This window comes from Schistocerca piceifrons, chromosome X (assembly GCF_021461385.2).
Source record: "Schistocerca piceifrons isolate TAMUIC-IGC-003096 chromosome X, iqSchPice1.1, whole genome shotgun sequence".
Classification (NCBI taxonomy): Eukaryota; Metazoa; Arthropoda; class Insecta; order Orthoptera; family Acrididae; genus Schistocerca; species Schistocerca piceifrons.
The window spans coordinates 232,279,216-232,351,304 of NC_060149.1; the positions used below are offsets into that span (position 1 = coordinate 232,279,216).

Below are 72,089 nucleotides of genomic sequence, written 5' to 3' on the forward strand. Positions count from 1 at the left end.
CAATGTTCCTTCGGACATGCGTGTATATCGGACAGAACATTGATTCGTAATTCGTAACAACACAGGCAGTGCAATATCGTAGCCGGCCGAAGTGGCCGCGCGGTTCTGGCGCTGCAGTCTGGAACCGCGAGACCGCTACGGTCGCAGGTTCGAATCCTGCCTCGGGCATGGATGTGTGTGATGTCCTTACGTTAGTTAGGTTTAACTAGTTCTAAGTTCTAGGGGACTAATGACCTCAGCAGTTGAGTCCCATAGTGCTCAGAGCCATTTGAACCATTTTGCAATATCGTATTTATCCACCAACACCAGGCAAGCAACTCTCAAGTAAAATGTCTCCCCTGTGCAGGAATATAAATAATGGATGCACGAGTACAGGCTGCAGACACATAGTTGACGACATATGGAAGTTTGGGTTGGGCCGTGAGTCGTGCGCGGGTGGCGAATGACAGTTCGGCTCGCGCAGCCGTGAGTCTCGGTCGGTCTCTGCATCCCGCCTGTTGTTGAGCTCGAGAGCGCATTGTTTACTTCTCGCCGCACTTTTATCTACTGAGTCCCTCTTACGAGCGAGCCACGCGGTTTTCGGCCTGTGCACCCCCATCCGAGATCCCGCCGGACGTCGTCATGTCAGTTTTAGAGCCGTATGGCAATGTACTCAGTCACCTGGCCGAAAAATGGAAAACTTAGCGCCGCACAACGATTCCATGTAAAATACGCACCACCAAGACCTTACCAAATTCAGATCTTTATACGGAAGGATCTTACCTGGATCCGCAAGATGTCATTGGCATTCTCTTTTCCGTCACTGGGAACGTTGTATATGTCAATATGCGCACCGAAGAACTGTATACCGAAATTCCGAAATTGTGAGCCGCCATGCGCTAAACCTCAAGTTTAAGCACCTCGACGGACACACAGGTGATGTAGTGATTGACAGCCTCCGCTGGAGCTGATACCACCTTTCCTGCAGACATGGAAACGGAACAATGCCTACTGGTGACTCTCAACATCAGCACCATCTGTGTGCGCCATAAACTGACTGTGTTACAAGATAGTAGATATAGACATTGTCCCCCTCCAGCAGATCTATGTCGAGGATTTCGTTGTCCCTTTCGGAAACACTACTCATGTCTCCCACACCTCTGACACTGGCAGTGGAGTGGCAATACTTCTCTGTGATGGCCTAACTGCTGAAGATGTTGTTTTCCTCCCTGACGTGAGAGACATGGCACTCACCTTCAATGCGCCTTCTGGATCAGGACGACGCCGTTAACAGTCCGCTATCTTCTCAGATGCATTCCCATCCCTCTTTATGGGACGCCAGGATGCCTTATCTTCAGTGGGGATTTTAACACCACTCAGGCGCCGAAGGGCCAGCTACCACACTACATTCCATGTCCAGCACTCTACACCATCATAATCAATCTCTGAATCGTGGACATGGGGAGTATGTACATGACGATAGGGTGGGTTTCACGCACTATACCAGCCCCTCTTCCAGTCTTATAGACCGCGTCTATCTCTCGTACTTCATTATTCAGGGCACATGAGCCAGTGAAATATGGCCTGATGCTTTTCCCGACCATGCGATCTATATATCCACAGTCAAGTTGCACTGCCACATGGTATGGCATAGGCGAGGCTCCTGGAAACTGAACGTGACACACCTACATTCTCCTGAATGCCTACAGCTCATGGTGGTAACGTGGATGTCATGCGCCCATCAGCGAGGGGCTCTACCCTACCACATTCTTTTGGTGGCTGCTATGAGCCAAGCCGGCTGTTTGGAAGGCGTTAATCAGTCATGGCAGGGAGGTCGCCGCCTGGAGGCGACCCTCACTAAATTTTTACTACCTCATTATGTGTGATTGTTCTGCAATTCCACACTCACCTGCCTGTCAGCAAGCAATTAACCACGCAAGAGCGTGGGTCACAGCGCTCATGAGGTAACACCTCGAAGGGACAATTGTTTGTGTATGAACGATGGATGGAATTGACCATGAAGGGCTGTAGATGTATTACATCATCGTGGAACGCCAGCATCAGCGATGGGTGCTGAACAATGATGTAACTACAGTCGATGGTTTCTGTCTCACAGCACAATGTGCTATCATAAATGCTCCCCATGCTCACTATAGTCAACTGTTTGCAGACCACTATCATGCCCTAGACGCGATTGAGGACCTCCCTCACCTCACGTATGGCACACTACTGTGGGACGCACATATGGCATTACTTGAGGACGCGACTGAGGAGGTAGTCACTGCAGCTATACTGGCTGGTGCGCCTCATAAGTCGCCTGGACCCAAGGCCCTCCTTTAGAGTTTTACAGGACCTACCGCCAATTAGCGACGCCTGCCTGGACGGACATATGCTGTGACTAGATGTCCCCTGAAGTACAGCTTCTTGGTGTCTTTCTTGAAGCATTGCTCATTCCTTTCCACAAACGAAACAGTGGCATCTTCATCAGTGACTATCGCCCACTATCACTCCTGAACTGTGATATGAAAATCTTTACCCAGCTTTTGGCAGCACATCTCTGGAGGTTTGCCCGATATGTGGTGTCCCACGATCAGACCTCTTTACGAGGCTGTCACAACATCTGGACTGCTTTATGTCGACACCGTGACATGATCGCGCTTGCACGGACGTGGGGCATCACAGAGGTCCTGGCCACCCTTGATTTTAGTCATGCCTTCGATAATGTTGATCACTCCTATCTGACAGCGCTGATGCGAATAATGGGACTCCCAGACAGCTTCGTGAAGTCTAAGATCCTGTACAATGGTCGTCTTACGTCGTCCATCCTATTACAACGATTGGTGTGGCAAGGATGCCCTCTTTCCCTGATCCTATATGCTCTCGACATGGAACCGTAACTTTGCTGCCTGCACCAACGCGCTCACCAGGATGACTGTTGATGGATGCACTTTTCGTTACATGACCTATGCGGACGACCTGGTCCTCCTCCTGCCAACAGCAATGATGTATAGGCAGTACTGGAGTAGGTGGAGCCCCACAGCGCTGCTTCAGACAGCGCCCTTACGCACATTATCTGTAGGTCGTGCACTACCTGTTGAATGTGTCCCTCCCTGCAGATCTGCAACGTGGTATGATGTCTGGTATTGATTTTACAACTGACTTGCAGTGACCAGTGGCCTTTAACAGTAGGTGCTTATTACGCCAGATCCAAGCAGAGCTACTTGACCATCGACTCTGAACTCTGGACGTGCTGCAACAGACCCATTTTGCTAATGTTTATGTAGGGTCGCTAATCCCGCACGTGGCCCAGATTTTCCTCATCCTGTTGTCAATGGCCAGATGCATGTTGGCTGTATTGGGTTCCTTTATGAACCAAGGCTTGTTATTTAAAGTCAGCTATGAGTCTCCCACCATCCCGAAGAACAAAGGGGGTTTCAAACTCTTTAACGTCCAACATTGAGCAACTGACCTCTTTCTAAGTATGTATGTCAAGATGTGGGGTCGCACCCCAACATGCCTCACCAGTCTACTGATGAGGATCCTTACCCCAAGCACACTCATTGCCCCATTGCTACTGACAGACATCCCAGCGTCTTTTTCTACTGGAGCTATTTATTTCCTTCTTGAATAGAGCTGCATCAGGACCATTCTTCTCCCTCCACGTCTACCAATGGCCAAGATAGTGTATGCCTCATTGCATTCGCGGCTTCCGCCCGATGTTACTGAAGAAAAACATCCCCTCGTCCGGTGGAATGCAGTGTGGCAGGCAGTGCCTGTCCCTACTCCTGTGTCGGACATCCAATCCACCTGGTATGTGATAGTTAATGGGCAGCAGGTCTGCCAGTCACGTCTCCATCGGACCCACCTGGCGCCATCACCATTATGAACCATGTGTGGCGTGCAGCACGACGATGGCCATCGACTTGTGTGCAGTGAGTCGAGTGATGTTTATCTTTTGGTCCTCCAGACGCTGGTGTTCATCACACCAACTATTCCTGACAGCATCACTTCACAAATGATTCTCTTCCCCGACATGGACTACTTTCCGCGTGCGGAAACCTACTTGGTGACTCGGATTCGTGGGCATGCAGTCAGCTATCTGTTTGGTGACAAATCAGCCCTCAATTTCTGGCAATACCTTAACAATCGACAATGTGCAGTTGTCAAGAACCCAAAGTACGAACAATATTTCTTGAACTTTCTCCAGAGCACTTTACACAACCCCCTCACTGCTGGATCATCCATGCCAGGAGCAGCTGACATATGTCCCTTCTTACATTTTACAGATTCGATCCCCTCAACTGTTACTCACACACACTTCCGAGAAGACGTGCATCGATGATCTACTGATGTGCCGCCACCACGCTGGATTTTCTTTCCTGTTGATGTCTAAGGCGATCGCCAGTTCTCCAGTCTTTGCGAGGACGTGCTGGTGCATTGGAGATGGATTCACCCATGATAAAAAAGGCATCTTCCTTGAATATTCCTTTTCTTTTTTTGTAGAAATTATTCGGGCTTTCTTTCTTGATATGGGACAACGCCTGAAGTAGTGTGCGATGGAACTTTTCTTTTGCGGCTGCTTCTTAAAAATGTCGGATAAACGTGGCGGTGGAATTAGTTTCACTTTTTTGTTTTAGGCGGATAGTTCAGTGCACACCCAGAAGTGCTTGAGTGGCTCTGAAGCGTAAATCTGTCGGAACATTCATTAGGGGATAATCGAGCTGTAATTAGTAGGCCAGAATGTGAAGAAGTGTTTAGTCGGAGACGCTAATGTTACTTTGTCTGTCTGTCGACGACAGACTGAGTGAATTACAAACTATTCTGGCTGCTACCTTAAACAATGAATTTCGCCAAGCGTCGTGCGAGTTGTCAGTTCTTTCAAAAGGATACATCTATTTTTCTTCCCATTTCCCCTCAATCCAGGCACGTCTTCCATCACTAATCACCGCATAATTAACAAGATTTATAATCCAAATCTTTCATCACAAGTGTCGTAAGGTGCAGGATCCAGAAAACTGTGCATTTTCTCACATGTTGTGAGGTAAGTTTTATTTCAGAGAGCTGGATTCGAATTATAGTCCGTGCAGAATACTGTGACCGGTTGATGCACAGATGGCAGGGCATGTGTAGGGATAGCGATAGTGTCGGGGGTTAGGGGCAGGCATTGTAGGGCAAATGCCGAGCGTTAGAGGGGAAGTGCCGTTCTAAGCTAGAGCCTATGCTCACACTTTTTGTAAATATTAAGTGGGCTCCTCCACTTCCACACTAGTATCGTGACCATCCAGAAAGAGCTACTGTCACCTGTGCTTTCAATAGCAGCTAAAAAGAATTCCACCGAAAATGCAGCGATTTATTTTCGCCTGGCTTCTTAACAATTTATAACTTTCAGAGGAGCGTCATGAGTGGCGAAGTTTGAGTAAAAGTTACACATTTACCTGGCTGCCATGTTAAAATTTGCTTCTTTTGCCCAAACACAACACAGTTTACACAGTTTCACCTCGTTAATATCTTCTGCAGGCACAGTTGCGAGACAGTTCTGAAACAGTGGTTTATTAAGTTTATTAATTGAGGAAAAGTAAGGTCAGTAGCTTATGAAAAACCACATCCTTAGTACAAAAAAACGTGTAATGTCTTCACTTATGTTGTTACAAAACCCATAGCATTTGTCGTCTCACCAGCTACCGATGGCCCTTAAAAATTAGATTCTTTCATCGAAAAAGTCTGTAGTTATTGGAATAACACGATAGACAATGAAGTTTTACACAACAAAGATATGGTAAAGTACTCTCTTCGTTGTGTGCTATCATCTGCCAAAATCGCATTTCGATATGTGAAACCGTTTATGAAATATGAGGCATGCTGTGTACATTTCACTCTGGCTTTATCGCTGGCGCGCCGCGATCGCAGATGAGTGTACTACATCAGATCAATTTTCTCGAGATTGGTGACAGGTAGATACCTCCATCCAAGTGTAAAGAAAAATTCAATATGTTGGCTAAATTTCAGACACAACAACACATTTTGTAATCTGCACCAAACGCAAAATTATAGTGACCTTTATTTTTCACTGCACACTTTTCCGAATTTCGCTTAGTGTCTTACTTCCACGTAAATATCAAAATAATTATTACCATTAACGAAACTATGGACACATTATCGGAACCTGACGTATAAAGGTATAAGTAAGGCAAAAATGAATTTTTCTTACCAAATAGTTTCTGTAAAATCGTTTGAGAAAGACTGAAGGGCGTGCGTCTCGATTCTGTCACCGCCGACAGGCTGAAAGGTGGTAGACTGTGTCGACCTCCGCTTTCGAACGAACGAGTGAATTCGCCCAGCGCTTTGGACCAAAACTGGTCACTGCGCATCGCCCACCATATCCTGTGCGGTTATACCTTTGTGTCAAATAACCCTTTTTCCTTTGGAGATCTTAAATGATCACAATAGCATCTCCTTTTTATGTTGAATTCATTTTATCACTATCTCATATATGCGCTGGGAAAATTCTTGTACCTCGTGGCAGAAATTTGAGTTGATAATCTGTCAAACCTGTTATAATTCGGCAGCTCCCAACATAATATTGGTTTCATTTGTTACGTCATATCTGCATTGATGGACAAAGTCTCTGAGCAATCAAAGAATCTTACCAGAGTGATTGTAAGGCCCAGGGCTCAGATTCTGCTGTAGATTATAATTATTATTATTGCAGTTACGTCATAATGGCTACATATGCGATTCTTGGTCAGTGAACACAAGTAGACAAAGCGAGATGTGAACGGGTACATCACGTCACTTGTCAAGAATGAGTGTCTTTCTTTAGTATATTACTCCACAACGACACCAGTGTTCTATTGAAATATTTTACAGGAGACAAATTCAGTTGAAAAGTAACTTATTTATATCGTCATGTTCTCGTTATATTCAGTAGCAATGGTCAGAAAGAAAAGAGCAAACGGTCTCACATGTAGAGAAACAATATTATCACCATTCTGTAGATGAAAGGTTCGGAGAGTCAATGAGAACAACGAGACACATGCATTTAATAACTGGAAAGTGCTTCTTCCGTGTGGGGAAAGAGGTAGTCTGATTAGCTCTGCAAAAGGCAGCAGGCAGCTACTAGACAACTAGCTGACATACTTACGTAATAGCCGTTCGCAGATCAATATTTCCAAATTTTCTGTTAGTCTGAGAACGCTTAGAAGAAGACTTAAGGGTCTCCAGAATCAGAGAGCTACCGTAATGCACAACTGAAACACCTAGCAGAAAATATATACCCCATATACTTTGCAGACAATTGTAAATTCTTCGACTGGAGCAGTTCTTACATTTTTGTTCGTCCACTAACATTCATTCAATAAGAAAACAAAGTCGTCTCGGCTTGAATAATGATTAATACCTTGATAGCAATGACTCATCATCTATATACCACCATGACTTTTCAGTGTTTGTCTATAGATCCTCAGCTTGCTTGGTCTAGGTCAATGGCCTTCAATCTTTTTAGCTCGACTATAAAATCTGACATTGAGAAGCGTACCACAGGTCCCATATCTAGCGATCTTATTATTAATTGGAAACCTATATAAATTAGTGTGTTATGAGCCAATAGAACAGCTGCAGTAAGGGCTTGATATGTTAGCCTTTGACCCACAAGTACTGACTTCAAAGTATACACCATTTGGAACACGTCGTGTCGACTTTTCTCCCTTTCAGATTGCAGTCACTCACAGCGACCCCACAGTTGTGACACTGTAATTACCTGACGGGGTGTTCTGTCGTCTTTGCGAGCGGATGGTTACTTGAATAACAGTAATTGCACTTATATTCAAAAGTATTAACCAATATGAGACGCTATCACAAATTTTTACTTAATGTTTTGAATGTCATTTTTTCTCTGTTCTTTTCTTTTTTTTATTTCTATTCCTTGCTACGAATATGTGCCTCTTTTGAAAATGACCGTCTCTCGTAACGTGCATACAGGAATCCATGTTACTTCCTTCCGTTAGAAATGTATACCATAACCGCTGAACGCCATGACTAGGGTTGCCAGATACTCCATTTTTTCGGATTTATCCGTCTTCTTTTTCTGTCTAATTTGGTACTCCATTTTTTCTTTCCACGGAGTCCCTATTAATACGTTTTCTTTAAGTTTATGTTGATGCATATACTTTCCTGAATTTCAGAAGAACTTTAAATACTGGCGAGCCATAACATAGTTGTTTACATGGATATATGTACAATAAATCTTCCTGGTGGTTACAGGTATGAGTTGGTAACAAAACCAGGCACTTCTTGAGAATAAATGCGTATTGGCTACCGTCAGCCTACAGTCTGTGCTCTTAGAGCAGGAGTTTTGCTCTTAATGTTGCTTGAGACTTATCAGTACTATTTGGTGGGCTTCGTAACTACAACGTAGCCTATTGTTTTCAACTGCTGACATCCTTAGTGATCTAACAGCTATTGTAGTGCAAACTCTTTTATTTAATCATATTCCTTACTACACTTCAGTATAACATATGAACAGAAACATCCCTATAATGCACTTTCAGAAACGTTGTCATGTATGTGTGTCAGTTCTATCGGTTATGTGGGGTAAGCACTGGGAGCAGTGTACAAAACAAAGAGAGAAGAGAGAGACAGAGAAAAGAAACAGAGGGAAATACTTCCTTCTTTTCATTCTCGTCGCCTTACAACAAGAATCACTATCTCTTCCTTTCCCCACGTCATGGGCAGGACTATGAGCACAGACTGCAGCAGTCACAAACCACTATTGTGTAGCCGATTATGATAATGAAACATAATTGTCAGTGTTAGCTGTTTCTGTTCACCTGTAGACAGAGCGAGACGCATTTCCAATTCATTTATTTTCTTGAGAGAGCAACTGGTAAGCACACATTCACGTATTTTCACCATTAGTATTAAACAAGTCAATTTACGTACCAGTGTAGTAAAATGGCTGTTTTAATTAGTTTTAGAATGATTGAATCAAGGACGTAACAAGTATTTTGTCAAAGAGGGTCCAGTTTGTTAAAGAGGAGCCTAAAGAGTCACATATTTTCTATTTTGCGCTAAAAAAAACATATATTCCTCTATTAATCTTCTGTACATAACTTGCATTCAGGAGGCTTTCGTACAAATGGTATTTTGGCTATGAATTTAAGCAAGAAAGTTTCTCTTAAAAAGTATAACATAGTATAATCTCAACAGTACATACAGGGTGAGTCACTAACTATTGCCACCGAGAATAATTCCGAAAGTATGATAGGAGCTGAAAACTTTGTGGGACAAAAGTTGCATGGGACAATGGGGGCCATAATATGACGTTTCTTTTTGTTGTTCCTAAAGGTATTTCTTCCAATAACAGATCTAATGTTTCTTGCATGAATGTGGTGTACTTCCTACCATTAAGATATCCTTTGATGAAATAGGGGCCCATAATTCTGTCCTCCAGAATCCCACACCATACATTCACTGAACTCGGTTTTTGGTGTGCAACTTGCCACAGCCAACATGGATTATCAGTTGCCCAACAATGCACGTTATGCAAATTAACATTTCAATGGTTCGTGAATGTAGCCTCATCAGTAAATAAAATGAAATTAATAAATGTGTCAGCCATCTGACTCTGAAGTTGAGCCCATCGGCAGAATTCAATGCGACGCATACAATCCGTACCAGTTAATTCTTGGTGGAGACAGATACAGTAAGGGTGATATTTATGGTAATACAGAACACAAACAACACTACTCTGGCTCATGCCAGATTCCCTTGTGATTGGACACGAACTAACACAAGGATCTCGAACCACAGTGGCAAGAGTACCAATTTCCATTTCCTCATATAAGTCTCTAGCTCTCGCTGAATTTAGTTGGTATTCTCCATAAATGAGAAGCGTATCGACTTGCTCTTTGAAGGAATACATCATTCATATTCGCTTGATTCCACGATACTAGACTTGCCGTTCCTATTGGTGTTGTATTGCGAAACCATCAAATGGTGTTTACATGTCAATGGCCTGTTAGATGGATACTCAGTATTTGGTGAATATTTACTATCTGCACGATATACGAGAGAGAATTGTGAGAGCATGTGCTTCCATAAGTGCCAAAGTGATAAGGAATACCACTCTATCCATGATAAGAAGATTGCAGCACTGCATTGATACCAATGGTCATCACTTCAAACACCTTCTGTAAATGGACGTTCATGCCACCTTTTTGACCTTCATTGACCTTCAAAGACCTTACCGTTACACATCACTGGATTCATCTTGATAGCCATTATCAGAAAATAAGTACCAAACTATAGCATCCCATTTGAAGAAACAAAGTTGAGCTTCATATCTTTGACGCGAACCCACCTAGCAACCAAAAACCAGCGTTATATTTATGGCCCCCGTTGTTCCATGCAACATTTGTCCCACAAACTTTTCAGCTACTGTCATATTTTCGGAGTCATACTAGGGGGAAATGGTTAGTGACTGACCCTGTATATACCAGGTGGCCCATCCACACCGTCCTCTGCTGACGTTAGTTAACCCCAGATACCACAGATGCTGAAAGGTTTGCCTAAGCAGAACAGTAAAGGGAACTCCACACCAACAGAGAGGAGGACCTGCTAAATGTAGGACCAACGCTTGAATGCAAAACTTTACAGCTATAACTGGTTCTGTAGCTCATTTCTAGAAAAACTGCTTGCAGTAGGAGGGGTACCAGGGTCGATGGTGTCTATGTAGAAGAATGATTGCCTCTGACTAAAACAATATGCACACAGGCCAATGCTTATTAATTATATGTTTCAAGACATATCAGTATACAACAGCTAATTTGTTAACATACCAGTTCATGCTTCACAGTTGTCAGTATTACATATATGCTATCATATTCTTGACTGCAATAAAGAACAATGAATATAATAAATTATGGTCCTTTAAACTTATGCTACAGAGTCACAGATTTTTATTATTGCATTACTCATAATACAAACGTTCACCTGCATGTCTGCCTTGTTGGATGCATTGATGTAAGCGCCTCTCGGTATTAGCATGGGCACCTCTTAACATTTCTGCAGATACTGAAGCCCAAGCATCACGGATTCGTTCTTTTAACCCTTTCGAACCTAACAGGGCATATATGTCCCACAAGAAGTTCCAAGTAGACTTTTGGGTTAAAGGTGTCCCAATTTAACAATGAATTTGCCCATTACAGTCTTTTAAACTTCCCTCCTTGTGTCTGTACTGTTGGCAGCACTTGTGAAACTGTCATGGCGGCATAGTTGCGAATAAATCACATTTTCATGGTGATATTTTCATCGTTTCTTGAAGAAAATCATTGAAATAGAGCTAAGAAAATGTTAGTGTCATATATAAGTATTATCTAACACCCTTTTATGTTGTATTGATTTATAATTCGCATGATTGTGAAAGTTTATCGTATGAAAAATAAAATAGAAATAGTGTTTTTGCGACTTTTGATGTATATGTCCCAGTAGTTCTTTTTCTTGGCACATCATTGTCCCACCGGTTCACAATATAAAGGAAACACACTCTAATAGATTTTATATTCATTATTATTTCAGAAACACTGACGCAGGACTGAATCAAGGATGGCTTCCAATATGGATAAACGTATCTTGCAGTGGCTTCATGAAGAAAATGATGACTGTGTTGATGATCCTGACTTCCCTTGCAGTTCTAAATCACATGATAGCAGTGCTTCTAACACGAGTGATTCTGATGACAGTGACGAAGACAACAATGAGGTTTCGTACGTCAGAGGTTCAACTAACAATGTAGTGTTGTGGTCAAAGGTAGATGCAGTGTTCAGACCACGAAAGACTATGCCTCTCTCTCAGTGTACGAGTCAGAGACTAAAAATGAAACCACAGTTCAGAGCACAGATCCTGGAAAAATTAGGTTGGTTCTTGGTGTTATGCTTGTAATGTGTTACAATAGAGTGCCCTCATTTTCGGACTATTGGTCACACAATACTTCAATGGGAAATGTTGCTTAAAAAAGAGCAATTTCCAGAGATAGGTGCAAAGTGTTACTTTCTAAACTGTACTTCAATTTCCCTGAGATACCAGACACAGCTGGTAAGCTTTACTACCTAGAGCCAATAGCCGCTTGTCTGAAAAACACTTTTCAGAAAGCGAGGTCGGAAAGTACAGCACAAAGTTCAAAGGAAGGTCAGCCTTCCTATGAAGCCAGTGAAGCTTGGGATAAAGATATGGATGAGGAGTGATTCTGTAACAGGCTACACATATGACTTCAAGATATATTGTGGAAAAGAAAATAATCTGGATGGCACATTGGGTGAGCGTGTAATTCTGCAGCTCTCAAAAACAATTAGAGACACTAATGTAATGTTGTCATTTGATAGATTTTTTTACATCAATTTGTTTGATGGGTACCTTGCTGTTTGCAGCTGTTGGTACATGTGTGGCTAACAGGAAAAATGTGCCAAAGTCAACAAAGAAACTTGCTCGGGGGGAATGTGAGATCCTTTGCAATTCGTCTGGTACATTGTGGTATAAATGGCAGGACACCAAAGAAGTAATGTTTGTCAGTAACTGTCATTGTAATTATGTATGTACAGTGAACAGAAAAGCAAAAGATGAATCTAAATTGGTTGTAGAATGTCCAGTGGCACTGAAACCTTATAACAACTATATGGGTGGTGTGGACGTGGCTCATCAGATGAGTACACTGTATCATTGAGACAGAAAATCTGATAAATGGTGGAAGAAAGTGTTCTACAAACTGTTGCTAACTAGTGTTGTAAATGCCTGGATTTTACAAAAGGAAATTCAACACAAGACAATGCCACTAAAACATTTTCTAGTCAACTTAGCAGAGCAGATGATTGCCAAGGGACAAAAGACTGCCAAGGTACAGTGTAAATCCTCAACTGGGCGCCCTTCTAAGAGAGCAAGAGTCATGCAGAATGTAGGGCTACACCTCCCTGAAGAAGGACCTACAAGAAGAAGGTGTGTTTTGTGTTCCAGCAACAACAAGGAAACAAGAACAAAAACTATCTGCAAAATGTGCCAGCATCCATTATGCAAAAAGTGCTTTGCAACATACCATGTGTAATTATAATAAATCAGACGTGTAATTCTTTGATAGTGAATGTGTTCTACAAATTGTTACTAACTAGAGTAATAAAAAACTGATTGTATACATCTTGTTTTCTATATATATTTTAGTAACCGCTATTGCTGTTGGGTACTGGTGGTACAACGTTTGTCCCACTCAGTAAGCCTAGTGGGACACCTGTGTCCCACTCAATAAGACTACTGGGACACCAGTGTCCCAGGGCGTAATTGCAGGAAGTGAGTTCAGAATTGACAAAAATGTATTCGTAATATTATCAAGACTCATAAAACACTATGTGATCAAAAGAAGAAGTTTCTATATAAAATTTAAAAAATCCGTCTTGAAAGGGTTAACACATCAGGATTTTGCGGTTTTCGTAAACCCTGACTTTGTTATAGCCCCATAAGAAATATCCAAGGACGATTTATCTGCATTATAAATGGCAACTGCAGGAAATTTATATTTTTCCTGCACTTCTTCTAAAATTGAGTAAAACTTATCCACACTTCCCATTGATCTGGCGGTGGATGTTGGGTCTAGTTTCTGTATATTAAACTTAATTTTTGCATAAAATTTGCCAACCAATCCTCTCCTGTCATCTTTGTCATAATGTTGAGTGAATGAGAAATTTCACATTGTTCTATGTATTCAAACACAAGTCTTCTGCACTGCTGTTTCATCGTACCAAAAGACATTTTTTCTATGGTGGTTAAATATGTCTTCAAATGTCTAGTTGCTCATTGTTGAATTCTTCATGGAATCTTCCACCATGAACAGGCATCTCCTATAAAGTTTCTGTTTTAATTTAAAATTTTATATAATAAGGACTTAGATGACCTGCATAAATAAGACACACACACGCACACATACACAAACACACACACAGAAACCACAACTACACAGATGATTTTTCTTCAAACGGCGACGAAGTATTGCTTCAGGTGTACCATAAATATTTGCTGCACCTGAGCAGCTCATTCTTCCCTCTTTCTACATCTACATCTACATGGATACTCTGCAAATCATATTTAAGTGTCTGGCAGAGGGTTCATCGAGCCACCTTCACAATTCTCTATTATTCCAACCTCGTATAGTGTGCGGAAAGAACGAACATCTGACATCGCAAAGAATTCGTGTCCCCTGAGATCTGTTAGTTACTACTGTCCCCGTCATCTTTCTGCGTATGTTTATTTAGGTCAATAATGTTGCTGTTGCATAGAGCTAACGGTTTGTGTGTCTTACTGTAGCCTATAGCCATTCGCATGAGGTTTTTCCACTATTCTAATAAGACCCACATAATCATCTGTGAATTTCCTGCTTTCTGCAGACAGCTTTTCTAACTTTTCCTTAGTTTTAACGAGTACCAAGTCTCCAATCTGAAAACTTGTGAGAGGGCTCTAGCGTCGTGGATTCTCTTTCTTTCCAAGACCTTTTTCCTAATATTTGCCCTTGCTATTTTCTTTTTCTGCTCCATAGCCACTTCTCTTAGTTTAGGCAATTCCTCTAGCTTGAATAATTATTTATTAGGCCTAATCCCACACATCAATTCAACAGGAGCAAATCCAGTGGCTTCATGCTTTATGTGATTAATCACTTCTTCAAAATATCCAAATAGTTGGCGAAAGCTGAGTGTTTCTTAAGACAATGTGTCCTGCAAAGTCGATTCAGTTCTCTCATTATTCCTTCCCTGTGGGAAATATGCAGAAATCTTTTATATGTTCAATATTTCTATTTCTTAGACACTCTTAAAACCTCTGAGATGTCTAACATAGCAGCAGCTAGATTATTTTCATCCCATTTCCCTTGTAGTGGACCTTTTTTTGTATTTCCTCACTATATCTAAAAAATCTTGTACCAGAAATTAATAAAACAATGCAGAAAGCAGAGCTACAAAATTTTCTGTTTTCAAGACCACTCAAAAACTGTTACGGCACATTTTGTGGCCCATAAAGTTCAGAAAATCACACACAACAAATAAGAAGTACACATTATCATCAAAAAATAGCAGTATAAAGCAAGTGCAGCAAGATGACGACTTCGTCAACTTGCCCTCGTCATCATGCACCAATTATCTATTTTAAAAATAGTCGAATTTGACGTATGATTAACAAGACTAAGATATAAATAAACAGCGTCTGTGAAACACCTGCTGCATGACATACTAATGTAGAATAACCAGATATCATACCTGTTAGACAAAGAGCTTGTGTTTGACGTCTTGAAAATAATGACACGTCAGGCAATGCAGACAATGTGCACCTGATGCACACTGAACTGACAGGAACGGCTTAGAGTTTTGAGTGTGAGCAGCACTAGTGGTATTCATAATGTGATGCTACCTAGTAAACACAAACTATGTGACTAGTCATCTTGCCTCGTTCGTCATCTTGTCCCGGTCTCTCATGATGCAGCCACAAGTAATGAAAGCAATTATGGCAGTCATTTCTGTTAGAAAAGACTATATAGCCATGTCAACTACACCTGTGAATATGCATCTTCGAAAGTAGCAAACCGCCTCAGCTGTATGAAGATACTTCTTTATTGAACTCGTAATAAATGTCCAATAAAATAAAGGATTTTCACACAGTTGAAGTGTGTTTCTATCTTCCAAAATACATATTTATAACCATGTCAGAAAAAGTTTCAGCTAACAGAACTCGTGCCCACTACCTTATGTTTTTGTTTCACCTGACCACAAAAAATGAGTTGTGACGGGGAAAGCAGGAGGGCGCGTTGGATCCAAAGCCTGGTTTTCATATTTATTTTTTTATTTTAGTTATTTTTTGTTCTTCATATTTAATTTTTTGTGTTTTTTTAATATATGTTGACGAGACAAGATTATGTCAGCATATTAGTCCATTCCTACGAGGGGTGGGGTGGGGGTTGGGGGTGGGGGCGGAGTGTGGGAAGAGCCATACGGTGACCCATGGTATCATGGACAGACAAAAACAGGAACTAAAATTTAAATTCAGGAAAACATTTTTAAAAAATATGCATTCAGCCGTGCAGTTCTCCCTGCACACATCCAGGTCGCCAGCCTCTACATGTTGGTACACCGCGCTATTCCAGAATGGTCGTACACATGTCAAAAACGTAAGAGGTTTGGTACACCCTTATGATGAGGGGGATTATTGATAACGCTGCGCAAATAGTTGGCAAAGGCACAATGGTATGTGGGGAAACACTCGAGCATACTGTGAGCTTCCAGTACATGACACCGCAAATCAAATGTGGAGCTTGGGTGATCACGGAAAAGGCAGGCAGTTGTCTGACCATGGAACCACATGACAGGATGGTGATTAGCTGGGGAAAAATGAGAAGTATGTGGGAAAAAGAGGAGATTGAGGTGGATAGTTGCTGGCGGGGCACAGAGGTAGCAGGCCAATATACAATGTAAAATTCGTTCCATTCCATACTGGGCATCTGGTATGGCAACTGTTTATTATTTCTTGAAATAAGACAATCTTGGTTGCAAAATCTTGTTTCAGTTACAGGAAACGATGCGTTTAGACCGTTTGGGACATCATCAGGTTAGCCTATGGGTGAAAAATACTGAGGCATAGTCAGATTAAGATGAAGAAATGGACTTAATATACAAACACAAAAGAGGCAAAGTTCCATGCTGTGTAGCTGTCTCTAAAACTAACCATAACTGTGAACTTACATAAAAATTAATGTGGAAAATCAACATTCGTCCATTAATGAACCCAAATGGCACTGAGCTAAAATTTTATAAGGAACCATCATCATATCATCATGGGATGAATAAAAGCATTAAGGGGCCTGGAACTGGCAACACAATACCAAGTACTGTATAACTACAGTGTCTGCTGGACAGGAAAACTATGACAAACCAAGCAAATTTTAGCGTACACAGCATGGAGCGCTGCGTACAGTTGATTTGAAGAAACTCGTCTTACGATGATATGAATGACAAGAAGAGGATTGATTAATGGGATAGCTTGTTATTGGTTTTTATCATCTTTGACAATAATGTGGATGAGATCGCGCTTCTCGATGATTATTTTAACTCACTACAACCTCAAATGACCTTCTCTCACGAGATAATGGATGACAACAAGATTCTCAGTTACTTATATCTACAATTACAAGTAGAGGAAGATAGTGTCACAAAACTAACAACAAAAGATTCCATCACTCATTCCTCTTCTTGCCATTCATATCGTCGTAAGATGAGTTTATTCAAATCAATGACACACCGCATCACAGAACTTCCCCTATGTCAGTCCTTCATCAAGAAAGAATTAGCTAGCCTTAAGCACATCACTATCAGCAATGAATATAACCCTAACATTATACATGATCTGTATCAACAAGAAATCAATCCTGATGAATCTGAACTCCATTAGTCTGTTACCCAACAATTTTTCACCCCTAGGCCAATCTGACGGTGCCCCACAAGGCCGAAACGCATCATTCCTTGTAAATAAAAATTTTGCAACCGAGGCTGTCTTATTTCAAAGAATATACATTGCATTAGGAACCAGACCTCATGGTGTCCTCTGACAGACAACTTGTGCAAAATGGCGATGCTGCCACACCAATATGGTGTAGTTGTCGGTTGTTAGAAAAACTGCCATTTACCAAACCACCTTGATTTCAGGCAGAAGAAGAGGTGCGTGGACAATCTTCCACGCTGTCGATCACTGGATGTCTGGAGGTTGTGCCTCCAATGCATTGGTGGTGGTGGGGGGGGGGGGGGGGGGGGGAGGGGGGATTTTACCCCAGCAACAACTTATCAAAATCATTCCCCTGTGTTGTATGCATTGTTGGAAGACAGTCGAGTCGTGTACATAACTAAGTTCGACGAAATGGGTTGAAATGTATGCGTCACCATTAAATTGTGCAAGTGGACGATTGATTGAAATGTTCAGGATCTTGTTCAGAAACAAAATGCTGCTTTATTTACCATTAGAACAGTATCTGAAATAAGTGACAGTTCAACACGAAAAGTAGTCTACTTCACATATTTTCATACGCTTATGTCATATGGTATTATTTTTTGGGGTGATTCTTCTAATTCAAGAAGGGTATTTTTGGCTCAAAAACAGGCTGTTCGAGCTATATATGGTTTAAGTTTGAGAACCTCTTGTCGACCCCTATTCAACAGTCTGGGAATTCTGACATTGCCCTCACAGTATATATTTTCTTTAATGTCGTTTGTTGTTAGTAATATTAGCTTATTCCCAAGAGTTAGCAGCTTTCACTCAGGTAATACTAGGCATAAATCAAATCTTCATGTGGTATGCACTTCCTTGACTCTTGTGCGGAAAGGAGTGCACTATTCTGCTGCATCCATTTTCAATAAGCTACCACAAGAACTCAAAAACCTTAGCAGTAGCCCAAACACTTTTAAGTCCAAACTGAAGAGTTTCCTCATGGCTCACTCCTTCTATTCTGTTGAGGAGCTGCTGGAAGAGCTGAAAAATTATGCAAATTCCAGTGTTACATTGTTGATTTTCTTTATTTAAACTTACGAATTGTCGCCTGAATACGTTTCTTGTATTTCGTTTTATCTGTTTCTACTATCGTGTTATAATTTCATGTATTGACTCGTTCCATGACCATGGAGACTTCTCCTTAATTTGGTCCCACGGAACAATAAATAAATAAATAAAAAGCTATTTCAGTTTAGAGAGAGTTCCTTTCCTTTAAGATTTAACTGTAGACCCACTCACTGCTTGCATCTGATAATAATCAATTAAAAGGAAAGTGCAATGGATAACTATTCTTCACATGTAACATGTTACTCAATGAGGCAGAGCAGAACTTCTAATTTATTAGTGAGGTTTTCAATTCATTCTTTCACAATTACAATAGAGAAAAGGGGATTGGGTTGCAATATTGATATCCTGAATTACTTTTCAACATATGGTTCGAATGATTTATTAAACAACTTGATTGAATGTGGACCAAGTACAGACAAAACAGCAGCATTTACAAAATAATAGGCTGGTGTGGTCCCCTATTTTACATGAGGATTAAGTGAAAGGGAAGTTTCCCTATACACTGAGAGTGAGTCCGCTACACCACCGATCTGGGAAGCCAAAGTTTTTTCGTTCTGTCATACACATCGAGCCTAACTCACTTACACACAAAATATTCTTACTGAAACACCCACGAATGATATTAAATCTTCACATGAAATACACTGGTATCCAAGAGTAAAGTCAAACTGAAATTTTGCAAGGTTGCATTTATTTTGCCACAAACTGTATAATCAGGTGATCGTAAAGTAGAAACAATATGGAGAATACAGAATATAAACAACTGCAACTTGCATAATGGTAGACAAAAGTGTTCTTCGTTTTTTCCAATGTAACGGATTTACCCACACACTCCGACAACTGTTTAATGCATTCAGTATGGGGTCTGATCACCTCTGGCAACAATACAGGAGTCCCAAATGATGGGGTATGCTGTGAATGATGTCATCAACTTCATGCTGAGGCAATAACGCCCATTATTCCTGCAGCACTGCTCACAAGTCTTAGAGAATGGTTGGTGGATGCTGACGTGATACAACCCATGACCCTAGTGCATCCCAGACGTGATCTATGGGATTCAAATCGGAAGAGCAAGCAGGCCACGCCATGTGTGAAATATCTTCTGTTTCCAAGAAAACATCAACCATGCGTGCTCTATGAGGTCGAGTATTATATTCCAGTAACGAAGTCTTGGCCCACAGCACCTCGCAACAACCACACGTGAGGTCCCAAGATATCGTCATGATACCTGAGAGCAGTTAAAGATTGCCAGTTTAACCATACAATTTCTCAAAGAGGTGTTTGAGTGATCAACATAATCCCTGCCCACACCATTAGGGATCGTCCTCGATATCAGTCTCTTTCCACAATGGTTGGGTCCTAAAATCCTTGAGATCGGTCTCTTTCTGCAATGTTTGGGTTCTGAAATCATGTTTCACATTCCCTCCAGGTGCGAATCCATCGAGTCACTGTCCAGACCAAATCAGGACTCATCTGTAAAAATAACTTTGGTCCACTGTTCGTCCGTCCAGGTGGCATGTTAATGGCTCCAATCTAGACGTTCCATTCTGTGAAGACGCATCAGAGGTGCACATACAGCAGGTCTCTGACAATAAAAGCCACTCTTCCAAAGCCTTCTGTACACTGTTTACCTCACTACAACGTGTCCAGCAGATGCTGTGAACTCAGATGCCAGTTGTCGAGCAGTACTAAGGTGATACCATCATACCCTTACAGCGAAATAACGGTTCTCTCTTTCTGATGTTACGCTTTGCCAGCCCTGTCCAGGTCTTTGGGATACAGTTTCTATCCCTACAAACTATCACATTTGGAAAACCATACCTCAGTTTGTGACTGTCCTGCTTCCATTCTCCCCATGGCCCTCGACCACAGGGAGCATGGTAGGCGTCTTCTCTATACTGCACCGTGTGTGACTGAGTACACAGCGATTGTAGATGTAGGACTACCCAAAAACACTATCCCGTTTGATAGGTGCCCTGATGTCATCGTTGGTGTGGTAGTCCATTGAATGGAATGCCATCTTCCTTGCAGGACACGATCGTACAGACATCTGTTGACATTTTGCATGATTATATCGTGAATTAGACACAGAAAGGGAAAATAGTGGTTTGTTGTTTTAGTTTTGGACACCAGTGTAAAATGATTGAAATTCATACACTAAATAATTCAGACACCTCCATCTGTGGGCTTCCCACATATCAATCCATACTCACAGCCTCCTACATAACAGTACCCCCCCCCCCCCCCCCCCCAATCTTGCTGCTTCTGCTACACCTGTAGTGAGAGGCACCAAAGATGCAGACGTCCTACCTGCGAACCTAAATCTGTTGTGTGCTGTTGTACTGGCTCTGATAACCAAGGTGCACCTTTCTGCCTTTCCACTTCTCCCAAAGCTGTTGGAAAAACTGGAGGAGCAGACGAAACTACATTAGCAGGCAGCCACTGGCTACTCTCATGAAATCTCACTCTCATTCGTTTCGATCACATGCCACAGGCAGGCAGCGTGCATGCTGTTTCACAACAGTTGAACATCCCATGGTGACAGTATAGAAGGTGCTTCAAACCATTCTCAAATTGTATCCGCACAAGATCCATATCGTACAGCTGCTTGCACCACAGGATGCACAACGACATGTTAACTTTACTCTCCACTTTCTTGTAAGGATTGAAGGTGACAATGGCTGGCCCTGGACCATCCTGTGGACAGACAAAGCTCATTTTTCTGTGACAGGTGGGCTGAACACACACAGAATCGCCAAGTGTGGGGATCTTAACCTCCAGTCACTGTGCATGAAGAATGTCTATGGTGAACGCGTCACCATATTGTGTGGCTTCACGGCTGCATTCATCATTGGCCCATTCTTTTCTGAATAGGTTGGTGCTCAAAGACCAAAGACATGTACTGTAATGTGACGCCAGCGTTGCTGCGATATGCTTTGCCAGCATGTCATACCCACCCTGCAGAAGAGAGACACATTGAACTCAACGGTTTTCATGCAAGATGTGTCCCCACCGCACATCAATCCTGAAGGTCACCTGTTTCTCCGAAACACATTTGGAAATGATTGAATTATCAAATGATCGTTTCCAAACACTTGACCTGCATGGTCACCTGATCTCACTTCCTGTGATTTCTGGTTGTGGGGCTACCTGAAGGACAGGGTTTACCAGTGTAAGATTCACACATGTGCTGATCTGAAGCACAGCATATAGAGAAAGGTAACCAGCATACCTACAGGCGCGCTTCGTTCTGCTGTGCTGAATGCAATCCTGCACTTTCAGACTCTTCTGGACACTGATGGGCAACATATTGAGCCCCTTTTGTACCAGTAATGATACTGGTATGTAATGGTATGATGTACCATTGCAGCAAATTAAAAGTGTTTCAATCGAACTGATTATACATTATTTCTCTTCCCCATATCCTTGACATTATGCTAGCAAGTTTGTTACTCATATGGTAATTAGTTTCCATGTTATAACGTGTTAAATAGGGAAAGTTTGATCATAGCAACCCGGTATATATATAAGAGGGATCTGATGGAGACCTCTCAATGTGAGATAGCGTTGGAGCAATATACGTCATGTTGACTAGTGGGGCAGGTGAGTCTCGGGTGAGGATTGCCAGGATGTATGGCAACCTTTGGCAGGAGGGAGGGTGAGGGTTTTGTATTAGAGTTTGAAGACAGTGCAAGCCGATATGAAGTACCCATGGGCTTGCTGTAGTTGACGTCCCAGGATCGATGGTAAAGTGAGTACTTGGGAGGCATGGATCAATTTAGGCACCACATACGTTTTGACATAAGTCAGTCTCTGTAGCGGATTCAGGCTGCACAGTAGGTTGCAGTGAATGTGGTAATGGATGGACTGCAGCAATCAATGATTATGACATTGTGTGTTCCTGTGGGCTATCATGTGAGAATTAGGAGGTCATCCACATAGGTCTGGCAGCAGAACATGTGGGTGTGCAATATAAATCCTGTAAGATAGGGTATGACGTCATTGATGAGAGGCTCAAGGTGATCACGTACAAAATAGTGGACAGAGGATATCCCTGCCTGACCGAACACTGGGCTGGGGCTTGTCCAGCCAGTCATTCATTCATCTGGACCAGACATGCCACTGAAAAGTAAGGTAGGAATGGCGTCTCTGTATGGTGGAAGATACCTAGTGCATTCCTCCACCAAGAGGAAAAAACTGGCAGACCAGTCAAAGGCGCTGCTACAACCTGTTGGCACCAGCGCCACACAGAGACAGCAGGATGTGGCCAGTGCAATAAGGTCCTGATGTTCACCAGTGGCTGTCAAGAGGGTGACCCTGCCACCTCGCAATGTTTGTCCTGGAGAAAGTGTTGCAGGTAACACTGCATGCATACATGCCACCAAGAGACACACATATATTTTATAATCCATGTTGAACAATGCGAGGGGGTGGAAGTTGATGGCGTGGATTTTCCCCGTTGGTTTGGGCACCAGTATGAGAATGAAACTGAGAGAGTCTGATGGCATAGGGAAGGACGGATTGAACAACTCCTGGAACGTCTCAGTCCAACATGGAAGCATCAGTGCATTGGAGGCCCAACAAAATTCAACTGGAAGGATGGGTATTTGTTCAGCATACCTTTGGTCGTTGTATCCACCACCTTGCCCACTGTGAATGCTATCACCAGGGAAGTTACCTCCTAGTTGTTAAGGGTGTAGGTGAGGAGTTGAAGAACATTGTCATAAACCACCGCCACTACTGGTTCTTCGTCACAGAAACGTCGGTAAAGATCAGCAAAGGCTCAGACAACTGCTGCTTGAGTGCTGACGTGATTGCCAGTCTGAGTGGTAATGACAGAGATGAGGGAACATCGCCGATGGCGGAGGTCAGATGTGACATGAAGCATGGATGGAGGCTGCTCATCAGTGGTGTCGAAGGTGAGACCGTACCACCACGCATTGTAGTTTGTTGCGTTGAAAGGACAGGAGATTGGCTTTGAAATGTTGGCATTCGCAATGGACATATGATGACAGTGGAAGAACATCGAGTTAACATAGGACTGTGTAGTGATAGTGCGCAGTATCCCAGTGCCATGGTGACACATCTCTCAGTGCATTCTTTCCCTTCTTTTATGTGAAATTTTATGAATATATTTATATTTTATTTACCTTTTTAGAGTTTTACCTGTGAGTTTCTCCATGTGTACAGCTTCACATTTTGTACTAGTACTTTCCTGGTGTTCAGACTGGTTTTTGTAACAGTCACATTCCCAATTGAGGCCATGAAGTGACAAGCTTAGTTTGTGCCATATGAAGGTCTCCTTATAATTTGAAAATTATAAACTCTAACAGCAGCTTACAGGACAGATACTTTTCTTGATTCTCCTAATAATTTCCGGGTATGCAGCCGGATCCCATCGACATTCTGCCACGATATTTCGCCCCGGGGAGGTCCGGCCATCATCAGGTGAGTACACAACTACTGAAGAGCCCAGGTGCAGTCGCGGTATTTATGCCGAATCTCGCGCATGCAGGTGTTGACATGCGCAGCATAGCCGAGTTGTACGTGCTGCCCTCGGTGGTGAAAATGTCAACACCTGACACATGCACTGTGGGATGCCAGTACATTTCGCATGCGCGAGATTTGGCATAAATACCGCGACTGCACCTGGGCTCTTCAGTAGTTGTGTACTCACCTGATGATGGCCGGACGTCTCTGGGCCGAAATATCGTGGCAGAATGTCGACGGGATCCGGCTGCATACCTGGAAATTATTAGAAGAAGAAATACGCCGGGAAAATTTCAGAAGTCACATCAAATACCTTTACGGGGAGGAGATGGTTCAGGATATCCACGTACCGGATAAATTACGTGAAAAAAGAGCCAGGTTGCTGTGTTCACTAAATTTTTTACTGAAATACAATCACAGCGGAATCGACAGTGTCATTCGATACTCAATGACTAGATGAACCTTTATTTTCACCACCGAGGGCAGCACGTACAACTCGGCTATGCTGCGCATGTCAACACCTGATGCATGCGCTGTAGGATGCCAGTACATTTCGCATGCGCAAGATTCGGCATAAATACTGCGACTGCACCTGGGCTCTTCAGTAGTTGTGTACTAAGCTGATGATGGCCGGACGTCTCTGGGCCGAAATATCGTGGCAGAATGTCGACGGGATCCGGCTGCATACCCGGAAATTATTAGAAGAAGAAATATGCTGGGAAAATTTCAGAAGTCACACTTTTCTTGATCTTTGTCATCCAACAAGAAAAAGTAAGATTGTAGCTAAGCTTCATTTTCAATTGACACCTCAATGAGTGCTGTTTCTGGCTTTGTCCTTCTACTTTCCTAGTTTTACTTTTAGTCATACAGGACAGTTTATAAATAATTATTGTAATAGGTCTGTAGAACATTGTGGTCGAGTAACACTACTGGGAAAAATATTAAGAGTGTGTGTTATCCCGAACACTAGATCTTCTACAAATACACAATGCATTGTGGCGAGATCTTAAACTCCTGATGGATTTTCACACTTTACCTCATCAGTTAAATGGAAATTAGTAATATTTCATGTGTTTTCCTACCAAGGGACTTAGAGTGGTATTGAATTAGTGGACCATACTTTTCCCTAATGTTGTTCAATGACGTCGCGAGCAGCGTTCTTATGTAAGATAATATGCAATAAAACAATCTATCTGTTCTTAGCAGAACTACAATAGAACAAAACCTGCTTCAAACTAATGAAAATAGCTAGATATCTTTTCATTTTTGCGCAATCAGACTTCAATGCAAAAATTGTTATTTACTTTCCCAGATAAGGAATGCACACCAAATGCTGGTCTATATTTATATGCCAACTAGCACTACAGCAAATAATGTAACACCCGGAGGCCATTTGCAACATGCTTCTGTGTAAGAGTATAATTGGATATTGACTGCTTGGCAGACAGTATCAGAACAACTTGTCATTAAAGTTTTTAAAACATGAATTTTACAATCATCTTGACCAGACTGAAGACGTTCTCCTTTGTAATAGTGACTCTGAGTAGCATTCTGGATCCTCTAGCAAAGGTGGGGAATTAGATGCTGGTGATGCTGAGAAGTAATTGTGATTCATATGGGTGAAACTGATAACTTGGAGTAAATGGCTCCCATTATATTATGTTTCAGTGTGTTCAGATTTAATGTACTTGTAGCTATATACCTGCAGCAAAACCAATAAAAATTTATTGTTAATCTATTCAGTGTTGCGTGAATTTTACCTCCATCTCTCTCAGCTAGATTTGATTACAGTTCTTCATTTGTGTAACCAGTGTTCGTAAATGCTTTATGCTTGTTGAAGATATTTGAAATACATATTTTCAACTATATAAAATGTGGAAACAGACAACATTTCCAATGTAATTGAAAACCAGAGAAGAATAGTACAACTGACAATGTTTTCAGTAGATAAAACAGAACATGTACAGTAAAATATATACACATTTAGAAGTAGGAAACCAGTTTTCAGTTACCTATGATAACAAATTTTATTTATGCAGTAACTGCTACATATCTGCAACACACAGTATTTTCATTCAACACATCATCAAATTTAAACCATATGAAATTCAGATATATGTGACATTCCTGTGGTTTGGAATCCCCTATGTTACATAGGTCTGCTTCTGTTTACATGAGCACATAGATGCATTGAGGACACTATCACCTGCTAACTATGCTTTGTTGCATTGAAACAGTTGTCAGTACTAAGTGAAGCCATTCAGTTTACAACGGAACAGCAATTCACATCAGTCACCATGCTATGACTCTTTAGAAAGTGAACAAGTTGTACAGACAAGCTGATGCAGTTTTCTTGAAATAAAGTCACTTTTCTCTTTTTAAGAACAGATACTGTATTAACACTTTTGCTCCTGCTACACCAGTCCCCAGGTGTTGTGGATATGACGCTTGTGTTTTCCTACAGTGCTATGAATGGCTGAATGTGTCCTGAGCTGCCAATCTCTCACTGCAGGTGCAAAATTACTTCCATATCTCATTTGCAAAAACCTCATTTCAATATGACGATTTTTATGACCACATGATTCATGATGCACAAGGATGTGGATGGACATTGTGAATTGTGAATTATGGTTTATTAGTCTCACAATGTACATAATCTAAATCATTTGATTTATGTTACAGGAGACACGTCAAAATTTTGGTAAAGTTTTGCCATATACATACAACACCTGATTTTAACAAATGGTACCATAACAATAATACAATATACGAGGGCAGTTCAATAAGTAATGCAACACATTTTTTTTTTTTCTGAAACAGAGGTTGTTTTATTCAGCATTGAAATACACCAGGTTATTCCCCAATCTTTTAGCTACACAACACTATTTTTCAACGTAATCTCCATTCAATGCTACGGCCTTAAGCCACCTAGAAATGAGGGCCTGTATGCCTGCACGGTACCATTCCACTGGTCGATATCGGAGCCAACGTCGTACTGCATCAATAACTTCTTCATCATCCATGTAGTGCCTCCCACGGATTGCGTCCTTCATTGGGCCAAACATATGGAAATCCGATGGTGCGAGATCGGGGCTGTAGGGTGCATGAGGAAGAACAGTCCACTGAAGTTTTGTGAGCTCCTCTCGGGTGCGAAGACTTGTGTGAGGTCTTGCGTTGTCATGAAGAAGGAGAAGTTTGTTCAGATTTTTGTGCCTACGAACACGCTGAAGTCGTTTCTTCAATTTCTGAAGAGTAGCACAATACACTTCAGAGTTGATCGTTTGACCATGGGGAAGGACATCGAACAGAATAACCCCTTCAGCGTCCCAGAAGACTGTAACCATGACTTTACCGGCTGAGGGTATGGCTTTAAACTTTTTCTTGGTAGGGGAGTGGGTGTGGCGCCACTCCATTGATTGCCGTTTTGTTTCAGGTTCGAAGTGATGAACCCATGTTTCATCGCCTGTAACAATCTTTGACAAGAAATTGTCACCCTAAGCCACATGACGAGCAAGCAATTCTGCACAGATGGTTCTCCTTTGCTCTTGATGGTGTTCGGTTAGACAACGAGGGACCCAGTGGGAACAAACCTTTGAATATCCCAACTGGTGAACAATTGTGACAGCACTACCAACAGAGATGTCAAGTTGAGCACTGAGTTGTTTGATGGTGATCCGTCGATCATCTCGAACGAGTGTGTTCGCATGCTCCGCCATTGCAGGAGTCACAGCTGTGCACGGCCGGCCCGCACGCGGGAGATCAGACAGTCTTGCTTGACCTTGTGGCGATGATGACACACGCTTTGCCCAACGACTCACAGTGCTTTTGTCCACTGCCAGATCACCGTAGACATTCTGCAAGCGCCTATGAATATCTGAGATGCCCTGGTTTTCCGCCAAAAGAAACTCGATCACTGCCCGTTGTTTGCAACGCACATCCGTTACAGACGCCATTTTAACAGCTCCGTACAGCGCTGCCACCAGTCGGAAGTCAATGAAACTATACGAGATGAAGCAGGAATGTTTGAAAATATTCCACGAGAAATTTCCGGTTTTTTCAACCAAAATTGGTCGAGAAAAAAATGTGTTGCATTACTAATTGAACTGCCCTCGTAAAAATACACATACAATAAAAACTAACAATTAATTACAACAACTGATTTTAACAAATGGTATCATAATAATAATACAATTTTGTTATACATACAATAAAAGACTAACAATTAATTACTCCTTGCTCAAATTATCATGTCATCCTCTATCAATTATTCTACTGAATAGTAGCATTTTTCCCACAGAATCTGCTGTAGCCTTATTTTTAGACTCTCTGGCTTCATATTAAATATATTTTTGCCCATTAGCTTGTTATATATTGTCATCCCCATATACTGTGGAGTTCGTGCATATAATTTCAAATGGTGTGTGGGTAACATAAAATTATTTTTATTTCTTGTGTTGTACGTGTGGCTAAAATGATTTTCCTCAAATAATTTTTGTCTGCTGTGTACAAAGATTATAATTTCATAAATGTATATGGAGGGAACTGTTAGGATTTGCAGGTTCTGAAATAATGGGTGACAAGATTTTGTTTGTTGTGCACTACACATGTATCTCATAATTTTCTTTTGCGGTTTCAGTATTCGAGATACACTACTTGAATTTCCCCAAAAATGATACCATACCTAATGACATATTCAAAATAACTATGATATGCTATTTTTCGTGTATTCATGTCAGTAGAGTTTGCTAGTATTTGCATTGCAAATGCAAAGCTGCTTAGTTTATTTGATAGGAACTCAATATGTGTACTCCAGTTTAAGTTGTTGTCCACATTTAGTCGTCAGAATTTGACTGTGTTAACTTCTTCCATAGGATGATTGAGATGATGTATTTTAAGATCCACACATTTCAAATGTTTGGTTTTGAAATGTACCATATTGGTTTTTGCAATGTTCAGTTTCAAGCCATTTAACTGGAACCAGTTTTCTAGAGTACCCATTGTGCTCACAATGGAGCTCTGAAATTTTTCTGCATCATCTTCAATTAAAACAGAATTGTCATCCGCAAACAGAACTGACGGGGAATTCATATTTATGGGTAAGTCATTTACATAGAATAGGAACAGGATTGGCCCCAAAATGGGGCATTGAGGCACACCTTGTGATACTGTACTCCATTTAGAATAATAATTCATTGCATTTGATGTGACACTTACCCATTGCTTTCTGTTGTGCAAGTATGATGTGAGCCATTTCAGAGCTTTGTCCTTAATCCCATATTTGTTGAATTTGTAGATAAGCAAGTCATGGCTCACCAAGTCAAATGCTTTTGAAATATCGCAGAAGATACCTGCGACTTTACTCCTCTGATCCAATGATTTGCATATCTTCTCAATAAAGTTATTTACTGCATCCAGTGTGTTTTTTTCCTTGTTGGAATCCAAATTGTTTACTTACAATAATATCATTTTTTATGATAAAATTTTTGATCTAACACTTTTGACAGGATTAGGAGAATAGACATAGGGTGATAGTTTCCCATATCTTCCCTCGACCCTCTCTTGAACAGAGGTCTCACTTCGGCATATTTTAACACATCAGGAAAGCACCCTTGTTCAAAAGATTGGTTGATTATTTTAGCTAGCGGGGAGCTATTATGTCATATACTGCTTTAATCAATTTACTTAGTGTCTCATCCCACCCAGCAGAATTTTTATTTTTTAATGACAATATAACATTTTTCACATCCTTTATTGTGACCTTTTTAAAATCTGTGAGATACTCAGCTTTTTGGTCGAGTCCAAAGGGATTTACTTTACTCTGATATCCTGCTACATCAACTTCTGACTTTGCTACATTTATGAAGAATTCATTTAAACACTCTGATATTTGAGCTGGGTTTACAACAACATTATCATCTACTTTAATCTTAGTTATTTCATTACTACTGACTTTAACACCTAACTCTGATTTGACAACAGACCACACTGCCTTTGTCTTACTATTATGTTACAAAATAAACTTATTGTTTGCCATTTGTTTTGCTGCCTTTAGAACTTTTTTGAATATGGCTTTATAATGTTTTACATACACAGCAAAATGTCTGTTTTTGTTATATTTCAGTTCATTATGTAGTTGCCTCTTTCTGGCACTAGAAATTTTTATACCCTGAGTTATCCATTTAATCTTCCTAGTCGTTTTGTTACATTTGGCGTTAAGTGGAAAAGTTTCATTAAATATTTCAAGAAAGCTACCAAGAAATTTGTTAAAGTTAGTACTACTTGAGATACAGCTGTCATAAGGCCATTCAACCTCTCTTAACTTATTGCTAAACATAGTTAGGGTTTTTTCATTGAAGTTCCTTTTCATGTGGCTTTTCCTACATGAAATTTCTTTATAGAGTTTTGGTAGTTCAATGAATAATGCGGAGTGGTCAGAGGTTCCTAAATCTAAGCAAAATTTATTAACATCTTCAAACACATAATTTGTTAAAATATTATCAATACAGGTCGCTGACTGTGCATTTATTCTAGTGGGTTGCATGAAGTTTGCTTTGAAGCCAAAGTTTTTTATTAAGTCATTGAATTTGGACACATCATTGCTGTCAGCTACGATATTAATATTGAAATCAGCAGCTATTATAATATTTTTCCTTTATTAAGATTTTGAAGAAGGCACTTAAATTTGAGCAGGAAAGCTTCAATTGTAGTTTTGTCTGGTACTCTGTAAATAGAAACTACTAAGACATTTAAATCCCTTAACTCAATACAACAGCTTTCAAATATACATTCTTCATTCAAATGATTAAAATCGTTCCTTACTTCATATTTCATGTCAGAATGAGTAAGTATGCAAGAACCTCCACGTGATTTCTCTCGTCTACAAAAACTGTTAGCTAATTCGAAATTTTCGATTTTATTGAGAATTTTTATATTACCACATGTAAGCCAATGGCACATGCGACTGTCCTTCAGATATAAAAGCCAATAACAACAACAAAATGATACATCATTCTTCTCTCCATTTGAATAAAATTTCAATACTGTATCTACTTTTCATCCACTGCAATGTATTTTTACCTCTGCAAAATCTTTACAGTTTCACACAATATTGTACTTAATTCGATTCAGCATAGTAACTATGGCATACGACAAAAACAAAGATCAAAATCTTAAAATTTCAGGTAAGGTCCAAGTGATGCAATATGAATAAATAATGTTTTGACAATAAAAGTGTACAGGTAATATTCATTATACAAGGGTGAGTCAAATGAAAACCTTAAATTTCTTTTAATACTTTTTATTGTGCAGAAGTGGTACAAAGCTGTATCATTTTTCAACATAATCTCCCCCACACTCAATGCAAGTCCTCCAGCACTTACAAAGTGCGTAAAGTCCTTTAGAAAAATGTTCTTTTGGTAGTCCGTGCAACCACTCACGCACCGCATGGCATACCTCTTCATCAGAACGGAACTTCTTTCCTCCCACTGCGTCTTTGAGTGGTCTGAACATATGGAAATCACTTGGAGCAAGGTCTGGTTAGTATGGTGGATGAGGAAGAAACTCAAAATGCAGGTCTGCGATTGTTGCAACTGTTGTATGGGCAGTGTGGGGCCTTGCGTTGTCATGTTGCAAAAGGACACCTGCTGAAAGCATTCCATGTCGCGTTGATTTGATTGCAGGCCGAAGATGATTTTTTAGGAGATCTGTGTATGATGCACTGGTGACAGTGATCCCTCTAGGCATGTAATGCTCAAAAATGATGCCTTTTTTGCCCCAAAAGAGAGTCAGCATAATCTTCCCTGCTAATGGTTCTGTTCAAAACTTCTTTGGTTTTAGTGATGAGGAATGGTGCCATTACTTGCTCACTCTCTTCATTTCTGGTTGGTGGAAGTGAACCCAAGTTTCGTCCCCAGTAACAATTCTTGCAAGGAAGCTATCACCTCCTCGTTCAAAGTGCCAAAGAAGTTCTTCACAAGCATCAACACGTTGTTCTCTCATTTCAGGAGTCAGCCGCCATGGCATCCATCTTGCTGACACTTTGTGAAACTGGAGCACATCATGCACAATGTGGTGTGCTGACCCTTGACTAATCTGTAAACATGCTGCAATGTCATTCAGTGTCACTCGGCGGTTTTCCTTCTCTACGGCTTCAACTGCTGCAATGTTCTGTGGAGTCACAACTCGTTGTGCCTGACCTGGACGAGGAGCAGCTTCCACTGAAGTCACACCATTTGCAAACTTCCTACTCCATTCATAGACTTGCTGCTGTAACAAACATGCATCACCATACGGAACCTTCATTTGTCGATAAATTTCAATAGGTTTCACACCTTCACTATGCAAAAACTGAATAACAGAACACTGTTCTTCCCTGGTGCAAGTCGCAAGTGGGACGGCCATCTTTATATTAATATTGCAACGGTATGTGTGCATCTGCATTATGCTGCCACCTCCAGGCCATTCTGCACGCTGTTTGTAGCATGCTTACCAACTTACAGGATAACGGTGCAAAATTTCGATTTGTTATTACAAATTTAAGGTTTTCATTTGACTCACCCTTGTATTTACAGGTAATGTTCATGATATTGGTGTTGCACTCTATAGCAAAAGATTGTTAATTTTTGGAAGTGATAACTTTGCTGCAGAAAGTCTTGGGTCACTACCAGATGTACACCATACACCAATTAATCTGTTGACAACACCTCTTTATTACACACCTATATACAACAACTGACTGTCACAACCTCCCAAGAACCAGAACACATCAGATCATACTCGAACCGCATTTAGCCCTCTCTCAAGGCTTTGGTTCAAATGGCTCTGAGCACTATGGGACTCAACTGCTGAGGTCATTAGTCCCCTAGAACTTAGAACTAGTTAAACCTAACTAACCTAAGGACATCACAAACATCCATGCCCGAGGCAGGATTCGAACCTGCGACCGTAGCGGTCTTGCGGTTCCAGACTGCAGCGCCTTTAACCGCGCGGCCACTTCGGCCGGCTCAAGGCTTTGGACAAGGTGTATTTATAAATTTTTTAACAATTATATTTTTTGACATTATTATGTTATTTCATGTTTTATGTTACAATTGCAATGAGTTAATCCATAAAAAACTGACATTACACAGTTTTAGTAGAAATTAAAATGAGTAGAATGATAAATCATATTTCCAAAATTAATGATCTTTTACAAGTGCAATTTTGAAACATATATACAGTTAACAATTAAGTTATTATTATTCAGTCCAGAACATTCTCGAATATCTTTATGTAATTTAATTAATTATGCAATTTTATCAAACAATTTTGAGCTCGTAATGTTTCTACGACATCAAAATCACAATTCAAATGTTCAAAATGACTTTTTAGAACAATTGAAGGCTAAAATGTGGAATAATTATGTATGTCACCAAATCTTTAAATTGTGTTACAAAAAATTCATCAGTCGTTCTTCTAACATTATTTCTGATACAAATTGTCTTTCTGAATCAAGTTACGTCTCCAGTTTAAATGAATCTTCTCTAGTTTTCATAATATGTGGACATTGCAATGAATTTCTCTATCGAATGTTCCAGAAACATTAATTATGTCCTGACTTGCAAAGATACATAAATGTTAAGATTTTCCAAAATTAATGGTTTACACAGTTAAGCTGTGTTATGGTATGTGAGTCCACTGGACTCTGAATAACAGTACGGACTGCCACAGACTGTGGTGTGGAGAGTAGGATGCACACATGATGCACCATCAGGATCCACTGCTAACTGACAAGTGGTAGTTCACCAGCTTTACCACAGAGACTGGGAACTGGACTCGTCCTATAGGTTCTTGTCGCCAACTGAATCAGTTACCTCAAGATAACATCGTTGAGCAGAAGAATAAACCATGCAGTCATAGTCAAGGCAGAATACCATAAACTTCTTTTAAAACTGAAGCAGGCATGTTTTGGTCTGCTCCCCATGACCTGTGCTTTCAGATGTGGTAACCACATGAGGCATTCATTGAAAGTGACACCCAAAAACTTCACTGAACTTTTAAAATTAACAACAGTGTACCTCACTGTAAGAAGAAACAGATTAAAAGAGCGACAAGAGTGATTAAAATTAACACAAACACATTTTTCTTGGGAAAATTTAAAACCTGTACAATCTGTCCACTCGTCCACTCACCATATCATAACCTGTAACAGACAAACAGACATTGCAATATTTGAGGAGGATTAGAAGATGGCAAAATTGTCCACAAACAATGCACACTGAATAGGAGACTGAACTGTGGCAACAATTAACAGAGTTACACTTAAAACACATCACTGAAGGACCTCATTTTCTTCCTCAGATCACTCTGGAAGAGCGCCACCAATCAGATATTGAAAAAATTATCTGGAAAGAAAGGACTTTATGAAAATTGGTAACCGTCCTCTGAAGCTCCATTGGTGAAGCTCTTCCAGGATGTGATGCCTCCAAGTAGTGTCACAGGCCCTCTCAAGACATCAAGAAGGCATCTGCGAGATGCTGTCTGCATAGGAAGGATCGCTGGATTTTGGACTCCTGCAGGGCATGGTTGTCAAGGGTTGAATGTACCTCCAAAACTCACACTGAGAGGACTAAGTAGGTCTTGCAATTCTAGGACCCAAATCAGATTGCAGTTGACCATGCACTCTAGTGCCATTCCTATGCAGCTAGTGAGGGCCACACTATGGTAACTATTGGACTAGATGCAGTCCTTTCCTGTTTTCAGAAAGAGCAGTAAAATTGTCTCCTTCCAACAGCCAGCAAAGTCCCCGGTCAACCAAATCATATTAAAAAGGGACAGAAGTACTTCCTTTGCATTTTGCTGAAGTTACTGTAACATGGTGATCAGTATTCAATCCTTATCTGGGACAGTAACCTTGACCTGAGAAAGGACACACTCAAGCTCCCACATTGAAAAGGGGCAATTGTAGTCCTCAGTGTTGGTAGAATTAAAATTCCAACCACTCCTCTCCACCAATGCTCAATAGCAGCAGAGAACTCGATTGTAGTTTGCAGTGGCAGCGATCAAATCAAAGCAATCTGCCATGACATTCCCTACATCCCCAGGTGTAGATTGCCCCTGCTTCAGTACAGCATGGCATATTTGACATATATATCCTCCTTATGGCTTCCCATACCTTTAAACAGCTAGTGGGAGAATTGGTTGAGTCCAGAAACACTTGCCAAGACCTATTCTTGTTCTCCCTGACTGACCATCATGTCTTTTCCCTTGAGGTTCAAAAGGCTGCGAGGTTCATAGTAGAAGGTTGACATCTGAACAATTGCAAAGCCACACATCTCTTCCTGATGATGGAGCACACAGAATACGTTGACTCCAAACTTGGTCTGAAGGCTTTTGGATAGACTCATCAGGAGTGTGGTGAATCTCAGCAATAATATGATCCACCTAGTTCTGGACACTATCCTGATGTTCACACACAGCTAATTGATTGTACAGGGTCCAGTTCACTCTGCTAAGAATCCACCGTGGCAGTTTCCTTTCAGGGGTAACTCTATTTAAGAGGTGGATTCGGATAGGGAAGTGGTCATTGGAATGCAAGTCATAAATCACTTCCCAGTGAGTGCCATTGGCCAGTCCAGGAGAACAGAAAGAAAAGTCTATGGCTGAGAATGACCCCATGGCAGTGCTAAAGTGTGTGCTACCAGCAGCACTGAGAAGGCATAACTATACTAACACAATACAGCTTTCATCAACTGAACTCCTGGGGCATGTTCATGGAGACCCCCATTGCATATAGTGTGGGTTAAAATCTCCTAAAAGTAGGAAGGGTGGAGGGAGTTGAGAAATCAGGTCAGAAAGACCCACTCTATCCAAAATTTCATTGGGTTACAGGTATACACTGAAAGGTTCCTTCTTTTTTTATGCATTTTTACCTTTTTGTATCTCTCTTCCTCTGTTTCCTTCTATCTAGAGCATGCCGGGCGTGTGTGTGGCCAAGTCACCTCATTGACACGTGCTTGCCCGCTTGATACATTGCTCGGAAGGATTGAATTTAAGGGGCCAGCCTGACGTTTCGTTAAAGGATCTGATGATTATTATGTTCATATTGCGCAACGGATAACGCAGGGGAGGGCTCAAACAACCAAGTGGGCAAGTCAGTAAAGGCCACGCTCTATCATGATCTATAAGGACACCAGTTTGTTGGTAACATTTCTCTCTACACAGGACTGGGGTTTGTAATGATCATTAAATTCATGACATTGCTCTTGACACAGGACTGGGGTTTGTAATGACCACTAAATCCATGACATCCAGTTTATAGGTCATTTATTGTCTAGATCCCAAAAATTTTACAAACTTAATATGACATTTATTATCTATATTCCCCAAAACTTTACAAATTAAATAATTGCAGCAAACAAAGTCAACTCAAATATCTTCTAGTTTTGTCTCACACTGAAGGTGCTTAAACTAACAGGCATCTCATTTCTACTTAAGCACTGGGAAAGAGGATGGGACTACGTTGCTGCCTTGTGGTCCGTCTGCTGGGACGGTGATCGAAATTTGCACCCAAGATTACTACTAGGACCGATTAACAAAAATTCTCTTTGACGGAAAAATGAGGGAACAAAGCAGACACAAACATCTCCTATATTCACAAAAGAAAGCAAATTCTAAAAATAAAACATCCTGTGAAATACGGCACACGCAAATAATCAATTAACATAAGCATCCTCACCTTGACTGATTTCCAACAACGAACTGGTAGCTCGCTGGTAGTGCAATTCGGAACCACGTGGGTTACTGATACCAACAACTAATTTCTTTGTACTCACCCCTCTGTTCGTTCTTGCTTTCCATACTATACAATCATTCACACACGCAACCTATTCTTTATCAAAGTAGTTAGGACATGCTGCTTGCAAATGGGGGTCAAAAAAGAACCGTGAAAAAAATTTATGAGATGGTCCAGAAAAATTTTACGTCACATGCTTAGAACCTTAAGTATGTCACACACGCATCTCCTACCAGGTTTCACACAGAATCGTCATCCAAATTACTCATCAGCCTTTACAACCACACGTTAACTAGGCGGGGTGAGGTCCCAGGTTACCTTAACATTGCAAAAAAAAAAGAAAAAAAAAAATGCTGCTTCTAAAAGTGAAACTATACAATTTTTTTAGAACTATTGTTGCTCTCATGTGCTGAAGGCACCAAGTGATTGCAGCATCATAAAGGGATAATGCGAGCCCCCATGCTCACCTCTGAAAAAGAAACCCTAACTGGAAACTTTAATTGTGAAGGCAAAATTTCTAAAAAAAATGAATGAATAGCCGTAACAACATGCTAACTATTTCAATCCTGAAAAAGAGCGGATTAGTAACAGTGTAAAACATAATACCTCATCCCACGATGAAATTGGTGGCAAAGACGGAGATTGCTCTCGATCCCGTCTACTCAGTTCAGCCGCTACCCCAACAGTGACTATATTATGGCGGCTCTCAACACCCGTTCCCTTACATGGAGGGGAGGGGACCTGTTACCAACCCTGGACTACACCCTGGCAAACAGATGCATCATCTCTGTCTTTACTCCAGGCTTAGGTTGGCACTAACCGACCCACAGGGTGACCACATCTCTAGCTTGGCACTACCACCAGATGAACTCTTAATACAAACCCCAAACTTAATCAACCCAAGGCAACATAGTGGGATTAGGGAAAGGAAGTGCTTTTATGTAGTTATGAATTGAATTAAATAAACAGGTAGTCTACTTCTTCACTCGAGATATCACACTATTTAAACTAAAAAAAATGTTGAACATATAATGCAACAAAAAACTAATTGCAAAGAGATGGAACAAACTGTTCCCTCTCAACACTACAGATGGTAGAAGCAAATGGAATATCCACTATGGCTTCAACTGCCTGATTAGCTGTTCTGAGACAGACAGAGGTGGAGTGGTAAGTGTCATTCACCTCAAACATCACATAGACCAGATGTCACAAAGAAAAACAAACCATTGGAAAGAGTAACATGGGGCATTTCACAGACCTAACAATCCTTCACCAAAACATGCAATCAATAAAAAATAAAATACAACTATCAGAAGTTGAGGTCCAATCTTTGAACTGCACAGTAGTTTGTATTACTGAGCACTGGTGTGCAGACACAGAAATCCAACATGTATCATTATCATTATATGAAAATTCAAACTCTTATTGCAGAACTGTTTCAAGGGGTGGAGGATCATGCATTTATATCAGAAAAGGAACACAGTTCAAATCAAGACATGACCTCAGTACTGTAAGTGAAATATCAGCTATCGAATTAACACAGCTTCATATCACCAAGAAATTAATCATTTTGTGTGTGTATAGATCTCCCAGTGGTATTGTGGACACTTTTTTCAATAAGTTAACGGAATTTCTAGATAAAGTCTCAATTTCAAAGGTCAACATAATTCTGTGTGGGGACATTAACATCAACTCTAACACCATAAGTGAATCCAGCAGCACCTTCATAAACATCCTTCAAAGTTTTGGCATGTCCCTACTGGTCAATAGTGCAACAAGGGTTACCACAACAACTTCATCAGTAATTGACCATGTGACCACAAATACGGACAGGGAAAAATGTGATGTAGCTGTAAAAGATCTCGGACTATCAGACCAGGCATCGAATCATTCCCTAAACTACGAGCCTACAAACGACATCTATCAGATATCAAAATAAAAGATTTTTCAGAAGAACTACAAAAACAAAGCTGGGATGAAATGTATAAGGAAACCAATGCGAATATGAAATTCTCTAAATTCTCCACATTGTTTAAATTGAACTCAGTACCATGAAAAAGATTCACAATGATCCAGAATTCTTAAATTTCTACCACAGATACAAAAAGATCAATGGGAAGGTGCTGATTGCTGCAAAAAAGTCATTTAATGACAAAATAATATATAATGCAGAGAATAAAAGCAAAGCAGTCCAGGATGTTATAAAAAAGGAAATGGGGAGAGGCAAAAAAATGCAGAATAACATACTGCTAATGGAGTGGGATAAAGTAATAAATGATCCACAACACTTACCAAACTATGTAAATGAGCATTTTTCAAGTACTGCAGAGAAGTTACAACAAAAATTCCCCCAAACAAATATAACACCTGTAAATAATGTTGCACTAAATACAATGATGTTACTACCAACCACAGAGAATGAAGTCAATAAAACAATTCTAAAACTAAAAAATAAAAAGTCAGTAGGCTTAGATGAACTACCAATGTGTGTACTGAAACAATGCATAGGGATTAAACAAGGCCCCTTAGCAAATATAATAAATGAATCCTTCACATCAGGGACATTTCCATAGCAGTTAAAACAGGCAAGAGTTGTACCTTTGCTTAAGAAAGGTAATCCAGAAGACATAGAAAATTACCGGCCCATTTCTCTACTCTCAGCAATCTCAAAAATAATAGAAGCAATTATGAAAGACAGATTAATGAATTACCTGAATGAATACAATCTTTTAAGCAAATCACAATTTGGTTTCCGAAGTGGCAAAAATACGGAGTCAGCCGTAGTAGAATTCACAAAAGTTGTACTCGATGCTCCTGATAAAGATGAGTGTGTCACAAGCATATTTTTGGATCTTTCTAAGGCGTCTGATACAGTCGACCACAAGATTCTATTAAACGAATTAGAAGCATTAGGAATAAGAGGGGCAGCTAACAACTGGTTTTGATCATACCTAACAGATTGGGTACAACGAGTAGAGGTAACACATACTTCAAATAGATCTAAACATTTAGTAAAACACTTATCAGAACCAAAATACATTAATATAGGGGTTCCGCAAGGTAGCATATTAGGACCGAAACTGTTCCTGATATACATCAATGACTTTCCCAGTAGTGTTACTCATGGTGAAAAAATCCTCCTTCACTGATGACAGCAATATTATAGTCACTGAGAAAACAAGAGAAATCCTTGCCGAGAAAGCAAATGAAACTCTCAAGGAAGTTTATGATTGGTCAATAAGTAATACAGTGACACTGAACATATTGAAAACTAATACCATGAATTTCAGTTTGAAGAGGAAAAATGACAATGTCAAATTAAATTTAGATGGCACCTCAATAGACTGTGTAACAAATGCCAAATTTCTAGGAATGAATATTGATTCTCAGGTGAAGTGGTGTGAACACACAAAGGTACTTGCAAACAGAATGTCATCAGCATGCTATTGCCCTTAGAATCCTGTCATCAGTGTGTAACATGCTGTGTCTTTTAGTTACATATTATTCATATGTAAACTCAATTCTTAGCTATGGAATTCTTTTTGGGGAAACAATGCACAAAATAGGAACACAATTTTCAAACTCCAGAAAAGAGCCGTAAGAATAACAACCAAAAATACTGGTCATTGTAAAGATCTGTTCAGAACACTTGGGATTTTAACAGCACCATGTGAATACATTTACCAGTCAATTGTACACATCAAAAATAACATTGGTAATTATTGCACAAACAGCTCTGTCCATGACCATGCAACAAGAGATAGACTCAACTTACATTTACCAAGAAAAAATAAACATAAAACTCAAAACAGTATTTTCTACCAAGGAATATAACTGTACAATAAATTACCAAAAGAGATTAAAGAAATTGCCAAAATACATGTATTTAAAAAGGCAGCTCAAAAGTACCTGTTATGCAATACATTTTATACATTGAAGGATTACTTAGTTAAAACAGAATAGGGGCTTGATAAGTAAATGTTATACAAATAAATAATAATAATAATGATGATTATAAAATATCCAACATTCCACATAACACCTTCACTTTGTTTTCTAGAAATACTTACCCCATACTAACACCTCTTCCTCTTTCTGAGCTCAACAGCTCACTCACTATGAAGGGAAGCTGACTCAGTTTTTCGGGATAGTAGATGGGAAGTTGCAGTACAGAAAATGCCCCAGAGATTACAAATGTGTGTGTGTGTGTGTGTGTGTGTGTGTGTGTGTGTGTGTGTGTGTGTGTGTGTGTGTGTGTGTACTGAGTGAAGTGTTATGAAACAATGTGTGTATAGTGTGTGCAGTGACTGATAGTGAGATATGAGTGAACAATGTGGCATTACATTATTTAATAAGTTATTTGTAAATAAAGTATTGTATACCAGGAGTAAATCTAATGATTGTCTCTAACAAGAAGTCTGCAAATACATGTGTATACGAATTAGCTTATTTTAAATTGATCTAAATTTGTAAATACATTGACAGGTCCTACATGCTTGTAAAAAGAGATCTACAGATGAATAAAGCTACTACTACTACTACTACTACTACTACTACTACTATCTTTAGCCCCTTCTCCACTCAGGTCATCTTTCCGATGGGGGCTGCATCCTCTGAGCACAGGGATCTCACCACATTTAAAAAGTGTTTCCTATAGACACAGACAGAGGGGTCGGTCCTGTTCCAACAGTTTCAGCTCCTCCACGTGTGTTCTGTACCCATTCATGTTCCATTGAAGCACAGGAGCCATTTATCTGGGAATTGTATGTTTTGCCTGTGCCCTTCTATGTTTAGGAGAACCCACTTCAGGAGGAGGAGAACTGAGGGGCTTAAGGGTTCTGAGTGTTTCTGGACCTGACAATCCACCTGCTTTGATTCTGCTTTTTCGATAGTATTGTTTACCTTAGTCTTCTCCTTGAGATTTGATGGCACTGAAGTAGGCTGTGCCACCCCAGTGTGCATCACTTGTCCTACCAAAGCGGCATCCATGGCAGGAGTGGAAGCAGTGCTCATGGTTCGAGTTTGTGAGGAGACAGCAACAGCTCCATCTGAACTGTCACTGCTAGAGGCACACTTGCAAGAACATTCCTCGGTATCAAGGTCCACAGGTGACATCTGAGTGGAAGGAATTAGTACTGCGCAAATGAGTTGGAAAAGGTTGGGGTTGAAGGGGTGTGTACATCTTCTTCACTTCAGCATAAGATATGTGCTTAGCCACCTTTAACTCCTGGATTTTCTTTTCTTCTTTGAACACCAAAATTTCATCAGTGTGGGCAGCCATACTGCACTTACCACATGTAGCTCACCCGTTACACCCTAGAATGGTGTGCCCAAATTTCTGGCAATGTGAAACACCTCATGGGCTTGGGGAAGTGTGGACTGACTTTCGCGTTGTAAAAATCCAGCTTTAATATAATCTGACAAAACCACTGAATGAAACGACAATGTAAATGAGTCTGAGTCATCCAGTTTTTCATCTACACGAAGCATTGCATGTTCCACCTCAATGACCAATCCATCAGCCCACTCCTCCTTTAGCTCTGAAGGCCCCATATGCATGATGCACTGCAGGTGACCACTCCTTGACTGTAGTTAAGAGTACAATGCCATTCAACTACAATAGGATACTCACCCAAAAATTTTGACTTCAGAAGGCTGTTAACTTGCTGTGGTATCACTTTTTCAACCAGCAACATGCTATTATGCAACCATTTAACTGATTTAAGGGCTCCAGCCAAAATATCAAGACCTTTTTGAATACAGAAATGGGATACGTTCTCAAACATTCAGTCATCTATCCTTATCACAAGAAACACATTTTGACACACTCTTACAATGCATGAACTTTAAATGAAGGTTGCTCAGGTAGGGGAACAAGCAGTCTACCCAGAGCTCCACTTGCCTGAGTTAGCCTCATACAAACGAGGTGCAGCAGGTTCCCCAGAGGTTGCGACTGTTCTGCCTCAACAGCCATGCATCTTATCAGCGCGCAGCTCACCTTAAGACTCATGGTTTTTCTTAAGAGGTCTGTACCATCCTCATGACCCAGGCAGTGAAGTCAAGATCCACAGCCCCTGTGACACACAACATTCCACCACCAGGCTGCACAATAGTCACTGAAGTGTGCCCAGAGGTCATGGTGACAGAGGGAGGGGGGGGGGGGGGGGAGGGGGCTTTTTAAGGTGCCACAGGAGCCTAAGAATGAACTGTTGGTGAATGATCCAGGAAGAAGGCCATATGGGCCTTGACCCACTGGTAGCATGCAGGGGTGAAACATTTTCCTCTCTGGTATTTCTCTGTTTACACTTTGTATCACCTGTTGGTTTTTTGTGAACTTTAGTATCTGACAGTGATACAGAATTTGTTGCCCAACCCAACTGTTAATACTAATGTGCAGTCACAGATACTCTGCCTGCCCAGCCACGAAATTGTCAGGTGGCATCATGGAGGTCACAACCAACACAGAGCATTAGTCTGAGCAAAGCCTCACATTCTCTCTCTTATCATGCTTCAGCAAAAAAAAAGGGGGGGGGAAATATGTAATGCCAGAATAAAAAACTGGCTAGGTAACTAGTTTCAAAGTGAATAATTCTTGTGAAATGTGCACACAGATAACACAACCACATGTAAGGAGTAACAAACAAAGAACTGTAACAAATATATGAACCAACTTTGAAATACAAATCTGTCCATCACAAACAAAATTATTAATTTGTCATAAGGAGTCTAGCAAGAATGTTCCCTTGCAGGCTCTGTTGTCCGCTATCCTGCCTAATAGCTCTAGTGGTATTTTCCTTGTGTGGCCAAGTAAGGTTCCCTGAATGCTACCTGTGCTAGCCAAACAGGAGTTCTGTTCAGGAACTGACATCACAGCCTACAATGTCAGAACTCTCGGACAATCCTCAAGACCAAACAGATCAATGTGCATCCACTAGCTGACTAGTGATCTCTCTCAAATGATTGTAAAGAAGCTACTCAATAAAAAAAAGGGGTTCTCACACATTTTATAGCTTCATGATGACATACCTATCATTTTGTTAATGGTCATAATTATTGTGATGTTTTGATATTAGGTAAAACTATGGCAAGAAATTCTTTAAGTTTGCAGTAAAAAAATAGAGGTGGCAATGAATTTGTGTTTGGTGCATGTTAGATCATATGTTGCTGCATATGAAATGTAGCTAACATACAGAATTTTGCTTTAAACTTTATTTTTGTCAGCCTTCACATTCCCTTTACTTTCTTCAGTGAGACATTATAGGTGATAAATTTTGAGTAATAACTAAGTTACCTTGTTGTCATGTTCAAATTTGCTTCTTTCACCAATGCACAACAGGGTTCATAAATATTCATCTCTCAACATTCTAATGCAGTTGGAATTGTGACATAATCATAAAGCAGCAACCGATGGTAAGACAAGTCAGTAGTTTATGAAATGCCCATTCTTGGCATACAAATAAACTGTAGATTCTTCACATACATTTTTCTAAACCCTCAGCAATTCTCGTTTCACTAGCTATTGAAAGCACTTAAAGACTACATTATTTCACTGAAAACAATTTGTGGTCACTTGAATATCACCCTAGATGTGGAAGTTTTGCATATCAATAATATCACAAACAACTCTGCTCTTTGCATACAATCATTTGCTATAATCCTGTTTCAATATCTGAAACTGTTTATGAGATATGAGGAATTTTGTGAACATTTCATTCTGGCTTATCCATTGGCATGGAATTTTGGGCTAAAGTGCTTTAGATATGATCCATTTTCTGGAGATTGATGATTGATAGCAATATCCTGAAAAGTGTAAATAGAAATTCAGTGTTAGCTACATACCCAGCAACATATGACCTAACATGCACCAAATGCAAATTCACAGTGACCTGCATTTTTCACTGCAAACTTTTCACAATTCTTGCAGTAGTTTACTTAATCTACATCTACATCTACATTTATACTCTGCAAGCCACCCAATGGCGTGCGGCGGAGGGCACTTTACGTGCCACTGTCATTACCTCCCTTTCCTGTTCCACTCGTGTATGGTTCGCAGGAAGAACGACTGCCGGAAATGTCACAATAAATATGACCATTAGCAAATTTATAGCCAGTATGTCATGAAGCTGACACATGAAGCTATGAGACGTGTGAGCCCTGGCTGGTGCACCTTGCTATTCATGAGTCAAGTTTCTGTGCCAAATCATACACCATGTGAGACTTTCAGCATGCAAAGTAGTCAACACCCCCGCCTGCTAGCTGGGTGTCATTCGCGCCATCTAGGAAACTAATTGCAAACATTATTGCATGGGAGAAAGGCTTAACACTTGGCTTTTGCTTCTATTTTCATTCAAGTAGACAATTTTAATAAACATACCCTTTTTGCCCCATGAACTTTTAAAGATCACGTAATTTAAGCACTCGCCAAACACCTTGGCCATATATTCTAACTTCATTCTCTGTAAATAAATTCACATCTGCTCCATCATTCCTACATCGTATTGTCCGTATCAAAGCATGCACAGCCACAACATCTTGTTCAAATATTTGTTCATAATTCGGTCCTGCATAACCACCATCATAAGGCTGTTCAACATACTGCCAATGATCATTGTTACACTCAGAGGCACAAATAAACTCAGTTTCAGTGGTATTACTCTGTGCAGCAGTGCCATCTCCAGTGTTGTCTTCATTTATGTTGCCACCATCCCTGGCGGCATTGGCATCTCCAAAACCATCTTCATTACTATGGCCATCACCGCACTTATTAGCACTGGTGTCCGAAACACTGCCTTCAGTACTGTGGCCACTAGCGCCTTCAGCATTGGTATCCCCAACACCACCATAATTTCCATTGCCACCAGAATCCATGTCACCATCATCGTCCCTGCTTCCATTGTATCCAGTATTGTTGACTGCATCAGTATCATCCCTACTGTTGACAGCAGGAGTAGTATTGCCTCCATTACTACTAGCATTCTCAGCAACAGCATTTCCAGTGCTGTTATCATCATATTCATGCTGTGCCTCCAGTCCCAGATCTTCCATGTGTGATTCACCCTCTGTGTGGTTACTTAGGTCTGAGGCCTTACCAGTATTACACTCATTCTCCTCCATACTTCTCACTCTGTCTGCCTCTTCCCCTTCAGTACCATAACTAGCTACATCAGATTCTGTCCAATTTTGTGAGTAACATTTTTCAGACAACTCTAATTCATTGCCACTTTCTGAGGTTTCATCTTCTTCCTTTATCTCAAACTCTTCTGTAGAGAGCCAAACAGAGTCAAGAGTTTTACATTCAGCATCTTGTACCTGTTCCACATGCCCATGCATTAAATTACTTTTGGAACCGGCATGCCCAGTATTATTATAAGTGACATTTATATTATTTTCATCAGAAAATACAGCATCCCCTTCAGGTAGGTCAAGCATCTCTTTTGTGCCTCCGGTCAGTGAAGAACTAGTGCCAGGAAATATCCCACCATCTGACACCGTGATTCTGGGGTCTACTGAAAATGATGTTGCACCATATTCTGATGCCGAATCTGAGACACTATCTTCTGTTATATATGTTATTGTGCTGGTATTCTCTTCAGTGTTTGCTTCCAGCTGGACTGTTTCACTGACATCTCTGATGCTTGCTTCAGTAGCTGCACTATCAATGCTTGCTATTGATGATGGTGCATCATTTGTCTTTTCAGTGAGAGAAATGTTGGCTTCTGTATTGGTCCTCTCTTTGATGCTTGATTTTAGATGAACTCTTCCCATTGAATTTCCATGTGGCTGTGCGCCAGCTGCTGCTGGCTGCACTGCGCCACCACTGGATAGTGAGTTCACATTGAATTCTGCACACAGTTTTCCTTTTAGTATATTCATACACTGTATGCTAGTACGCAAACACTCAATAGGTGAGTGGTATGTGCAGCTGGGCACCGAGCGAGAAATGCCAGCTACCCTTTGCTCAAAATTATTGTCATTTAACATATCATAAACTCTATTGGTACGTTTCTGCAGATGTGCTGCCACATTCAGAAGTAAATCTACAAATGTATCAACAGCTGTTCTAAGAGTGTCACCCAACTGTAACTGAGGAGGTGCTGATGCTGACCGTTGACGCAAATGTGGGTGCACTTTTAAATGTGGAAGCTCTGATGCAGGTTGTGAAGATGCATTGTCTCTCATGTGCAAAGGTACTGTTGCAACAGCACATGAAGTTGGTGTGACTGACCTGCTGCTACTGTGGCAGTTCATAATCTCTTTGTTTCTGGATGACTGACCATCTTTAAACATTTCACTCATTGTCTTGAGAGTTGTGGTAGTTTCAGAGCTTGTAGTGTTGTGCTCTGTTGTTAGTGGTCTATTGCCATACTGACAATTAGCATGTTTTACTTTGCTGTGAGAAGCAGCCACAACATTTTTTCTTTTCTGGGTACTGCTGGCTGCTCTATTTGCATCACTAGTTCTAATACTCTTCTCTACACGTTTGTTATGTTTTTCCTTCAAGTCAGAACTTGCAGCTCTCGCTTTATTTCCATTATTGATAACTTTTTCTGCACAACATACACAAACTGGCTTCTTATATACTTTACGACGCTCTCCACGAATTTCTGAACTCATTTTGTGTGAAGCATCCCACAGCTGTCTTCTGCTCTGATGGGTGGAACTCTTTAACAACCCCTGGTCACTATCATAGCTCAAGCTCAGGGATGCTACATTCTTCTGACCACTATTATGTAGTTCTCTGCTGTTGTGATGAATGGATTTCTGCAAACATCTTTTTCTGCTTCTTGAGTCCTTGCTTCCTGTTTTCCTGTTCTCTTCATTTTCTGTGCTGCAACCACTCAGGCTCTTAGTAGTTATTTTGACATCTCTGACAGAGTAATTACTGACACTTTTTTTTTTATTATGATTTGTAACTGTAGTCTGCATACACTTCTGTTCCATATCAAATGGCTCTAGCACCACTGACAGTGTTTTAGACAGAACATTTGGAAGCTGGTCATCCTTACTGACATGTTTAGATTCTTGCTGATACTTAGACGCTGCCTTCTTCCCACGATGTGGAATGTCGCACGACCTTGTTCTTTTCCTACTTTTTTTGGTCACTTCTATAAAATTTCTGTTAGAATTCATATTATCATGCTGTAAAATTTGACTGGTGTCTGCATTCCTACTTCTTTTGTACCCAACATCTGATACACTGCCTCTTGATTCATGCTTCCTCTTGAGTGAACAGCTTTCTTCTCTGCCTCTGCTACCTGATCTGGTTTTCATGTTGCTATTCACTCTGAGCTAGGCACTGTAAAGACAAATTAAATACCAGATTAGTGTGAGAGCCAGGAGCACTACAAGCAAACAAATCTTAAAAGAACTGCAACAGAATTCTGAAAAAACACTTTTGGAATATGCATAAAGTATCAGGTATTTTTAAATGCACCACAAAGGAGTTATCTGAATGGGGTGGAAAGCAATAGATGTGATGTACATGCACAGAAACACAAATAGTTACAGTTTCAGAAAAATTAGATGATTTACTCAAGAGAAACAGCTCCACAAATTGAGCAAGTCAATGATGCATTGATCCACCTCTGTCCTTTATGCAGGCAGTCATTTGGCTTGACACTGATAGAGTTGTTGGATGTCCTCCTGAGGAATGTTGTGCCAGATTCTGCTTAATTAGTGGGTCATATCACCAAAATTAAGAGTCTTTATGAGGGCCCTGTCCATAATGCTACAAACATTCTCATTTTGGGAGAGATCCCATGACATTGCTGGCCAAGGTAAGCTTTGTAAGCACAAAGATAAGTAGTAGAAACTCTTGCCATGTCCGGGTGGGCATTATCTTGCTGAATGTAAGCGGAGGATGGCTTGCCATGAAGGGCAATTAACGGTGCATGGAGTATGTCAACGTACTGCTGTCTTGTAAGAGTGCCATGAATGACAACCAAAGGGGTCCTGTTACTTTTATAAACAGAAATAGCATCCTAGACCATCATCCCTAGTTTTCAGGCCGTATGGCAGGTGATCGTCAGGTTGGTATCCCACAACTGTCCAGGGTGTCTCCAGGTAGATTTTTGCTGGTCATCAGGGTTCAATTTGAGGCAGGACTCATCAGTGAAGACAAATCTATTCCAGTCAATGACATTTGAAGCAGAAGGCATGTCTTGAGATGCCCTGGACAGGGATGCAATACCACCCAACAACAAGGAGTGATGGTCAGGGGTGCCATTTCTTGTTACATAACATCTTGTTACGTTGTAGTCTATTTTCTGCGTTACTCAATATATTGTCCAGTTTTCACATGTACATATGCACAACAGATAGTGAACATTACAACATATATTTTAAAAGTATCAATTGAAAAACACATATTTTTATCAAATTTACCTCTAAGCATTACCATACATGTTACATTAGAGCTGTTGCACAATTCACAATAAATGTTTGCATAGCCTACCATCAGCTTCACTGCATTTGTGCACCCTTGTGAGAACATATTGCATTGCTTGTCTGAGTGCCCCTGCACATTCATAATGAGAGCAGCAATATCCATGATGCGACCAAGCAGTTCATCTCATGTATTCGCATTTTGTTTTTACACCTCAGACTTTATCTAAACCCATAAACAAAATCCTAATTGCATGACGTCTGGTGATCTTGGTGGCCAGTTAGTTGTACTACCATGACCAATCCATTGATTAAAGTAAATGCAGTTGAGATGTTCCCCCACACATCTTGTAAAACGTAGAGGGGCCCTGTCATGCTGGAAGTACATTGCAGTCCTTGAGGCCAAACAAATGTCCCTAAAAAATGAACTTTCCAAAAAATGCAAGTAATTCTGTCCTGCCATTTGCTCTTCTAAAATGATTGGCCCCATCAACACGTTATTGATCATGCTGTACCAAACATTGATCAAAAAACAAACTTGGAAATTGGTTTCCACTGCAGCATATGCATTTCCCTGCAAACATCAATAATTACTATGCATGTTGTTGGTTCCACTCCATGTCAATGTGGATTGATCAGTGAATAGCACTAATGGAAGCAAATGACTATTGTCATTTAACAAGTGACAAAATTCAAGTCATGTGGCATTGTCGCCAATGTGAAGATTGTGGACATCCTGTATGTGAAATGGGTACCAGTTTTCTGCATGTAACGTTTGCTGTACATATATTTACAGACACTGATACATCCAGAAAGATGCCATGTGCTGACAGGAGGACTGCATTGCTCCATTTCAGTGATGTGTTGCTGATCCACCACAGGTAGTTGAACTACACAGTCAGAAGAAAAATGGTAACTTGGAAGAGTACCTGTTTCATGTAATGTGCTGAAAACTCTTGTAAACACTCTACAATCTGGAATTCTGTGTGCCAGAAAGCACCAACAGTATTCGTTGACAGCATCAGGAGCATTACCACCACAGAAGCCATAGATGTACACCATAACTACACATTTTTCATTTAGTCCTGTCAATGAAGCAAAATTGTGGGAAAAAGTTCATGTATTCACAAATTTTTAAACAGTGGAACTAGGATGTGCCATGAATCACCTACTATGTATCCTGCCAGTAGAGTGTGAGTGATGGGATAAAAGGGTGTTTAAAGGTCCTTTTTAACGTTTTTTAATATCTCAAAAACTGCAGTTTCTAGCAAAAATATTCCCAAGTATGAATTTAATCTATATTAAATTTTCTACAAAAAAAAATCATCACCTTTTTTTCTCTAGGACTTAGTTCCCACATTAGAGGGGAAGGGATAATCACAACTTATTAAAAATAATTTTTAATGGTGTAAAATTAATGTTCATTGTTCAGTGACAATGGTCAAGAACAAATATTAAAATTATGTATCACATCTAAGAGCATTAGAACCTATTAAGGGATAATATGCACCCTGGGGATATGACAATCTGGAGGAGGGAGGGGTTGAGGGAGGGAGGGCTGCAGGGTAGACGCATGGGGGAAGGCCCCTCACCATACGAATCACTAATAATACTTATGCTAGAAATATATAGGGACAGATTCTATGAAAGTCTCAGCACACTGTTCTACACAACTTGAGGGAAATTGATTTTTAGTCACTCTGTATAACAGCTGTAGCATTGTTTTGGTAAAGACAACATGCCATCCAAGTGCTGCTCACTTTTCAGTTTACAGACAGACTATACCTCCCCAGCATTTCTGTCCAGTGATCTCAACAGAGTAGACAAAATAACTTCAGTGGGCTCATGTTTATACAGTAGAGATCTTTTCAGTTTATTGCATGAGTAATTATTTGCAGACGATAATAAGTAGTGCCCCGATTTTAATGACAAGTCATATTTTTTTCTGAACTATAGGGTGAATTTTAGAACAATTTATACACAAATCTAGGCATTTTAGTGTCCAAAAATATATTTTGATTGTGCATATAAAGTCATATTTCAACAAATTATAGTAATAGGTCATATTGCGGCTAACTTTTAATATAATAGGTCATATTTCCATCAACTTTTGCCAAAAATGTATATACTGTTTTTCTTGTATCTTAAGGGGCACACGAATAAGAAAATGAATATGTTGCTCACGAGACAATATTTAACGTGCTATTATGAAAGATGAACAGATAAATTAGTACACAGCTTTATTTCTCAGGACTGTAGCAGAAAATCGGTGTACCACAATAGTCGTTTCACGAGCATAAAACATTGTTGCACAGAGTTGACAATACGCTCTCAGAGCCTACAAAGGTGGCTTCTGCTGTAATAATCATCGCAGTCGCACAGGTGTCCTCAGTAACCAGTTTGAATACAGGCTTTTCCTTGTTCAACATGCCTAAAGAAAAGTGCTCCGACAGCGTGAAGTTGCGAGGATATGTTCGAGAATTAGGAGAGAAGTTTTTTTAGTACTGATGGGAAAATATTATTTTGTAAACTGTGTGAAGTTAAAGTTAGTGAAGAAAAGCGCTTTAATGTGCAACAACACTGTAATACTGCTAAACACAGCAGCTGTGTGAAACGAAGTGCTGCAAATAACAGCAGGCAAACGCTGTTATTTGAACGGACAGGTCAATTGTCAACTGTGCAATCACTCTGCAAGGATTTGTGTGAGATGATGGTGTCCTGCAACATCCCATTGGAAAAGCTGAAGAATCCATGCTTCAGACGGTTCTTGGAGAAGTACACAACACATCAGTTCCAGGTGAATATACACTGAGAAAGAACTATTTATCCATGTGCTACAATGATGTGCTCAACAAAAAACGAATTACTATTGCTGAGCAAAAGATCTGACTGTTGATAAATGAAACTACGGATATTAGTGGGCGATATATTGCAAATGATGTTGTTGGTGTTCTAAAAGTTGATGGCGCTGGAGTTATGTTCCTACTAACATGTAAAGCTCTGGATAGAGTAAACAATTCAATGATTGCTATTTTGTTTGACAACTCTCTGAAGCTACTGTGGCTGGATGATGTGAAAATAAAACAACGTTTTGCTGCTTGTAACAGATGGTGCTTCATATATAGCTAAAGCAGCCAAAGGGCTTCAGATTCTCTACCCCAGTATGGTGTACGCCACTTGTGTTGCACAGAGTTGCCAAAGAGGTGCAATGAAATTACCCTGCGTGGACAAATTAATTTCTTGTGGCAAGAAAATCTATGTGAAGGCTCCGCTACAGGTGCATAAATTCAAGGAACAAGCACCTTCAATGCACCTCCCACCTAAACCTGTTCTTACACGATGGGGTTCTTGGCTTAATGCTGCTGAGTATTACTGCACCAACTACACCCAAATAAAGACAATTTCCTTTGAGCTTGATAGTGATGAATCAAGTGCTATCAAAATTGTGAAAGAAGTTTTTGCAGATACATTGGCTCGAAAGTTGGCATACGTCAATGCCAATTTTTCAGTGATATCAGAAGCCATCAAACGACTGGAAGCTGTTGCCACTCAGCTATGTGAGGCCCTGAGTATTGTGCAACATGTGCAGAGTGAGTTGGGTCGAGCTCATGGTCATGTGGCTGACAAAGTGACAACCAGATTGAAAAAGTGTTCTCCAATGGAATCCTGGATATTCTACACTGTGCAAAATTAGTGACAGTCTTTCAGGGAATGCCGCAACATTTGAAGATACTGAAACAAAGCTGAACTCCAGTGACCTGGCTGCCTTCAAATATGCTCCAGTGACATCTTGTGAAGTGGAGAGGAGCTTTTCCAGGTACAAAACTATCCTCAGCGACAACCGTAGATCTGACAATGGAAAACCTGAAAATGCACTTTGTGATCCAGTGCAACTTTGCAGATACTGAAGATTGACATACAGTATTAAATAATGTGAAATGCTTTAAATACTATGTAGAAATAATAACATTGTTTTACTGTTTTGATAGATGATCATTTCACTGTACTTTGTGTTTAGAAAATAAAACATTCAGACATTCAAAAAGCAGGTGCAAATTAGCCACAAACCCTACAGAAAGAAAGAACTATACTTACAATATTTTGAGAAGTGAATTTTGGATTACTTTATGGTGAATAAAAAAATTAAATAAACAAACAAGAATGCTTTGAATAAACTTCTATTAAGTCATATTTTATTTTTTAAGGTCATATTTATGTAAGTTTTAGGTCATAAATGCTTGCATATTTCACTGTTTTCTAGGTAATTAAAATCTGGGCCCTAATAATATGCTATTTTGTAAAAATGCTCCACAGCTGTAGCTGTCAACTGTGTGCCACATCAAAGAGCTTGTGCCAACTGTAAAATGCTGGCAACATGTATTGACAATGTTGATTTTGCTCTCTCTGCTATCAATGGCTGGAATACTTTTCAGAGCATGAGCAGTATCAAATGCATCACCTCAGCCCCAGGTTTTCCAGCATCTGATGAAGCTCATAGGCTTGAACTGGCTCCTGTAAAAGAAGTAGGTCACCTAGCTGTTGTGGAACTTCAGGTATTTCAACACAAGTCAAGCAATGCATTACGGCAGATTATTGTTCAAGATTTGAACATATCATTTTCTATCAGAGAGATTCACACCCACCCTGCAAGATATACTGTGGATGTGCAGTATGTGGCTCCACTCAGTGCAGTCCACTCTATTTTATTTATTTATTTATTTAGCATCCAATAGATCACACATGTGGTATAGGATTTGTCATTCGATTACACGTAACACATAACAACACATACACATAATAAATGGGCAAACATATACAAACAGCAAAACAAATTACATACACATAGTACATAAGTAGTGTACAAGAACTTATTACACAAAACCAAAAGTACGTGCTCATGATAAACAATTATAGATCATGAACTACGCCTCATACACAAAACGTATTACGGATATTTAACAGATTTTTCATAAATACCATAATTACAAAGCTGAAAACATAATTAAATTAGTTTAATTTTTTTTAAAAAAATAAGTACAGGTTACAATCCACAGTCTGAGACAGGTATTCATTTACACTGCAGTAGCATTTTTCCATCAAGTATTTTTTTACTTCACACTTGAAATTATTTTTGCCTTTCAATTCTTTAATTTGAGATGGAAGTGCATTTAAAAGCTTTATTCCTAAGTGGCTAACGTGTTTCTGACTTCTAGTTCTTGCTACATAGGGAATGTGGAAGTCTTTACAATGCCTTGTATTGTGATCATGGTAGCTTGAGTTGGTTTGGAGATCGCAGTTATTTTTACTGATCATTCCCAGGCATTTAAAAATATATATCGATGGTATTGTCAGTATCTTTAGTTTTCTGAATAAGGGTCTACAGTGGGTTTGTGGTGGGCTATGTGTCATGATACGAATAGCTCTTTTTTGCATAATAAAAATGTCATTTAATCTTGACCTGGTTTTATCCCAAAAACTTATGCCATAGCTTGCAACTGATTGGAAATAACTAAAGTACACCACTCTAATACATTCCTTGCTACATACCTTGGATATTATTCTTAAGGCAAAACATGCTGAGCTACGTTTCTGAGTAAGATATGCACTGTGTTCATTGCAGTTTAAATCTTGGTCAATTCACATTCCCAGAAACTTTGTGGTGCACACTTTTTCTATTTGTTTGCTATCCAGCATAAGGCACATATTTTACCCTTGACACTTGCTTCCATACTGTATAAAGTTTGTTTTCTTTGTATTTAATGTCAGCTTATTTGAATAAAACCATGACTGTATGAATGAGAGCATTTTTTCTGCTGTAGTACACAATGATTCTTTTATATCACTAATTATGATACTCGTGTCATTTGCAAATTGTAGAATTTTGGCTGAGCTGTCTGGAGCCTGTATATCATTGATATAAATTAGAAATAACAATGGGCCCAGAATGCTGCCCTGTGGAACACCTATTTCAATTTGTTTTGGTTCAGATATGAGTTTAAAATTGTGAAGATTGTTGGATGACCTCAGCTCAACAACTTGTGACCTGTTTTGCAGATAAGATTCAAACTATTTTTTAACAGTACCCCTGATGCCTATTGCTTCAAGTTTCCCTAGTAATATTGCATGGTTCACAGTATCGAAGGCTTTGGATAAATCTAGATTAATTCCAATAACCTGTTTATTTGACTCCAAATTTCTTACTATTTCTGTTGTGTAGTCCAATATGGCTGTTTCTGTACTGTGCCCTGCTCGAAAACCATGTTGACTGTTATTTATTAGTTTATGTTTTTCTTGATATTTTGTAACCCTGATTTTCATTATTTCCTCGAGTATTTTGGAGAAGGCTGGGAGGAGAGATATGGGTCGGTAATTTTCTGTTTTATTTCTGTCACCATTTTTGTATAGAGGTATCACTTTAGAGATTTTAAGTTTATCCGGAAATATCCGTTCACTAAGGAACAAGTTTGCTATGTGCACAATAGGTTTGACAACACATGGAGCAATTTTCTTAATTATTGATACAAGTACATCATCCAACTCAGAGAATATTTTGGATTTCAAGCATTTAATGACTTTTAGAACTTCATGCTCATCTGTTGGGATTGCCATCATGCTGGTATTTACCACTGGAGTCGTCACTGTTGGTTGTTGCTTAAATTTACTACTTAAAGTAAGGGGAATATTTACAAAATAATTGTTTACATAGTTTGCCATGGCATCTTTTTCTATGGGGATATTTTCATTATTTTTAAGATTGATTTCCTGTTCTTTAGTTTGACCCCCAGTTTCTTTTTTTACCATTTTCCACATCATTCTGGACTTGTTACTAGCCTGCCTTATTAATCAATCATCACTTAATAATCTTGCTTTTGTTATTACTTTGCAGTAAGTCTTTTTGTATGTCCTCACATACTCAACAAACTGCTGATCATGACATGTTTTTAACTTTAAACTTAGTAATTTCATGGTTTCACTTGACTTTTTAATTCCAGGTGTAATCCAGGTCTCTTTGGATCCAGATGATCAATAACTCAAAAGCTTTTTTGGGAAACACATTTCAAAGTATGTCATAAAAGTGGAATCAAATGTATTGTAAGCATCATTTGTGTTTGTTTGTGCCAAGACCTCTGACCAAACTGCATTGTTTAAATTATTTTTGAACTGATTACAATTTTCAGTAGAGAAAAACCGTTTGTACTCCTTTTTATTTTCCTCCTCCTTGGGAGTTGCACTGAGATTAAAGATTAGTGCATTATGATCTGATAATCTTATATTCACATTTGTAACTGCAACTTCATGTGTGACCACATTTGAGAAGATGTTATCTATTAGGCTTTCACTGGAATTTGTTGCTGATATGTGGGGGAACATGTTGAACCTTTTTAGTATGTCCAAAAACTTGTTTTTTACTGAACTCTGGAACAATAGATTAATATTAAAGTCACCACAAAGAATTATGGTAGAGTTCTCATTTGAGAAAATGTTGAGCATTTCTTCCAAATTCTTAAGAAAGACTTCAGTATCTCCAGATGGTGATCTGTAAATTGCTACAACAATTATTTTCTTCTTTAAACTATATAACTGAATGGCTACTGCTTCAAAATCCTTTTCTATGATTAATGGTTTAGCCTCGTATCTTAAATTTAAGCTTGTGATTTAGATAAATGCATACACCACCACCTTTGGCATTTTGCCTACAGTACTGACTAGCAAATTTATATTGGCTTAAGTTTAAGCTGTTTAGTTCACTGTCCCTGCACCAATGTTCCATAACACATAAACAATCAATATGGTCACTATTTGCTGCTACCTCAAGTTCAAGCTACTTGTTTTTAAGACACTGAATGTTCAGACTCATAATTCTTAGCTGATGTGAACAATCCGACTGACCTGTGACTTTACACTCTGTTGATGCATTTTCTCTTACACCGTTACAAGATTTCATACCTTGTTGTAGATTCCTCTCTTGCAAACATTTACCTGTTTCCCTGTTATGTACTGTTGTTCACTGTTTTGCCCCAGCAAAAATCCTGGCTTCTCAAGGGTAGCTGCCTTCTTCTGGTGTGATGACTGCTCCTATTACTGCTGCTGTGTGCTGTTGCAGCAAATGCCAGTGATTCTGGTTGCTTGGTTATTGATGTTGGAACTACTGCTCCTGATGTTGCTGTGACTGCTAATGATTCTAGTTGGTTGGTTTTTGATGCTGTAACTATTGCTTCTGATGTTAGTTCTGCTGCTGCTGCTGCTGCTGCTGCTGCCAGTGTTCGTTCAGTAGTAGGTTCCTCTGCTGCTACTGTTTTTTGGATGGTCCATTTGTGTGCTGCTGCTGTTTGTGCTGGTGTTTCTACTACTGGAGATTTATACCATCCCAGTTCAGTGGCTGTCACTTTGGAATTGCATTTAATTGCTTCCCTTATTAAGTGTCCTAACCTGGCCTTCCCATTTCTGTTAAGGTGAAGCCCATGTTTTGTAAAACATTCTCTAGCAAGTGTGCTTGAGTCAATTAATTTCACATTACTGAATAGCCTACAACTACTTTTAAGTTTTGCATTAATTCTGTGAATTTCCTTATTCACACATGACCATTCAGGTAAATCATGCCTGTGGGTAAAGTTCACCAGTAAAATGTTTTTATTTGATAGTACTAGCAAAACGCTCAAGAGCTGCTTATACATTTTCATAGCATTGTTTTCATAAATGTCTTTAGCTCCAGCGCAAATTACAACACTGTCCTGCTTGTCATAGTTATATTTTACGATGTTTTTTGTCACTTCTTTGAAACCAGCACCTGGTTTAACCATGCCTGTGACTGTCATTGATTTACTATTTACTTGTAGTTCTTGAGAAATTCCTTTGGCGTGACTGTCTCCAAAGACATCGACTTTTGATTCTTTCTTCTTTGTCACACACATCGGTTTTTTTTTTTTTTTTTATTTGTATTTTCACTTTGTTGCAAAATGTTGTATTTGTTTATATCCCAAAATGTGACAGATTTTATGGAGTTTGTTATTCTTGTAGTGGATAAGGGATTACCTTAGAGCGACACTTTTATCCACTCGGACGTTGTTTCACTGTCTTGCATCACTTCACTAGCGTTTTGCTTCGTTCTTAGGTCCCGATTTTCTTTCTTGAGTGAATCACTGTCTTGCATCACTTCACTAGCATTTTGCTTCGATCTTAGCTCCTGATTTTCTTTCTTGAGTGAATTGATATCTCTTCTTAATGCATTGACTATGAATTGTAAGCTTGAAATTCGTCCATTTAGCAATGATATTTCAGACATACAATTATCACAGACTCTCTTTCTTAGCACATAACTATAACTTTTTTTGGAGTTACAATGAGGCACTTCTACACAGGTGGCCATCTTGCTTTTACAAGTGCTAGCAATACTAGTAACACAATTAAAGTTGAGGGAACTACACTAACTTGCTGGTCAGTCATTAATTCACCAGCAAGTGACTACAACACAGTTGCACGACTTTAGAATATGCTAACCAATGGCAGACAGTAGCAAGATGCCACATTTACCAATCCAATCCCTTTTCCACCAAAACTACATATGTCACTGACAACATCACATTTACAAATTAATCACTTCTCAGCCACTGATAATACGGATTTATTTTACATAAAAGCTCACTTAACTGCAAATAAGTATTCACAAAACAGAAAATAGCTCCACTAAATAAAATGATATCAGTGAAATTATTTTGTCTACTTACATACGGGAACTGGACATGAAATTATGGGGAGGTATAGTCTGTCTGTAAACTGAAAAGTGAGCAGCACTGTTGGTAGAGGAGGTTGCCATTCCGAGAAGAATGCTTCAACTGCCGTACAGATTGACTAAGAACCAATTCCACCCCTATCATGGCAAAACAATGTACAGAGACTTATGTAGAATCTGTCCATAAATGTTTCTTCTGTTAGTATGATTAGTTTATTCATATCTGTATTTCATGTAGTGTTAATGCACTTTGTGGAAAATAATCATCCCTAGGCATGTCTGCACACTGCATTGCCACAGATTCACAAGGCAAGTTTTGGAAGGGTCTGTGAACCTTTGTGAAACATTGTGTAGTTGCTTTTTGTGATGTGGAGTGGCAGAGAGAGTGGGGACTCACCTGCTTGCTCTTCGAACTGAAGATCTACAAAGGAGGAAAGTACACAACCACAGTCCGGTGACCTGCCTGCCTTCAGCCTTCACCTGCCCCCTCCAACTTGTTAACTTGTTCCACCTGCAAAACACAAATTATCTCTTAATAGGTTCTCATGGAATTAAATGTGCCACATACATTTAATATTTGTTCTTAACCCACTTCATTTAACATAGAAAATTAAATTTATAACACCAAAACATTGTTTTCAATAATCTCCAATTTTCCCATCCCCTGTACTGCAGGAGCTGTTATCCTAGTGAAAAGATGAAGAGCACTTTTTGTGTAAAAAATTTAATTTAGTTAAAATTTTTACTGAAAAATATTTTGCAGTTTTTGAGTTATTCAAGAACATCAAAAAGTGATCTTTAAACACCCCTTCACCCTCACGCTCACACCATACTGGTCAGTATTTTAGTAAGTTGTTTTGACACTCCCTACTACCACTGTACAAAAATGTCTGACTACATGATTGTTTCCCCTCAACTGTAACATTTTTTTTTTCCTTTGTTGAGTAGGTTGACTGGTGTAGGTGTGTGGCATTTTAACCAATGAGCGCACAAATACAGTTAACCAATGCTTCTCTCTGATAAACTCTCAATTCCTTGCATTACATCACCCACAACACACCACAAACAAATGTGCATTCAATGGGATAGTTTAATAGCGCAAAGACATTGCATGAAAAGGGGTTAAGAGCAATGAGGTAGGATGGGCTAGAACAAAATGTCAGACAGGTTGGGTGAGTAAGACACATACATGGTGCCACTGGCCCAAAAACAAATGTACATTAAATGTGTTGTATTTCAGAAACCATCCAGAAAAGGGGATATGTCTACATTAAGTTTTTCGCTTCAAATGGGTGTTCCGTCATATCCATGAATACTGACCACTTCTCCTGGGACAACCTGTATACTAATCTTGATTGAAGTCCTTAAGCATCAGAATACCTCAAAAGTATCTGATACACATAATTCCTGTTAATTTTCAAGTATCAACTGGAAAAGTCAAACACTGTAGCTAAAGCACCCTGCTCTTAACACAGTTTCTTACCTTTATGGTATCTGTAGAAACAAAATAAATAAATGATAAGAAATAAATAAAAGTAATGTTAATGTCATCTGTATGTAACTCATGAAATGTTTTAATTTACCACAGTGCAATGCTTTGAGTGTCACATCCTCTGATATATTTTCAAGTTTAAACAAGTGCAACTGCTGAACATGTAGCTTGAAATGTTGAAACTGATTAAATTCATACTTCTAAATGAATTTCATCAGCATGTGTTACACAAATGAACATTGATATTGCACTCTAATGGTGGTGATAAGAACACAACATTCTTAAATACTAACTGGCCCACACAAGTTTCAACAGCTGCCTATATGTAATGAGTAATACAGTCTAATTAATAAATGCACATTCGCTTTCCATCAAAAATGTTCAAATGTGTGTGAAATCTTATTGGACTTAACTGCTAAGGTCATCAGTCCCTAAGCTTACACACTACTTAACCTAAATTATCCTAAGGACAAACACACACACCCATGCCCGACGGAGGACTCGAACCTCCGCCGGGACCAGCCGCACAGTCCACGACTGCAGCGCCTTAGACCGCTCGGCTAATCCCACGCGGCCACTTTCCATCATTGATTAAAGATAACAATAAGTAACTCTGTGATCAGGCCCAGATGATCACACAATGTTAACTGCCACACTGTCATCTCTGCAATTTGGTGTCATTTGGATGTGATGTGGACAGGAATTTTGCACAAAGTGTAATCTAATCATCTCTTAACACTTGGTTTAAGAACAGTGAAAGAATGTTGTACATGTGTAAGAGACCTAAGGATACCAAACCCAGAGAAACTGTAAAAGGGAGGAAATTAAGTGTAAAAGGGAGGAAATTAAAAGATGAGACATGAAGGAACTGAAGGAACTGTTGAGAGTTTCAGAGGGAGCATTAGAGAATGCTGGACAGAAAATGGAGTAAACGAATACAACAGAAAATAAATGGATAGCTTTGAGAGATGAAATGCAGAAGGAAGCAGGAAATCACACAGATCAAAAACTATGACCTAGTAGAATCCTTGGGTAACTCAGGAGATTGAATTTGTTAACAGGAGAAAGTAAAGAAATATAGCAAATGAAGCAGGTGAAAGGAACTACAATGAGAGAGACTGAAAGCACAAAATGGTCAAGCAAATACAATGCTGTAAAACCATGCATAATTAGAGAAACAATAGATGCTACCTACAGGAAAATTAAAAGAGACCTTTAGAGAAAAGTGAATATCAAAAGTGCAGATGGCAAGCCAGTACTAAGCAAAAAAGAGAATGTTGAAAGGTGGATGGTCTATAAAAGGGGAGCACACTTGGAGAGAATACTACAAGAAGAGAAGAGAACTTGCATGAAGATTATGTGGGAGATGTGATACTGTGAGAAGAATTTGACAAGAGCACTGAAAGCCCTAAGTAAAACAAAACCCCTTGAGTAGTCTACATTTCCCAGAATTACTGAGATCCTTGGGACATCCAGTGATGTCACAATTGTTCCACGTAGTGTGTGAGATATATGACAGAGGTGACACTTTCAAACTTCAAAAAGAATGAAATAATCTCAGTTCCAAAAAGGGGAGGTGCTGCCAGGTGGAAGTAGTACTGAACCACCAGTGTAATAAGTCATGGTTGCAAAATATTGACAAGAAATATTTAAAGAAGAATGAAAAAACTGATAGAGGCTGACCTTAGGAGAAGATCAGTTAGGCTTCCAGAAAAATTGTACACCATGTGCAACAATACTGACCCTGCAACTTACCTTACAATATAGGACGAAGAAAGGCAAACCTACATTTATAGCTTTCTTAAATTTACAGAAAACTAATGACAATAATAGACTGGACTACACTCTTCGATATTTTGAAGGCAGCAGGAATAAAATACAAAGACCGATAGATTATTTACAAGTTGTACAAAAACCAGACTGAAGGTGTAAGAGTTGAAGGACATGAAAGAGAAGCCGTCGTTGAGAATGGAGTGAGGCAGGTTTGTAGCATATCCCCAATGTTATTTAATCTGTACACTGAGTACGCTGTGAAGGAACTGAAGGAAAAATTTGGAAAGGGAATTAAAATTCACAGTGGAGGAAAAAAAAGCTTTGCAGTTTCGTGATGATACTGTAATTCTGTCAGACATGGCAAAGAACTTGGAAGGGCAGTTGACCAGAATGGATAGTATGTTGAAAAGAGGATACAAGATGAAAAGGTAATGGAATGTAATCAAACTAAATTTGGCAATGCTGGAGGAATTAGATCAGGAAATGAGTTACTAAAAGTAATGCATAAGTTTTGTTTTGACAGTAAAATAAATTATGATGGCCAAAGTAGGAAAGATAAAAATGCAAACTGGGGCAGCAAGAAAATCATTTCTGAGAAAGAGGAACTTGTTAACGTCTGATATAAATTTAAGTGTTGGAAAGCCTTTACTGAAGACATTTTTCTGGCATGTAGCCTTCTATGGAAGTGAAGCATGAATGACAGGCAATGCAGGCAAGAAAAAGATAGAAGTTTCTGAAACATGATGCTATACAAGAATGCTGGAGATTAGATGGGTAGATTGAATGACCGATGAGGAAGTACTGAAATGAATTGTGGAAAAATAAATTAATGGCACAATTTCACTGAAGGAGGGGACTGGTTGACAGGACACATCCTAAGTAATCAAAGAATTGCCAAAATTGCCAGTTTTGCAATGGAAGAAAGTGGGAGAAGGGGAAGGGCAAGGGCAAGGGCAAAGGCAAGGAGGAGGGTGGGGGGAGGGTAAAAATTGTAGAGGGAGACCAAGGTTTGAATACAGCAAGCAGATTCATATGGATGTGGTAGTTCCATGAAAATGAAGTGGTTTGCACAGGATAGTCTAGCATGGAGAAATGCATCAAATCAGTCTTCAGAATCAAGACAACAGTAGTGCAGGGGCACAAAGTCAGTACACCACTTATCTGATGGCTATTGGCTTCTTAGACCTTGGGGCTGCTACTTCTCATTCAACTAGCCCCTTAATTGCTTTCATGAGGCTGAGTGCATCCCATTCCAGTCCTTCTAACAAGGGAAAAATACCTGACAGTACCGAGAACTGAACCCGGGTCCTCTACACGGCAGTCAATCAAACTGACAACTCAGCTATGTTGGTGGATCACCAATTGCACACGGTAATGACAAATGATTATAGCAGGCACATTCGAGCCCCTGGCATCCTTGCTGCAGTGACAAATAATAGCATTCTTTTTTACTCACTAACTGAAGATCCATAGTTATCATTTTCGAATGGTGCACAAGCAAAAAGACAGTAAGCCCCCTTGAGGTTTGAGATCTCATTTCTCTGATTTCCATCACTGTCAGTTTGTCAGACATATGCAAGAGGAAGTAATATGCTGCTCAACTCTTTTTGGAAAATATTACTCATAATTTTGAGAGTGAGACTCTTAATGATACATGATGCCTCCATTTGTTGTGTCAACCAATGGAGTTTGTCGAGTTCTGTGAGCACCTCAGGAAGCTCTCACATTTACTAAATGGACCCATGATGACCTGCATTGCTCTTCTATGAATTTTCCCTATCTCCTCTATTAATCCTATTTATAAAGGACCCAGAATGAAGAGTAATATTTAAGAGATAGATGAACATGTGTTTTGTAAGCAACTTCTGTCATGGATGAATTCCATTTCCTCACGATTCTTCCAATGTATCTCCCTCTTACATCTGCTTCTCTTACAACTTTAGGTAATTTTTGATTATGTTCCTAGATATTTTAGAATGGATATTGCTTCTAGTCATTGGTAAAAAATGGACCAGTCCATCTATTTATGCACAAGACACTACATATATTCATGCTGTGGTCATTTATAAATATTGTGAATAGTAAAAGCTCTATGACAGCCACTTGAGACAAACAAGAAATTAATTTTATATCTAATAATTTCACCCAATTAAGAATGATGTGTTCAGTGGTGGTATAATTACTGAATGGCTGAATACATGGTTTTGATCCATTTATTGACTTTACCTAATCACAACTTCTTAGGATTTTTCATTACATTAGTAGACTAAATTTCAGTTTGGAATTCCCTGAATGCTGCTTGCACAGCTCTTCATATATTCATTTTGTCTTTGTTCAGCTTTGGTTTCTCAACAAGACCTTATTACTTAAATCTGCGATGAAACTTTTTTTGCTTTTGTAGCAACTTTCTCATCCAGCGATTGAACGTCAGTGTCTCTTTCCTGTACATCATAGTCTTGCTTGGCACATACATGTCTAAAGTTTATTGTACAATATTCTTGAATTTTATGCATAAAAACTCCAATTCTTCATCCCCAGATGTGAAAATTTGATGTTGATTGCTCAGGTATTACCAGTCTGCATGGTGTCAAATGACTGAAAATAAAAGTATGTTCTTAATTAACTTATTTAAGCCAATTTTAAAACTGTTCTTCTTTTTCTGATATCATGTTAGGTTTATTTTAATTTTAGTTTCATTTCAGACTGTTTTAGTAACTTAAGAAAAAATATATTTAAAATAAAAAAAATACATAATATTTAAGAAAATTATATGAGTTGTTATGTTTATGAGCACTGTTTGTGGGTTACTTCCCAATATAATTAAAATGATATTTTTATTCTTGTTATGCCAAATGGCTGAATAAATAAATCAAATAAACTGATAAATAGATTGTTTCTACTTTGATGTAACTGCTGTTGCTAATTGCTCTGGACCAGAACTGTTCTCAGTAGAAAGTTTGCACCTACTATTTTGAGAGACTAAAGTTTTGGACAATCAGGAGGAATTCTTGCACAACTATTGCAATATCTATGTTACAGAGGAGCCTAAAGATCACTCTAATGACTGTTCCATATGTTCAGTTTATGTTACAAGAGTCAGACCCCCCCTTCCTGCCGCTCGTTTAGAGAATGTGATGTGGCAGGAGATGTTGAAACTGAAGGAACCTTTGAGGACAATGATGATGCTACAAGCATAAACACAGTGCTACTCAATGATAATTATCTCAGAGCAAACTTAATAATCTAGCATGAGACCTGAATTTGCCAAAGCAATTTGGTAAATTACTTAGCTACTGAATGAAAAGTAAAAATCTTCTAGCACCAGCAACACATTCAGCATGGTATAGCTAAAGAGAAAAAGAATTTGTTCCTCTATTCCATATGAATGGATCTTTGGCTTACTGCAACGACATCAAGATGTTAATGAGGTTGAAAATGATCCTATTGAATGGAGATTTTTCATGAGCTCTTCCACATGAAGCCTCAAAGGTGTATTACTACATAATGGAAATGTGAGTGGATTCATTCATGTTGCCCCATTCAGCTGAAATCAAACAGTTGTTCAAGAATATGAAGGTCAAACTAAGAAGTATTCAATTTGAGGAGCACAAATGGCTGTAATCTGTCGTGATTTTCCTATAGGAATTCTGTTAGAGCATTGAGTTGGGTACATAAAAATGCAATATTTTGTTGTGTGAGTAGGAAAACATCTTGCATTAACTGTTTGCACACCACATGACTAAAGATCATAAATTATATAATACAATGAATGTTAGAGAAGAAGATACATGGAATATGTATTACTTCCAAAACCAAATATCAAGGTGGAGCTGATGCAACAGCCTGTAAGGGCTCTTCCACAAGCAGAATCCTGCTTTGAGTACGTTTCTAAAAAATTTCCATTCATCAGTCAAGAAAAATTGAAAGCTAGGATTCTTGTTGGTCCTCAGTTTCAGAAACTGCCTAAAGATCATAAATTTTACAATACAATAAATGTTAGAGAAAAAGAGGCAGGGAATTCCTTCAAATGTATTACTGAAAACCATCTAGGGAATAATACTGACAAAACCATGTTAGAAAATTGCAAGGAGCTGGGTCATAACACGAGTGTAAAAGTCCAGTTCCTACTCTCATATATTGGCTACTTCCTTAAAAATCAGAGAAATTATAGTGAAGAGCAGGGAGAACACTTCCACCAGGATGGAGAAAACACACCAGGGAAGATGGACTGAAAGTATGATGGCAGACTATTGATGGCGGTGGTAGTGCGGCAAGAAAGATAAATGTTTTCGAGGAAATAAAAAAGAGAAAGCTTGAAAATGAAATGTAACAGGCTACTTATAATGTCAATAAGAAAACTGTTTGCAGTATTTTTAGTACACATCAAAAAATTGTAAAAATGTAGACCTTGATTAAAATTTCATTTTAATATTTGTGCTTCAACTACTTGAATCTTTAAAATAGATCTACTTTTGTGAAGAATCCTGATTTGATAGAACAAAGTGAAAATAATTCTCAGAACCATAATTAAAAATTGATTCTACAACACCAACTTTTGATCAATAATGTGACAATTTTTTTTTTAATGCAGGCTTGTGTAATCTGCACTTTGTTTCATGTCAGTCTTTGTAAGGAGAATTACTTTTTCAGCTTTCTTAACATTTCTTTTAACACTTGGCAAGTCCTAATACCATTTCTGTATTTTATTACATTGTTTTTGAAAAAATAAAGAATCAAATGATCTAGTGCTTTGGATTTCAAATTAAGATGCATCTCCATATTATACAATCATTATTTCCCCTGCCACCATGATCTATGTTCTGACTGGTTGTACACTTGTCATTATGGTTAAATTTCTCCAATTTTATTGCGGACCTTATATGAAGTGTACACTTGATTCCTCTCTCTCAAGACAGAGAAAAAAGTCTTTACGCAGCCCACTACACCTTTCATATAGTATCTTGCATTTGAGTTCACTAAACATTTCTGCAATAGCCTCATGCTGAGTAAAATTCTTTAAATGGTACTGTGTGTAGCAGCCATTGTTGGATGCCTTCATTTCATTTTGCTGTGCTGTGTATGGACTGTTTGTGCTTGAATGAGTGATGCAGCAATTCATGATACATCACAAGCTACTACCTACACTATGAAGCCTTATTGGAAAAGAAAGCTCACAATCCACAGTGTAGTACCAGAAAAGTGCCAGTGGAAGCTTGTTAACTATTAGACATAAAAACTTTGCTAGCACAACATGTGATTAAACAAAATATAAAACAGAAAAGCAAACAGTGAATAAAAAGAACACTTTCTCTCTCTCTCACTCAGACACACACACACACACACACACACACACACACACACACACACACACACACACACACACACAAACGCACACACACACCATCACTGAGTCATGGTAGGGGACTGAGGCATGATCAAGGCTCTTGTGCTTTTGTCCTGCTTTTGCACAGTGTTAGCATGGATATTAGCAGATTTGGCACAGTCAATTTAAAGGGGTTCCTGTTACCACACTCCGTGTACAAAGTGACTGGAATTTCAAACCCTGCAGCTCCACTACTAGAAGTGCTGAAAAACTGTGAAACTGCACTATAAACAGTGTAAACTGTGCCATAATCGGAAAGAGAAATGATGTATAAAATCAAAAGTAGCCTTGCTGTAAGAGCAAGAGTGTTTGCTTTAACAACACATATGTTTTTGGATGGGGTCTGCCTTTAGCAAAACACAATTTTCTTTTTTATCCCAAACATGTTTCACTGCAGTTGCAGCATCCTCAGTGGGATTTTTATTTTATGGCTGTTAGATATGAAGAATGTTCTTTACTGTTTATATATATGTAAATATTAGTTTTATCATAATTACATATTTTTGAAGAGCACATAAAATTATGTATCCATACCTTTTACCACATAGTGTAATTTTCCTGCTGTATTTTGTGTTTACAGTGTCGGTTTTCTTTTACAGTTTGTCATCTGCAGATGACAAGATTGCTATACTATGTTCTGTCAAATAAATCTACAAACAGACAAGAAGTTCAGGTTGTGAATAGTGTTGTTGCAAAACATTTTTGACAAATGATTGAACTACAAGATGATATAAAAGATAAGGGCAACATAGAATGAATTTAGATCAACTAAACTTGGTAGTTTGGTTAGGAGTACATTTTTATAAAGAGCACAAAAATGGAATGATATTTATATAGAGGGCAGAGCAGTAAAGAGCTGGGAATATTTCTGTGATATATTAAGACACCACAAATCATAGCTTTGTACTAAAGATACAAGAATTACTTGTGGAAAACAAAGAAAGTGGCTCACCAGGGGAATGTAAAAAAAAAAAAAAAAAAAAACTGATTCTACTTTAGGAAAATTAGGTGGCATATGTTAGGATGATAAGAGAAGCAAAGGCAAATCGCCAAAAACTTGAAACACAAACTACTTCTAATATTTCTAAAACAGCCTGCAACTATACCAATAAAAACAGAAAAAGAGGTACATGTGTTCAATGATACAAATATTATATTGACAAGGGAAGGGGAAAAAGTTACAGATTTACAATGTGAGTGCAATAATTTCAATCAGCACTACACAGCTCTAGTGGAAATAATTGCTAAAACAAATATGAGGGTACCAAAGAGCATGGAAAGCTCCAAACAGATGACTGAGAGTTTATACGAGGGTAATCCCAAAAGTAAGGTCTTCTTTTTTTCAATAAGTACATAGACCTGTTTATTTCTACAATGGTTTACATCAGTTTACAGCTTGAACATTTAAGTATTTTTCAACATAATCACCATTTATGTCGATACATTTTTGTAGACGCTGTGGCAGTTTTTGTATGCCCATGTCATACCAGCTCACCGCCATGCTGTTCAGAAAGTTATGAACCTCTTCTTTCACCTCGTCGTCAGAGCTGAATCACTTTCCAGCCAAATGTTATTTTAACCTAGGGAACAGGGGCGCCAAGTCAGGACTAAAGGGTGGGTAGGTGATTATGGTTCAAATGGCTCTGAGCACTATGGGACTTAACTTCTGAGGTCATCAGTCCCCTAGAACTCGGAACTACTTATACCTAACTAACCTAATGACATCACACACATCCATGCGCGAGGCAGGATTCGAACCTGCGACCGTAGCGGTCGCGCTGTTCCAGACTGTAGCGCCTAGAACCGCTCGGCCACTCCGACCAGCAGGTGATTATGTTCCACTGAAACTGTTGCAGGAGAGCAACGGTTTGCCGAGTGATGTGTGGGTGAGCATTGTCATGGAGAATGTATATGCCCTTGCTCAACATTCTTCTTCTCCAGTTCTGAATTGCCCGTTCGAGTTTTTTCAGAGTCTCACAGTATCTGTCAGCATTAATTGTGATCTCAGCAATTCCGCTCTGATGACAAGGTGGAAGATGATGTTCATAACTTTCTGAAAAGCATGGCAGCAAGCTGGTATGACATGGGCATACAAAAACTGCCACGGCATCTACAAAAATACATCAACAGAAATGGTGATTATGTCAAAAAATAGCTAAATGTTCAAGCTGTAAACTGATGTAAACCATTGTTGAAATAAACAGGTCTATGTACTGATAAAAAAATAGGAGACCTTGCTTTTGGGACTACACTCATACCTACTCCACAGAGATGAATTGGAAATATTTTCACCACACAGAAGATCACAGAGGACCAGGAGCAATTTATGTAGGTAGTCAGTAATTTAGATCAGACGGCAATTGCCATAGTTATGTATATTATCCTGCAACCTCCATACCAGCAGACCTACCACACACTCATGACAGTGTTGATCACTTGTTGCATCAAGCCAACAGAACAAAAGATTGAACATGTGCAATATCACAAGTGAAGAGGTGACCAAACCCCATCAGAATTCTGGTGACACTTACAGGCAACGGTGAAAGTTAGTGTGGCCTCTGAAGAGTTGCTACTCCACATCTGGCAACAGCAACTGCCTCCACATGTGCTGTTAACTTGTGACTCTTGTGCACATATCTCACCTACATCCCTAGCAAATTTCTCCCTGCAGTTTTCATTTTCACACAGCTCAACATTTATGACATCACATCTTCTGAATTGTGTGTGTCATACTACTATATAAAGTTTGCAGATACAATTAGTGATACATGTGAATACTGCCTGCAAAATGTACTGTGAATGTAGTTAGCTGTAAAGAAGTAATATATTTGATGTAGTGCACCATGTGGCAGGTTTACTGCATGAACAGCAAGCAATAAACATTTTCCCTTTAATTCTGTGTGTGTGTGTGCGTGTGTGTGTGTGTGTGTGTGTGTGTGTGTGTGTGTGTGATTGGAGGGGAGGGGCGGAAGGGGGGGGAGGGGGGGAAGGGAGTGGCTGGGTCAGCAAGAACATGTTTCAAAGTATGTATAAAGACTGTTGCAAAGCACTGTCAAATAATGGATGAGTACAGTCCACCTCCGGCATGAAATGCTGTCACTGTCAAATAATGGATGAGTACAGTCCACCTCCGGCTATTTGTGCATCATGAGCTATGCTTCCTTACTTCCTTTTCACACCCACCCTTTTTTGAGAAGTTGGTGGTTCTTACCCAACCCCCCCCCCCCCCCCCACACACACACACACACACACACAGAAAAAGGGAAAAAAAATTATTGCTTGCTGTTCTTGTTCATGTAGTAAACCTGCCCACATCAGGCAATACATCAAATTTATTACTTCTTTTCTTTACATCTAACTATATCCATGGTACATTATGCAGACAGTATTCACATATGTCACTAAGTGTATCTGCAAAATTTATGTTATGGTATGACACACAATTCAGAAGATGTGGCGTCATAAACGTTGAGTCATGTGAAAACGAAAACTGCAGGGAGAAATTCGCTAGGGATACAGGTGAAATATGGTAAATATATGTGAAATAAATGAGATATTTGCATGTTGTTGTTGTTATTGTTGTTGTTGTGGTCTTCAATCCAGAGACTGGTTTGATGCAGCTCTCTATGCTACTCTATCCTCTGCAAGCTTCTTCATCTTCCAGTACCTACTGCAACCTACATCCTTCTGAATCTGTTTAGTGTATTCATCTCTTAGTCTCCCTCTACGATTTTTACCCTTCAAGATGCCCTCCAATGCTAAATTTGTAATCCCTTGATGCCTCAGAACATGTCCTACCAACCGGTCCCTTCTTCTTGTCAAGTTGTGCCACAAACTCCTCTTCTCCCCAAATCTGTTCAGTACCTCCTCGTTAGTTATGTGATCTACCCATCTAATCTTCAGCATTCTTCTGTAGCACCACATTTCAAAAGCTTCTATTCTCTTCTTGTCCAAACTAGTTATCATCCATGTTTCACTTCCATACATGGCTACACTCCATACAAATACTTTCAGAAATGACTTCCTGACACTTAAATCTATACTCGATGTTAACAAATTTCTCTTCTTCAGAAACGCTTTCCTTGCCATTGCCAGTCTACATTTTATATCCTCTCTACTTCGACCATCATCAGTTATTTTGCTGCCCAAATAGCAAAACTCCTTCACTACTTTAAGTGACTCATTTCCTAATCTAATTACCTCAGCATCACCCGACCTAATTCGACTACATTCCATTATCCTCATTTTGCTTTTGTTGATGTTCATCTTATATCCTCCTTTCAAGACACTGTCCATTCCATTCAACTGCTCTTCCAAGTCCTTTGCTGTCTCTTACAGAATTACAATGTCATCGGCAAACCTCAACGTTTTTATTTCTTCTCCATGGACTTTAATATTATTTCTTCTCCATGGACTTTAATACCTACTCCGAATTTTTCTTTTGTTTCTTTTACTGCTTGCTCAA

The 72,089-nt window shown here is 39.5% G+C and overlaps 1 protein-coding gene across 2 annotated transcripts; it reads left to right on the top strand.

The window, feature by feature from the left end:
* The first annotated feature begins 24,703 nt into the window (after positions 1-24,703).
* On the top strand, positions 24,704-56,377 carry LOC124722616. Of its 2 annotated transcripts, XM_047247752.1 has the most exons (3): positions 24,704-24,861; positions 53,561-53,799; positions 56,239-56,377. In XM_047247752.1, exons 1-3 carry the CDS (start codon positions 24,714-24,716, stop codon positions 56,242-56,244), a joined length of 393 nt encoding a protein of 130 aa, XP_047103708.1. In that variant the 5' UTR covers positions 24,704-24,713; the 3' UTR covers positions 56,245-56,377. The 2 variants fall into 2 exon arrangements, 1 of the variants encoding a protein (XP_047103708.1); XR_007006451.1 differs by lacking the exons at positions 53,561-53,799; positions 56,239-56,377 and adding an exon at positions 25,403-25,828.
* Positions 56,378-72,089: the final 15,712 nt, after the last annotated feature.

Coding starts and splice junctions, on each gene's coding strand:
- LOC124722616 (XM_047247752.1), top strand. CDS start 24,714: ATGATGGCCGGACGTCTCTGGGCCGAAATATCGTGGCAGAATGTCGAC. Junction 24,862..53,560: donor TTGTCATCCAACAAGAAAAA/GTAAGATTGTAG, acceptor AATGCTCCACAG/CTGTAGCTGTCAACTGTGTG.